Raw genomic sequence first — 72,089 nt, forward strand, 5'->3', positions numbered from 1 at the left:
CTGTGAAAATGCGAGAGTTGGAAATAAATCATGAGCCAGAGTGGAAAAAAACTAGAATTAGAAATAGAAGAAAACAATATAAAAAGAGAAGAAGAGAAAGGGAAATGGAAATAAAATGTTTGGAAATAGCGGAAAAAAGCGAGAAAGAAAAGAAAATGAGAGAGACAACACGAATTGGAAGTGCCGAGAGTAAGTGGTAGAAGAGACACCAGCGGTTTCGACCCGGTGTGGACACATTAAAATGGTGCCTAAATTCAATGAGAAAGAGGTGTCCAAGTTGCTTGCTGCTTTAGAGAAGGTGGCTGCATCATTGGACTGGCCAAGAGACAAGTGGGCCATTATGATCCAATCCGAGATGACTGGAAAAGTCCAAACCGCATATTCGACACTGTCGGTCGATGACTAGTGATGACGATGACGTCAAGAAGGTGGTGCTGATGACTTACCAGTTGGTGCCATAAGCCTACTGGCAGGAGGTCCGCAACCTGAAGAAGACGTCAGAGCACATCTTTACGGAGTTCGCGTGCATTAAGGAACGGCTGTTTTTCGAATGATGTGCTGCTCGGAAGGTGAAGACCAAAGAACAATTGGAACAACTCGTCCTATTAGAAGACTTCAAAGAATATTTGTCTGGTGATCTGAAGGCATTCTTGGAGGAGCAGCAGGGAGACCTTGAGTGCCGCAGCCACCATGGCTGAAGAATATATCCTAACCCATAGTCCCTCTGCCAGGTATGTTCCAAAGAGCTACTCGAAAGTATTTTTGAAGCACAAGCCGGAAGAGGAGAGAACCGTCCCAAATAGTGCCGTGAAGACGCTCCCAGGTAGTCCACGACGGACTAGTCCAAGTAGTCCAAAACGAATTAGTCCAAGGAGGGACATATTGTTGGACCTGCGGGCAGAGAGGGCACATTGCTGTTAAGTGTCGAGGCAGGCCAGGTAGTGACCCGCATAGGAAGGTTAGGTTAGTGAGTTGTGTCACACCACCAGTAGTCACCAGTCTCTAAGGAGGGATAGAGAGAAGCCAGGATTGTTTGCCCCTTACACTTGGAGAGGCCATGTATCGAGTGACCAGACTGGCAGGTCTATAGTGGTTCTCAGAGATAGTGGAGCAGCCCAGGCTCTGATTTTGAGGAACGCATTACCAGAGGAAGTGTCTACTGATGGGAGACAAAGGGTTATATTTGCTAGGCTTCCCTCGACGTGGTACGTTGCCCCTTACTGGAAATACATTTGGAATCTCCATATTTCAATGACAAGTGTACTTTGGCAGTAGTGAATCATCTACCTGTAGAAGGGGTAGAGGTCATACTGGCCGATGATTTAGCGTTGGGTTTGGACAGTAATCATCCCATGGCTGTGAACGATCAGGTTGAAGAGTTGGTAAGACCTGTTGTAGCAGTGCAACCAGATCCCATACACAGTTGAGTTTAAATGTCTTATTTAACTGTAGGACGGGCTGTTAAACCTATACCTACTCCACAGGTTGCCAATAGATCTCCACCGAACTCTCCTGACTCTAGCCCCGAACCGAAACACTAGACTAGAGCAACATGGATAACTGAGCAAGAGAAGGAACGCCAAGCGCAAGCACTTACAGATAACCTAGAGTCTGGCGCGATGGCAGGTAACCTGTACTTGCGGAATGGTAAGGTGCGGCGCCCACGGAACCGCCCAAGAACGCCCCAGACTTCAAAGGTATGTACACAGGTTGTTCTGCCCTCAATGTTCCGAGCCAGGCTAATGGAAACAGCCAGTTATGGAGGCCTGTGAAAGTTATTCCTCTTTTAGCACAATGGTTCTTAGATGTATTTTGTAGTTTTCTCATGTTAGCAATGAGAGAGGTGACCGAGGACCTGTGGGTGACCCAGGACCTGTGGGTGACCCAGGACCTGTGGGTGGACACGCAGATGATTGCACACGTAAGCATGGCATAGTGGCATCAGGGACCCAGGTGAGGTGACCCAGGACCTGTGGGTGGACACGCAGATGATTGCACACGTAAGCATGGCATAGTGGCATCAGGGACAGGACAATCGCCCCATGATGATTGTTGTGGAAGGAGGAAGGGACCATCTTATCTTGAGGTTATCTTGAGATGATTTCGGGGCTTTTTAGTGTCCCCGCGGCCCGGTCCTCGACCAGGCCTCCACCCCCAGGAAGCAGCCCGTGACAGCTGACTAACTCCCAGGTACCTATTTACTGCAAGGTAACAGGGGCATTCAGGGTGAAAGAAACTTTGCCCATTTGCTTCTGCCTCGTGCGGGAATCGAACCCGCGCCACAGAATTACGAATCCTGCGCGATATCCACCAGGCTACGAGGCTACCATGAAGTGATTGAAGATGTTCGTAGTCAAATAAATGGTATAACGAGAGGTAGGTCTAGAGAGGTTGATGGTCCTCAATTGTCTATGTTGGGCACGAGGTTGGTCAAGGTAGGATGAGGCCATTACAGGATAAAATTAGTACCATTGTTAACTACTCAATCTTGACCAACAAGAAACAGGTTCAAAGCTTCTTGGAGTTGAGTGCCTACTGCTGTAGGTGTAGGTATTGTAAAACCTTTTCTCTGGTAGCTTCACCTCTGACTGATTTGTTGCAGCAGAGAAGTCAACTTAAGTTAACTACCCAGTGTTAAGAAGCCTCCTGAGTTTGATAAGCCTTTTGTACTGTGTATAGATGGTTCCGATTGTAGGTGTTGTCCTACTCCAGTTGGAAGTGATGGTGTGGAGTATCCAGTACATTATTTTTAGTGAAAAATGTAATAGTACAGAGAAGTATTACTCTGTAGCTGAAAGAGGCTTATGCTCTTGTTCTGACAGGTGGAAAGTTCCAAGTATATTTACAAGGGATATCTAGGGAGCCGGTCGGCCGAGCGGACAGCACGCTGGACTTGTGATCCTGTGGTCCTGGGTTCGATCCCAGGCGCCGGCGAGAAACATCGGGCAGAGTTTCTTTCACTCTATGCCCCTGTAAAAATAGTTACCTGGGTGTTAGTCAGCTGTCACGGGCTGCTTCCTGGGGGTGGAGGCCTGGTCGAGGACCGGGCCGCGGGGACACTAAAAAGCCCCGAAATCATCTAAAGATAACCTCAAGATAACAAAGGAAAAGATAGACGTGTATACTGATCATTATCCTTTAATATTTATTGACAATGAAACTGAATAATAAGATTTTAAGATGGTCGTTGTTCTTGCAGGAATTTAATCTCCCCATCCATCATATTCCTGGTAAGTTGAATGTAATAGTTGATACATTATCCAGGTGTTTTCCTGAGAAGATCTGAGTTGGCGAGATCATCCTTAAATATGTTGACCAGACCACACACTAGAAATTGAAGGGACGACGACGTTTCGGTCCGTCCTGGACCATTCTCAAGTCGATTGTGAATGACAATCGACTTGAGAATGGTCCAGGACGGACCGAAACGTCGTCGTCCCTTCAATTTCTAGTGTGTGGTCTGGTCAACATACTTCAGCCACGTTATTGTGACTCATCGCCTGCATCATCCTTAAACTTCCTGATTGTATCTGCTTGTATCTTGTTATATACTTGTAGCTCATATAAACTTGATAATGTATTATATATTCTGCATTTTATTATACTCTCATATTGAGTGCACAAAGTGTTGTGAAGCTTATGACTGACTTGATTGTGAATATATGATGTATGATATTGATCTGCGGTCAATGTCAGTAAGGATATGTACACATCTCTTGTGATGGAGGGATGTTATGACCCCACATACACTAAGTATGACTGGTGTATGATGTGATCATAACTTACAATAGACTAGGTAGTGTAGCCTAGCCTAATGTCTCTTACATATGATTATATATACATATTCTTGAATTCCATGCATTACTGCATGTAACACACTTTATATATTCTTATGTACCTTGTATACATTTATATGCCTGATGTATTATGCCAGTAATACGTATGTATTATGATATATCTGTTTCCTAGCTGAGTAATGATAGAGCCTATTGTCACTTGGCACTGATCGTACTTAGTGCTTGACCCGCATGTTTGGTGAGAACATATACCAATAGGCAATGTTGTTGCTAGGTTGTATATATTATTTTTATATTCATGTATAATGATGTATTAATGCCGAACAATAATGTTCTAGAATCTCCCTCCCTCCCCCCCCTCCCCTTGTGTACCGGCTCCAGTCAGTGTTGCCATGTCTCGTAGGTATGAACTCTTTGTTGATTTATTCACACATTTATATTATCTCTTGTGTGTGATATAATGCTTTGTAACTTTATTGGGAAATGTAGGGCACCATACTATATTATTTATAGGCATATTTAAGGATTTATTGTTTGTAAATGTAAATATCTCTAGATATTTGAAGGAGTAGTGACGGGGATGTTGCAGAGTTGGATATAATGTTTGGGAGCTCTCCCGCGCCTTGCTGCCTCAGTGCGCGCTGAGAAGTTCAGGAGAGAGGTTGCGCTGCGTCACGCTCTTGTTAGTGTGGCTTTTTGTAGGGTCCCATGCCCTTCATACATGTAATATGTACTGTTATTGATGTGTCACGGAGCAGCCTACCCATGTGCACCAGTATGACAGGTGGTATTTGATGTATGATTTATGTACTGGAATTCTGAGGACATTAAGAGACTGGATGATATATTGATTCCTCACCCCACTAGTGATATTCTGAGACACCACCATTCTCTAATTGTGTATAATACTTTGATTTGAAGTATACTAGAGTTAGTGTACCACTGCACTAGGATAGAACCTAGTGACAGCTAGCTCAGAGGGTGTGCAGTACAGTGCTAGATGATGATTCTAAGGAGTTGAGGTACAGTACATGAAGACTGATGATTTTCGAAGAGTTTTGAATAATGCTTTATTATGAAATAGTATCAGTTGTAGAGCACTTAGAGTTTTCTTGTGTTTTTCGGTGCCTAATTTTATATGCCCCAGTAAGTGTTTATTTTCCCCAGACTTGATTTGAAGGCCAGTTGGTCATACTGAGATTTTGATCACATTATGCCAGCGATGCTGTGGAGCATCAGGGCACGACAGCTCCTTCCCAGGAAGCGGCTGCCCACTTGGCTTTGCTGTCCTGCATTAGGGAGACCCATGTTCGGTTCTCCAAAAATGCCCGGTTGAATGCCTGTATTGGCACAGTTCTTCTGCACCATGTCTCGACTGATGACAGGGAACTTTAAGACTGCCACGAAGATATTAAATATATCGTTGAGGCCCGAAGTCATTCAATCCTCCAGGTGGATACTTTCACTCGACCCCCTCTGGTAATCGCCATCAGCCTCTTCCCGTTGGGAAGGTCACGTTTGATAATAGGTCCCTTCCCTCTTGTGTCATTCTTGCTGGTGCCAGATGCTCGGTTCAGGAGTACATTCCCCCTCCTCACCTCTGTGGCAGGTGCTGGAGATTTGGGCATGGTCCCTTCTGGGGCACAAGTGAGGTGTGTCTGCCCCTTGTATGGAACCTCGGGTCATTCTAAGACGGTGTGCTCTTCTTCCCGGACTCTGCATCATTTGCGGTGGCGCCCACCCTGCCTTCTGCGCATGTGTGCGCTACAAAATTGAGGAAGTCATCCTCAATATGAAGCATCGTGATCATTTTTATTTTCCGGAGGCTGGGCGCCAGGCTCGCCGTCTTCCCCTCTTTCTCTGGCATGTCTCACGCTCGTGTGTTGTGTGCCCCTTCTCCTCGCCCTCTCCCGCTTTCTCAGTTCACAACCGTTTCGAGGCCTTGGACCCCCGACACCTCCTCCACCACCTCATCTGCTCCTTTGTGTTCTGGGCCAGAGGGTTCTCCTGGTGTATCCTTTCTTCCTTCCCGGTCTTCCTCATTTCCTGTGCCTTCCTTCCCTTCTCACCCCCTCTCCTTTTGAGCCCTCCCTTCTATCTCTTGGTCCTCTTCGCTGCCTGTTTGTTCAGGCCGTTGTCCATCCTTCTCCCAGCGTTCGTCATGTTGCCCGTTCCTGTTCCCCTTCTGTTGAAACTGTCGAGGTGGTCGCCCAGTTTATTGCTGACGGTACACCTGTCTCTCTACGTCAGAAGCGTAAGCCTGGCTCCTCTCCTTCTTCCTCCCCAGCGGGTAAGAAGGCTTCGATGTATTCCTCACCTTCTGACTCCGACATTATCTCTGCCTCCCCTCTCTTTTCAGTGTCAGGGTCTCCTGTCTCTCGTACGGAGGTTTCCTTGGTCCTTCATCCTCTCTTAGAAGGATGAGAGGATGGCCCTTCATCCTCCCTTGCTCCAGTATCCTCACCTGTTTCTGTCCCTCCTGCCCCTGATTCCCTTGCCCGCTCCTCTCCATTGCCTCCTCCCGCTTGGGACTCTGTCCGTTCGCCCGGCTGTCAAGGTGATGACTCGCCTTTCCTCAACTTGCGATTGATGACGTGTCGTCCTGGCTACCAATCATGGCTTCAAGTTCTCTCCGACTTGTGCTATGACCTTTACTAAGAAGCAGGTCGTCCTTCGACTCCTTCTGTCGCTTTATGGTAATCCTCTTTTGTATAAGGATTCTGCTAAAGTTCTGGGGTTAATCTTTGACACTCGCTTGTACTGGTCACCCCATATCCACTACCTTTGAGTTGAATTCTCCATGGCCCTTACCTTTATGAGATCTTGTCCCATACTTTCTGGGGAGCTGATAGGCGCACATTTCTCTCTTTCCATTCCTCTCTTGTGCTGTCTAAACACGATTATGGCTGCCCTGCTTACTCGTCTGCCTCTCCCTCCACCCAATGTTGTGTTGATGCTCTTCACGATACCGGACTCCGTCTTGGCTCTGGTTCCTTTCGTTCATCCCTTACCCAGAGCTCGTATGTTGAGACTGGCATGCTGTCTCTACAGGATCGCAGTGATCGCTACTGTCTTCGCTACTTTGCGCGGTCCCTTCAACACTCTCACTCGCTTGTGTCGTACTTTTACCGTTACCCCTCTTGTGTGCCCTGTTCCCTTTCACCACTTGCCCCTTTCTGTACGCATGTCTTGATTGCAAGGTTCTCTCTTGGTTCGTGTTGCCAATGTTTCTCCTCGAGTCATTTCGTCATTGCTCTCATAGAAGGTCCCTCTTACTAAGCTTTGTACAACCTTGACCTGCATCACTAAGGCTTTTACCCCTCCTACAGTTCTGAAATCCTTTTTCCTTGCTCACTTTTCTTCACACTCCCGCTCTACCTCCGTCTTCACCGATGGGTGAAGACGGAGGTGGAGTCTGCTGACGGTGTAGGCTACTCTGTTGTGTTTCCTGACACACCTATGTGTCGCCTGCCTCCAGAGACTAGCATCTTCACGGCTGAACATTATGCTCTTCTCTATGCTCTTCATCAACTGCTTTTTGCGCCGTAATTCTTCCTTTGTTGTTGTAGTTGACTATCGTAGTGCTCTCACGGCTCTGGAGTAGTTTAATCCTGTCCATCCTGTGGTCATCGAAATTAAATTTTGGTTATTTCTTATCTCCAGTAGATTTAAGACAGTCGAGTTTTGCTGGGTTCCCAGCCATGTTGGTGTATTCTTGAGTGTGTGTGCAGACGAGTCCCCCATTATGAGCAGATGGGATCGATTTCTACAGGCAGCAGCGGCTGCTCTCTCAATGATAGTGTTAACTGCCATGTTGTTTCTGTCATACTCTTGCCTGGGTCTTCTTTCATTTGGTGGAGGGTTATATATCACTGCTACTACTACTCTTGGTCCTCCCATCGTTATGGTGCCTGTTATGAAGTCTCTGAACCCTTCGCAGCTCGGAATAACCATCTCTTCAAAATTCCATTCTTTTCTCGTCAGTAGACCCACTCCGCCGCCTCCTCTTCCTTCCCTCTCTTTCCTCATTACAGTGTACTCCTGGGGAAACACTGCATTCATTATGATTCCTGAGAGTTTTGTTTGTGAGTGCAATTACATCTGTTTTTACTTCTTGTGTTCTTTCCCTTAGTTCATTAGCCTTGTTTATAATCCAATCTATGTTCAAGTAAATGACCTTGAAGCTGACTCTCATCTGTCCATTCTCAGTTCCTGTTGATTCCACTGGAATTGTGGGCAAGGGATGTCTGGGGGAGGGAGGGCCTAGGAAGGAGGACCTGGGGTATCTGGGGTGTGAGGGGCCTGGGAGGATCTGGAACAGGGGGGCTAGGGGGGTCAGACGTGGTGCAGCAGAGGGGGTCTGGGGTTGGGGGTTAATTGGGGCATGGGATGGGGGAGCTGGAGGGGCATGTAGTGGGAGGTCACGGGTTGGGTGGTATACAGGGGAGACTGGGGTGGGTTGACAGGGAGGTCAGGGGTGGGGTAAAGGGGGGCCTGGGGAGGGGGGCCGGGAGGGAGAGGGGTGGGTTAGGGAGGAGAGCTTGGGCTGGTGAAACAAGGGAGGACATGGGGTGCATGAACAGGGAGGACCTGGGGTAGGGGTTGGGGAAGAAAAAGGACATGGGAGGGGACATAGGGGTCTGGGGGTCAGGGAACATGGGGGACATGGTCTGAAGAGGGACTTTACTGTCAGGGGAGGTGCAGGTGATTGGTGGGGGATGGCTGAGGGGTTGGTTGGTGGGAGGCTTCTGTTACAATCCTCCCTGGGGATGCTGGTCTGCTGGTGGGGGGATTCCCACTCCCCTCTGAGGTTCCTGGAGATACTGAGCTGAGTCCTGTGGCTCCCATATCCCCACCCCTTTCTCTGCGTCTCCTCCTTGTTTCTGTAGCCTTCCTTCTCTCCTCCCTCGTCATGTCCCTTTGCAGAAAGACGTCCTCGTATCCTCCTAACCTCACAAGTCTGCTCTTCCTGGATAGGATTTTCTCCTTTGTTGCCTCGTTCGTGAGCACTATCTTTATCAGTCGTTTCCTTTCCTTCTTGTAGATGCTCAGCCTGAAAACCTTCTCTATGTTTCCATCTACCTCCTCCATATCCAGTCCCTCCAAGATCTCTGTCACAGTTGCTCGGTCCCTCCTTCTCCACTCCTCCCGCTTGGATCCCTCTGGTTCCTGGGGAGGAACCGGTCTGGAGGGGAGCCGGTCGGCCGAGCGGACAGCACACTGGACTTGTGATCCTGTGGTCCCGGGTTCGATCCCAGGCGCCGGTGAGAAACAATAAGCAGAGTTTCTTTCACCCTATGCCCCTGTTACCTAGCAGTAAAATAGGTACCTGGGTGTTAGTCAGCTGTCACGGGCTACTTCCTGGGGGTGGAGGCCTGGTCGAGGACCGGGCCGCGGGGACACTAAAAGCCCCGAAATCATCTCAAGATAACCTCAAGATAACCAAGATAACCTGTACTCCTACAACTATAACTGTTCTTTTCCTTCCCAGCATTTGTTCAGTGCATTTTGCAGCTTTCTGTGAGGCAGCTGCTTTCATAGCTGCTGCCTCTAAAGCGGACTTGGCACTTGGGCTGTTCTGCAGTATTTCTGTAAAAAAAGTCCCCCTAGAAGGAGCCTTCCATCAGCTTCGTCCTCTGTTTCCAGGAGGTTACATACCCCGTACTGGTTTGAATTCTGATTTTCCCTGAGTCTCTTTATCTCCTCTCTGACTTCCTCCAACTCACTCCTTTGGCTCTGTATTAATGATTGTATTGCCTGCAGGTCTCTGCCGAGCCCCCCTAATGTCTGGTTGAGCCCTTCAAGGGTAGTAGCCGCCATTCTTCCCTGTCCCTGTGTGGTGATATAATGTCCCTCCATCATTGTCCCTGACTGAGGGAAAAAGTCCTGGCTTTTCCTCGTGCATGTGTTTGTGTTTATATGTGTGTTGTGTGTGTGTGTGTGCTTGCGTGTGTGTGTGTGTGTGTGTGTGTTTGTTGTGTGTGTGTGTGTGCTTGCGTGTGTGTGTGTTTGCAAGGGGGGGGGGAGATAAGTGGGAAACTGGGGGTGGGAGGGGGGCGGAGATGGTCACTTCAGGTCAGATGGTCAGATGGTGGGAGGGAGTGAGGAGGTGGAGGTGGAGGGGGGGGGATCCCACTGTGTGGGAGGGTTTTGGGTGGAGAAGGGAGAAATATCTGGTATTCTACAGAGTAAGTGTGAAAGGGGGGGGGGTAATGTGTGCATGTGTGTGGGTGTGCGTGCGTGCATGTGTGTGTGTTTATTTGTGGACAGTTGTAGGGGGAGTGGGAGGGGCCTCGAGGATGTTTTGAGAGAGTGCGATGGGGGGGGGGGGGTAAGAGAGGGGATGGAGTATGTGTGTGGGACCCTTTGCCTGTGTGACCTTTGCCACAGAGGTGCTAAAAACTTTCCTACCCCGACTAAGCCACTAGATATATCTAAATATTGATGAAATTTATATTCTAACACGCTCTGTACATCAGCTAGTTGATTGAGAAGCAGAAACTCGGCAGCCAAGCCGTCCCGATCAGCACAGACTAGGTGAATAACTATATTGCTGTCCTTATGGCGAGGTCGCCGATAATCCTGTTGTAGAGGGAACCACATTCAAAGTGCCCGCCAAGGAGACATTTTACAGTATAGGCAGGACTGTGCCCTGATTGGTGGACGACGACGGCGCACGGCCTACCCGCGCGGCAGCCCGCGCAGGCCGAGTGGGCCAGATTTGAACTGCATGTGACCCAACGCGGACGACGCCTGCCCGGCACCACTGGCACTTAGGATATGTGCCCATAGGACCCCTAAGAGGCATTGATTCCCTCTGTCCTACCCTTCCTGAGGAGCCTAGACTTGCTCCACCTACCCTACCAGCCCTTCCTCTCCCTACGACGACAGTTCCAGGTGAATTACTGTACTATTGTTGTAACACGTGGGTCACCTCTACATTGGCGCAGCGAGTAAACGTTCCCACGCGGTGATCAAGAGGACCTCGCCAAGATATCTGCATCATCGTTCTGCCGACTTCAGTCAAGACGTCTTAGATAGTGTTCAACGGTTCCAGTCTCGAATTACTGGCTTTGGTTGCACCATAGATGTTCTTCGGTTTGTTGTTCAATAGCGGTGCCCAAGATATTTCAACCCCTGTTTTTTTGTGCATATGTTTTATTCCACATCTCGTGCAATCCCCCAAGATTCTCCATAAGTTCCAGTTATCAGTGTTTTATACGGATTATTTCTCCAGATTTGTTGCATTTTATTGTCTTGTCCCCCAAGCACCGATTCCCGCGGCCCCCAAGTTCTTTGAAGAAGGGGAGACGAGTACCACCATTCACACGGAATACGGGCCACCGTTCATGAGCATACCCGACCTGTATTGTTTACGAATCCGCTCGCGGAGGATTTCAGGCTGTCGTTCCCGAGCGCATCCGTCTCCAGCGTGTTTACTACAGCGACGCTGGTCCCAGTTCTGCAGGGTGCTTGCTACAGGTCTGTTATTTTCTCATTTCTACTGTTAACTAGACGTAACCTGTTCTAGGCTTTCTACAGAAGTAACGGCTCAAGGGGAAGAGATACATTAAGTGAGCCAGTGAGTTTGTGTTCATACCAGATTTAAGGTGGATGGTGATCCGCCCTGCACACAGTTCCACACGTTCACCTGAAAAAAGTGTTTTTGAGAACCCTCAGCCCAGTGCTTATGAAAATCAGGCACATTGCTTGTTAAAGTTCCTCAAAGTGCCTGCCATGTCAGATTTTCCAGTTTTGCAAGTGCAGTAAGTGCCCAGTTTTTGTCTAAGCCTCAAGGGATTTAGGTACCAATTAAGTGTGCAGTGTTTTATGTTGCTTGAACCCCACCTGGCCCCATCATTTACATTATTGACTGTGCAGTGCTTATTTTTCCTGGTGGAACATTTATCCCTATCTCTGAACATTGGAACCTTAAGTGTGGCCATTGGTGTCTGTGTTTTTTTTTTTTTTTTTTTTGTATACATGTGAGGTGCCTGGCCCCAGATCTAAGGCTTATTACCAGGTGTGGCACGATATATTGGAGCTTTAACTTTCAACACCAGCACAATGGCTCTAATCAAGATAAACTCTGCTTCGGCTGCTGAGCTGCAGCTGCTACCGGGTGTAGGAGATAAATTGGCCGCTCGCATTATCAAGTTTCGGCATCGCCACGTGATCACGGAGGACAACATTTATGATATCAACCGCCTTCGGACCAAACCCGAGTTGATGGCTGCTATATCGTTTGAGGTGGACCCGTCCCAACAGGGCTCTGGGCCCTTAGGTCAGGGGGCAGGAAGTCGTTCATCGTCCTCGTCCAGCGAAACGGGAACCCGCCACTCCTCTAGGGGTGCCGCCAGCAGCAGCCAACGTGGACGTCGACCTCAGTCACCAGCTTACTCCAGGGCTAGTGGCCAGCAAGGTACTCGGCAGGGGAGCCCCTCCCACCATCGATCGGCTCGATCAAGGAGACGGACAGCTCGACACTCGTCACACAGCTCTCTGACTTCCGATTCGGATGCCTCTCTATCCCGCAGCAGGCGGACAGGTTATCGCCAACAGAAAGAGACCTTCCGCACACCACCTCGGGCGTTGGACTATGACGGGAAGTCAGATTGGGCCACCTTCTACCGCCGCTTCACGTCTTATGCCTCGGAAAAGGACTGGAGCGGGTCTACGTCATTGACACAGTTAGGATGGTGCCTCAAGGGTAAGGCAAGTGATTTTTACAATCGCTTACTGGACAGAGAACCGTCGATCGATTATATTCGCATGATGCATAAGATGATCAAGCGATTTGGCGATAGGGAAGTTCTGGATGTAGCCATGATGAAGTTTAACCAGGCCCAGCAGGAACCAGAAGAAGATATTGCTGATTGGGCAGATAGGGCCCACCACTTGGCTCATCGGGCCTACAAACATGTGCCACGATGGGAAGTGGAACAAATCGCAGTAATGAGATTCGGCCAGGGATTACAGGATAAGAGTCTGGCAGGATACATTTCCAATGCGAGGAACTCCTCCATGGAGGAGGCTATCGATCGGGCCCAAACCTTCCAGCACAATGCCATAGCGATCCACGGTTCCTCAGGTTCCAAAGGATACGACTCCCATCACCGAGTGCCCCAAGGACCAGCAGTGCGAGTGAATGCAGTGGGAAGGTACTCCCAGTATGAGCGGCCACCCAGGAGTAATGACGCTTCTCGGCGCTCGACACTCGCCCTTCCCAGCTCCCCAGGCACGTCACCGGCTACCAGCTCTTCAGGTTTTGGAATCAACACTTGCCGACCATCGAGTGCGGGCTCGCATCCTTTATCTTCCAGGGGCGTGGAGGCGAAGTTGGACACCTTGGTAGCAGGTATCTCAGAGACCAACGGGAGATTGGACCAGGTGTGTGAGAGTTTGAGGCACCTTACAGTTGCTCTTATGTCACCACAGCATCGCCGTAGCCCATCCCCTAGGCGACCTGTTCAGTGCTACAGGTGTGGAAAAGAGGGTCATTTTGCTCGGGACTGTGAGGAATCCGAAAGGGATGAGGAAGCAGTCCGCCAGCACGGGGACACCTCGGGCAACAGGCCACATGTTTCATTCAAGGACCAGAATTCGTCTTTAAACGCTGCCGGGTCGGCTCATTCGGTCTAAATCCGACCCAGTGCATAACAGGCCAAGGAGGGGCATCGGAGCAAGATGCTGACCAGATATTGTCTAGAGGTGTGGAAGACATCTCGGCTCACACTGACAGGGGGGACATGGACATTAGCACATCAGACACATACAACCAGCAGAGTTTGGTTATGCTAAGTGAGAACTCGTCAAGTGAGGCTCCTTCAGGAATCCAATGCAGGACAAAAGTGGCAATTCGGGACCATGCCACTACTGAACAAACAGGTCTGGATCAGGAAGCAAAGCAAAATTCTCACAGGAAGTGGGGCCCGTTAAGACACAATGTGGAAAGGAGGGCTCAGAAGAAAATAAAGAATGAACTAGCATTTGGTCAGTTCTTGGAAGGCATAGATCCAATTGCTTTCCCTTGGGATCCTGGGGGTGAGATGTGGGAAGAGAGTTGCTCTGTCACAGGACTCACATTCAAGGAGCAGCGCTTCGGTGCGAGGAATATTGTTAGGACAGAGTAAATTCCTAAGAGTGAAGCTGAAAAGAAAAAAAAAAAGAAAAAAGGAAAGGGAATAGTGTAGTGTATGCAATGTTGAAACAGTTCGTGTATAGTGCAAAGATAATACGGGTAATAATCGTAATGTTCGTGTACAGTGCAAAGATAATACGGGTAATAATTGTAATAGGACCCATTCATGAAACCAGACTTTTTTACAAAAAAGACATGTTGTATATAGTGAAACGTTTTCCCTCCAACATACCCATTGTTCTATAGGGACGGGAGGAGTGTAGAGGGAACCACATTCAAAGTGCCCGCCAAGGAGACATTTTACAGTATAGGCAGGACTGTGCCCTGATTGGTGGACGACGACGGCGCACGGCCTACCCGCGCGGCAGCCCGCGCAGGCCGAGTGGGCCAGATTTGAACTGCATGTGACCCAACGCGGACGACGCCTGCCCGGCACCACTGGCACTTAGGATATGTGCCCATAGGACCCCTAAGAGGCATTGATTCCCTCTGTCCTACCCTTCCTGAGGAGCCTAGACTTGCTCCACCTACCCTACCAGCCCTTCCTCTCCCTACGACGACAGTTCCAGGTGAATTACTGTACTATTGTTGTAACACGTGGGTCACCTCTACACTGTGTTGGTCTTCAGGTCTCCACGTGGTCCCCGCTGGTGCGACTGATGCTGCCTTAAGGAATCGATCTTTCTTAGCTATCTTATCTAACTTCACTAAGATAATTCACCACGAGATTTGATCAATGCGTTGCTTTACAATGTCACTGTTCCATCAACACCGCCCCGATTCCCACTGCACAGGTACACCCGCTCCCTTGACCCTATTGTTCCCGCGATATACACGGACCGCTGCCCCTACACGTCTGCTCCCTACCAAGCCTGACATGTGCGTGTGTCTCGCTTCCCAACTGTCCCTCGTGGTCCAACCCGTCCTCTTAAAAAGAACGTCACTTTTGGCTCGTATGCGCGGCGCTATGGCCAAATTTGGACGTAATTTGAAATTAAATCGACTCACAAAAGTGACGTTCTGTTCCGTTTTCTATTTGAGTCGTCCGGCGTACGCGCAGAGGTTATAAGAGGACACTTTAAATTCACGTTTTTCATAACGTTTTGAAACTTTATGAGAATTTCCTGCCCACCTAACCTATCAGAGGACCCTTAACTTACTGTTGTTGAAAAAAAAAATCCCAAATTTATCGTGGTCACCTATCACTCGATATTATCTTTGGTGAATAAGATGCCTCTGATGTTGTTTGCCTTATGCAGTTTTGTTCTCGTAGTGGCATCCTTAGGGACATTTAGCGCCTTGGAATATCCCGCACTTTTGACGGTGCCACATAGCCTCCCCGGCTTGGTGCATTCTTTTGATAATTACTTAATTTAATTACTTAATTTAATTTTGATAATTACTAATTACTGCCCGAAACGCTTTTCCTGCCCGAAACGCTTTGCGTAATAGTGGCTTTAGGCATTGTATGTACTAGCTCTATCTATAAAGCCAACAAACTTTGTAAAATCTCTTTATGTATGTACCTTTGCCTAAATAAAAATTATTATTATTATTATTATTATTACTTACTACTTGAGTAATGTTAATTAAGCCTTTTCGTGTTTCTAGTCACAGTTTTTCAAGAAGAGTACATTGGCCAAAAGGTTTTGTATGTACAGTATGTTTGTATATCAGAAATATTCGTCCAGTAGAACACAGTGACTTGTAGCATGTTAGTAGGTCTGTCTCTCTGCAGGCCTTGAGGTGTGTTCAGGTACTTGGTCTTGTGAGACCAACTGACGGCTGGGTAATAAGAATCAACTCTTTAATCAAACATATATTATAAAACAGAGGAAAAATATAGAAAATAAATAGCTTCAATATCTTATTTTGATATACAGTAGATAGTTACAGGTAAAACGTTTTGACCCACAGAGACGCGGGTGTACATGAAGCCTCGCACAGTGAACAGCGCTGCTCGCTATCCCTTGACGCTGTCGTCCGCTATGTCAACATTTGGATAAGTATATAATCACGGAAGCACATTTCACACAAGCCTGATGTGTCATCAGAGAGTTTCTGGACAAATTATTCCAATAGAGGGCTGAAGTCTGGTACGTTTAGACAAGTTCTCCCGTCTCCATGGCAACTCGGTATGCAAATTACATTTGTTCAATGTATAGCGAGTACAATATATAGACCAGCAGTGGAAACTTTCAGTGATCTCATCCCAAACTGATTGGAATTTCAGGATGTATTAAGTACAGAACTATTGACATCACACCAGCCAGCGAGTGTGACGTCAACATGAGAATCTAGTCAATTGCTTTCTCGCTATAAATTAATTGATCTGAATTAAGATGAAATAAAAGTATAATCTTTCCGTTATATCGAGAGTATAATCTCTGACATATTGACTCAATATCCATGTAACAAAAATTACATCCACTAAAATAAAATTAAGTCCCTTATAAATATTATCACCAAATATATTAAACTTTTGCAATATATACACAATTGTAACTAAATCTTTTTTTTTGTTTACAGTTGGCAAAAACATTGTCCAAGGGATTGTAATGACATTATAAATAGGACTAAAGGAACAACTTCCTAAGCATATCATTAAATAAGTCAGAATTACATCTTAAAGATGATGTTGCACACCTTGAGTCAGGGATATGTGTGTAGGCTGATGTAGGCGAGGTATAGACGACCCCGGGGGTCAAGGAAGGTAGTGCTCCTTGCTTCCCTCTCCATGACCTGACTTAAGTTACTGTAAGTTACTTTCAAAGTTTAAGTTGAACTAAACATCTCTTTATAAAATAGAGGCGAGCCTGCGTGGTTGTACGGAGCTGTGAGCTGCAGGAAATAAGAGAAATGAAGCTAGAGTCTATTTGGTTTATTATAGAGCCCGGGGACCGTGAGACCGAGATCTAAAGTGGTTGAGCCTTACCACCAGCCACCCAATAGACACTTCTATTAAGGCTAGACCCAGCCTTTAATGTATGGGGCAAGGCATCTTGGTGACACCAAGATGTCTTGGACGACCTGCGTAAGATCGAGTCTTCACGGTCGTCTGCTTGAGCAAGCTTCACACCAGGATGCATATACGCAAGATCTCTTGCCCGAATACATGATTTAGAATTCGGTCTCATCAAAGGAGTTAATACGGGAATGATATTACGTGTTAGAAAGTGTCGGACACCCTGTATTAGAGTCCACACTTGAGCCTAGGAGGACGTCTCTTCAACACTGCCTTGAATCTCGTCTTGGTGGGACTCGTCACCGGACTCCCGCTTCCCCAGGCCAAAGCTATAAGGACCAGCCCTCTTGCCCAGACCGAAGGAGTAAGCTCCAGACCGCCTACCCAGGCTGTACTGGTCTGAGGAGTCGTAGTCTTCACGCTTTCCAAGACCAAAGGAATATGGGCCAGACCGCTTCCCGAGGCCAAATGAATACTGTCCTGCTTTCTTACCCAGACCAAAGGAGTACATGCCGTCTCGCTTTCCAAGGCCGAAGGCGTATGGGTTCGGTCTCTTTCCAAGACCAAATGCGTATGGATCAGCTTTTTTGCCCAGACCAAATGCATAAGGACCAGTTCTCTTTCCCAGACCAAAAGCATAAGGCCCAGATCTCTTTCCCAGACCAAAAGCATAAGGCCCGGATCTCTTTCCAAGACCAAAGGCATAAGGTCCAGCCCGCTTACCTAGACCAAAGGCATAAGGTCCAGCCCGCTTACCTAGACCAAAGGCATAAGGTCCAGCCCGCTTACCTAGACCAAAGGCATAAGGTCCAGCCCGCTTACCTAGTCCAAAGGCATAAGGTCCTGCAGTTCTCTTACCAAGACCGAAGTCATAAGACCTCCTTCCGAGTCCCATCTCCAGTGCGTCGCCACCATTGCCAAAAGCCAGACCATAGGAGTCAGCCCGCTTGAGGTCCTCGCCATACTGTTCCAGCTCACTCAGCCCCTCGACTTCTTCGTCGTCAAGGTCATCGTAGTCGTCCAGGCCGTCGTCACTGCGTTTGCCAAGGCCGAAGCCGTAGACTCTGGGTCGCTTACCAAGACCGTATGGGTAATATTGGTCGTCCTCGTCGTCTTCCTCGTCGGAGGTGCGTTTTCCTAGTCCAAAGGCGTAGTTCCTGGGCCTCTTGTACAGGTCCATGTCAGGTTCCCGCTTTCCGAGGCCAAAGGAGTACTGTCCGGATCTCTTTTCAGCGTCGTCGTCCTCACGTTTTCCAAGACCGAAGGAGTACTGTCGGCTCCTCTTGTCCTCATCGATTTCTCGTTTCTCAACACCAACGCCGTAGTGCTTGGACGTTTTGTCGTCCTGGATGTCCTCGGAGGGGCTCGTATCTCGCTTCTTCCTGATCGTGGGCGACAGGTCGTCGGCCTTTGAGACATCCTGGGACGACAGAGCTTCACTGACGCTTCTCTTACCGAGACCAAAGTTGTAATTGCCGGATTTTTTTCCCAGCCCGAAGGAGTATAGGTCCGCTCTCTTTCCCAGCCCGAAAGAGTACATGTCTGCTTTCTTTCCTAGCCCGAAGGAGTACAAGTCTGGTCTTTTTCCCAGGCCAAAGGAGTACATGTCTGGTCTCTTTCCTAGCCCGAAGGAGTACATGCCCTGACGTTTGCCCAAGCCGAAGGCGTAGTTTGGTGTTCGTTTGCCTAGTCCAAAGCCGTAGTTGTTCTGGTGGTTGCCGTAATCGTCCACGTAGCTGGGGTCGGTGGCGGCGGCCTGCAGCACCTGGAAGAGAACACGTGAACATTGCGTTAGGATCAATGTGTACTATAGTTTGTATAGACACGGTGTATAGTTTGTATAGACAAGGTGAATAGTTTGTATAGACACGGTACATGGTGTTATGACCCCATGTAGCCTGGGTGGAACAAGTCTAGCCCAGTGAGAGTTATTCGGCCTTGTGGACCTGATTGAGAGGTTAGGGGAAAGATGTATATATTTAATATATAATAAATGTCAGTGAATAATTTAAAAATATGAGCTTGTAAATAAGTGACATGAAATGAGATGTCAATACTTCCGTGACATGACATGGGGCTAGCAGGGCGTCATGACCTTGTTTGAGTCACAAAAGTCGTAAGAGAGGGTTTTGGTCCTGGCAGTAGGCGGAATCCTAACTGTGTACTCCTTCAAGAGAAGGGAATCAAGCAGGCGTGTATGTGTGAAGCCTGTTGGACGACTTAATGTACTCAAGTCAGGAGCAGAAGAGCTGTGAGGCGGTCATAAAGAAACTTTATTGGATGTCTTAGAGGACGACATCTGGGAGCGCACCAGCTGAGTATCCTTGAGATACAGATTCTGCGATAAGCTAATAGTTAAGCTGCGATAAGCACAGTTGTTAAAGTGATTGCCTGTGTTTGATCATGCGTCCAGCGATCATGGCAAGTGTTTATGCATGTCGGGCGTATATTTTATCGTGACAGTGAACTCAAATAAGAGATTAGAGATAAAAGAACATGCTGGAGGGAGGAGTGATACGTCCGCCCTCGCCTAAGGTCAGTGGCTGACTGAAGGGGGGAAGCCCCAGCCTTGCGACCAGGGAAGCGGCCAGCGACGTGTCTGGACGTGTTCCCAAGTGGACCCGCCCAGGATGGGGGAGGACCGTCACGGCGACCCAATAGTGTTTAAAGAGATGTTGGATGGAGTTTTTTTTCAGTGAATACATTTAATTATGTTTTGTTAGGAAAACGTTTATTATGGCATGACGATGGATTTGCAGGTTTGTCTGGGAGAACTACAAGGTTTGTGTCGGAGAACTACAACGGTTTGTGTGGGAGAAGTTAGTGAGAGAACTTCATACCAGAGGAGTGTATGCTGAACTCCGAGTGTGAGTTGAAATCCATAGTGGGAACTGAACTGCAAGGAGGTGCAGGACTGCAAGTTGAGGAGTGAAACTCCAGAAACGTAAGGAATCTTCGAGTAGTGTAGGGAGCTACACGTCGTTTGTGTGAAGCATTTGGAGAGAGCTTCACTGACCTTTAAGGAGGACTTCATTGCAGCCGATTAGAGGAACTCCAGGAGTATCTTACAGCATATTTTGAGGACCCAGATGATGATTGTAGGAGGGGACCTCGAGTAATGGAACAGAGGATCACATGGACCTTGAGGTTTAAGGGAGTGCTTGATTGTGTTTTGGCATGAAAGGCGCAGTGCAAGGTGAGAGATTGATGCTTTTTGTAGAGTAGGTAATATGTGAAATTTTTTATTGTACCGTGTATTGGAGCCTTAAGCAGTGAAGGGAGCAGAAAGTTGTAGGCTGAAGTTGAAGTAGCAGCCTGATACAGTTATAGGTTGGAGACATAAGGCGATATTGGAGTGTTATCAGTTGATAGCAGCATAAGAGGTTACATTGTTTATAACTTTTCCTGTATGTATATTTTGTGTTATATTGTATTAAATGTTGTATTTGTTAGCTAGCTTTTGCTCATGTCTTGGTGAGGCTTCCCGGCTAGTGAGAGAGACACACGCGGCTATAACTCGAGTGATAGTGGACTATAACTAACTAAGGGAGACTGAGAGATCATCCCACAGTAAGGAGAGTGCGGGGAGTCACGGCGGCTCAAGAGGGGCTGTGTACACGTGACAACTAGGCAGTGTGAGCCGCACCCCTGAACACAGGTGACACTGAAACCCCTCTCCCAGAACCAGACGCTTACCAGGATGATCTCCCAAATAATAGCAAGCACTCCAGTGTCCATTGCTGGCCGACCAACGGTAGCGGGAGGGTGGCGTTGCAACCCGTTCTCGCAAATTCGTAAAGTCAATATTGACTTATTAAATATGTGCATAGGTGACATACTTAACATAATAGATACCCTTAAAAAGATTCATAGAAAACACCGACCTTACCTAACCTTGTTAGTATCTTAAGATAAGCATCTTATTGCTTCGTAATTACAATTATTACTTAACCTATACCTATTATAGGTTAGGTAAGGTCGGTGTTTTCTATGAATCTTTTTAAGGGTATCTATTATGTTAAGTATGTCACCAATGCACATATTTAATAAGTCAATATTGACTTATTAAATTTGCGAGAACGGGTTGGGCTGTGAGGTCGGTTGTTTGTTCCGCCAGGTAGTGGTGGGGACCTCTGCTCCACGGTAAGCTAGTATCAGGTTGGTCCTAATAACCCACTTTCATTGTAGGTACAAAGGAACTTCTCCCAACTCCCCTCCACACCCCTATTAATGTAGAGGCACGGTGAATAGTTTGTATAGATATGGTGTATAACTTGTATAGACACGGTGTATAGTTCGTATAGATATGGTGTATAACTTGTATAGACACGGTGAATAGTTTGTATAGACACAGTGAATAGCTTGTATAGACTCTTCCCGTCACAATATAAACGGAAGAAAAACAAAGTGTCAAACACTTGTAATTATTTACATAACCACACTGAGTGTCACATATGAAGGCCGCTCACTCCCCGTCACCTCACTATCAGCCTACACTCCCTGCTGGAGGGCAGGACTCACTATCAGCCTACACTCCCTGCTGGAGGGCAGGACTCACTATCAGCCTACACTCCCTGCTGGAGGGCAGGACTCACTATCAGCCTACACTCCCTGCTGGAGGGCAGGACTCACTATCAGCCTACACTCCCTGCTGGAGGGCAGGACTCACCTCACTATCAGCCTACACTCCCTGCTGGAGGGCAGGACTCACTATCAGCCTACACTCCCTGCTGGAGGGCAGGACTCACTATCAGCCTACACTCCCTGCTGGAGGGCAGGACTCACTATCAGCCTACACTCCCTGCTGGAGGGCAGGACTCACCTCACTATCAGCCTACACTCCCTGCTGGAGGGCAGGACTCACTATCAGCCTACACTCCCTGCTGGAGGGCAGGACTCACTATCAGCCTACACGCCCTGCTGGAGGACAGGACTCACTATCAGCCTACACTCCCTGCTGGAGGGCAGGACTCACTATCAGCCTACACGCCCTGCTGGAGGACAGGACTCACTATCAGCCTACACTCCCTGCTGGAGGACAGGACTCACCTCACTATCAGCCTACACGCCCTGCTGGAGGGCAGGACTCACTATCAGCCAACACTCCCTGCTGGAGGGCAGGACTCGCCTCACTATCAGCCTACACTCCCTGCTGGAGGGCAGGACTCACTATCAGCCTACACTCCCTGCTGGAGGGCAGGACTCACTATCAGCCTACACTCCCTGCTGGAGGGCAGGACTCACTATCAGCCTACACTCCCTGCTGGAGGGCAGGACTCACCTCACTATCAGCCTACACTCCCTGCTGGAGGGCAGGACTCACTATCAGCCTACACTCCCTGCTGGAGGGCAGGACTCACTATCAGCCTACACGCCCTGCTGGAGGACAGGACTCACTATCAGCCTACACTCCCTGCTGGAGGGCAGGACTCACTATCAGCCTACACGCCCTGCTGGAGGACAGGACTCACTATCAGCCTACACTCCCTGCTGGAGGACAGGACTCACCTCACTATCAGCCTACACGCCCTGCTGGAGGGCAGGACTCACTATCAGCCAACACTCCCTGCTGGAGGGCAGGACTCGCCTCACTATCAGCCTACACTCCCTGCTGGAGGGCAGGACTCACTATCAGCCTACACTCCCTGCTGGAGGGCAGGACTCACTATCAGCCTACACTCCCTGCTGGAGGGCAGGACTCACTATCAGCCTACACTCCCTGCTGGAGGGCAGGACTCACTATCAGCCTACACTCCCTGCTGGAGGGCAGGACTCGCTATCAGCCAACACTCCCTGCTGGAGGGCAGGACTCACTATCAGCCAACACTCCCTGCTGGAGGGCAGGACTCACCTCACTATCAGCCTACACTCCCTGCTGGAGGGCAGGACTCACCTCACTATCAGCCAACACTCCCTGCTGGAGGGCAGGACTCACTATCAGCCAACACTCCCTGCTGGAGGGCAGGACTCACCTCACTATCAGCCTACACGCCCTGCTGGAGGGCAGGACTCACTATCAGCCTACACTCCCTGCTGGAGGGCAGGACTCACTATCAGCCTACACTCCCTGCTGGAGGGCAGGACTCACTATCAGCCTACACGCCCTGCTGGAGGGCAGGACTCACCTCACTATCAGCCTACACTCCCTGCTGGAGGGCAGGACTCACTATCAGCCTACACTCCCTGCTGGAGGGCAGGACTCACTATCAGCCAACACTCCCTGCTGGAGGGCAGGACTCACTATCAGCCAACACTCCCTGCTGGAGGGCAGGACTCACCTCACTATCAGCCTACACTCCCTGCTGGAGGGCAGGACTCACCTCACTATCAGCCAACACTCCCTGCTGGAGGGCAGGACTCACTATCAGCCAACACTCCCTGCTGGAGGGCAGGACTCGCCTCACTATCAGCCTACACGCCCTGCTGGAGGGCAGGACTCACTATCAGCCTACACTCCCTGCTGGAGGGCAGGACTCACTATCAGCCTACACTCCCTGCTGGAGGGCAGGACTCACCTCACTATCAGCCTACACGCCCTGCTGGAGGGCAGGACTCACTATCAGCCTACACTCCCTGCTGGAGGGCAGGACTCACTATCAGCCTACACTCCCGGCTGGAGGGCAGGACTCACTATCAGCCTACACGCCCTGCTGGAGGGCAGGACTCACCTCACTATCAGCCTACACTCCCTGCTGGAGGGCAGGACTCACTATCAGCCTACACTCCCTGCTGGAGGGCAGGACTCACTATCAGCCTACACTCCCTGCTGGAGGGCAGGACTCACTATCAGCCTACACTCCCTGCTGGAGGGCAGGACTCACCTCACTATCAGCCTACACTCCCTGCTGGAGGGCAGGACTCACTATCAGCCTACACGCCCTGCTGGACGGCAGGACTCACTATCAGCCTACACTCCCTGCTGGAGGGCAGGACTCACTATCAGCCTACACTCCCTGCTGGAGGGCAGGACTCACTATCAGCCAACACTCCCTGCTGGAGGGCAGGACTCACTATCAGCCTACACTCCCTGCTGGAGGGCAGGACTCACTATCAGCCAACACTCCCTGCTGGAGGGCAGGACTCACTATCAGCCAACACTCCCTGCTGGAGGGCAGGACTCACTATCAGCCTACACTCCCTGCTGGAGGGCAGGACTCACTATCAGCCTACACTCCCTGCTGGAGGGCAGGACTCACTATCAGCCTACACGCCCTGCTGGAGGGCAGGACTCACCTCACTATCAGCCTACACTCCCTGCTGGAGGGCAGGGCTCACTATCAGCCTACACTCCCTGCTGGAGGGCAGGACTCACTATCAGCCTACACTCCCTGCTGGAGGGCAGGACTCACCTCACTATCAGCCTACACTCCCTGCTGGAGGGCAGGACTCACTATCAGCCTACACTCCCTGCTGGAGGGCAGGACTCGCCTCACTATCAGACTACACTCCCTGCTGGAGGGCAGGACTCACTATCAGCCTACACTCCCTGCTGGAGGGCAGGACTCACCTCACTATCAGCCTACACTCCCTGCTGGAGGGCAGGACTCACTATCAGCCTACACTCCCTGCTGGAGGGCAGGACTCGCCTCACTATCAGACTACACTCCCTGCTGGAGGGCAGGACTCACTATCAGCCTACACTCCCTGCTGGAGGGCAGGACTCACTATCAGCCTACACTCCCTGCTGGAGGGCAGGACTCACCTCACTATCAGCCTACACGCCCTGCAGGAGGGCAGGACTCACCTGCAGGAGGCGCGAGGCGTCGTCCTGGTCGTCAAGGTAGTAGTCGTAAGCAGCGACTGTGGCGGTGACGGAGAGCAGGAGGAGCAGCGACGCCGCCCCAGCACCGTGTCGGCCTAACATGGCGGCTCCTGCACCCTGCGGGGGACACACTAGGTTACTCACCACACCTTCACCACACTACACAACAACTTATTATATACAGGCGATGAGTCACAATAACGTGGCTGAAGTATGTTGACCAGTCCACACACTAGAAGGTGAAGGGACGACCACGTTTCGGTCCGTCCTGGACCATTCTCAAGTCGATTGTCGACTTGAGAATGGTCCAGGACGGACCGAAACGTCGTCGTCCCTTCAACTTGTAGTGTGTGGTCTGGTCATCAACTTATTAGAACCTCGTGCTGAAGGTCTTCACAACATATATGTTTTAAAAGAGCAGAGTTACTTATTTTGGAGACAAGAACATGTCTTACTAGCTGAAGAGGTCTGGCCGCGCATAATAGATTGTATTCCTTAGTCTAGCGAGCTGATACATGTGTAGAAGTCAAGTTTAGACTGCTTGGTTCTCTCGAGCCCATCTACCAGTGGGTACTCAGTATAACGCTGCTAGTCTACCAGTGGGTACTCAGTATAACGCTGCTAGTCTACCAGTGGGTACTCAGTATACAGCTGCTAGTCTACCAGTGGGTACTCAGTATACAGCTGCTAGTCTACCAGTGGGTACTCAGTATACAGCTGCTAGTCTACCAGTGGGTACTCAGTATAACGCTGCTAGTCTACCAGTGGGTACTCAGTATACCGCTGCTAGTCTACCAGTGGGAACTCAGTATACAGCTGCTAGTCTACCAGTGGGTACTCAGTATACAGCTGCTAGTCTACCAGTGGGTACTCAGTATACAGCTGCTAGTCTACCAGTGGGTACTCAGTATACAGCTGCTAGTCTACCAGTGGGTACTCAGTATACAGCTGCTAGTCTACCAGTGGGTACTCAGTATAACGCTGCTAGTCTACCAGTGGGTACTCAGTATACAGCTGCTAGTCTACCAGTGGGTACTCAGTATACAGCTGCTAGTCTACCAGTGGGTACTCAGTATACAGCTGCTAGTCTACCAGTGGGTACTCAGTATACCGCTGCTAGTCTACCAGTGGGTACTCAGTATACAGCTGCTAGTCTACCAGTGGGTACTCAGTATACAGCTGCTAGTCTACCAGTGGGTACTCAGTATACCGCTGCTAGTCTACCATTGGGTACTCAGTATACCGCTGCTAGTCTACCAGTGGGTACTCAGTATACAGCTGCTAGTTTACCAGTGGGTACTCAGTATACAGCTGCTAGTCTACCAGTGGGTACTCAGTATACAGCTGCTAGTCTACCAGTGGGTACTCAGTATACAGCTGCTAGTCTACCAGGGGGTACTCAGTATACCGCTGCCAGTCTACCACATACACAGCCCTGTGTAGCCGTAGCCTGCGGTATACAACAGTTGCAGTAGAGCAGGACTCGGGCAGCGACCTGGTCTCTTACCAGTTATGTCTGAACTTGGCCGTTTAACCATATGGCCGAAAATGGACGTTATTTGAAAGTGAAAAAAAATCGAATAAATTAAGAATTTTGTTTTTCCAGACAGGAAGTTAAGTGTCCCGTGGTAGGCTAGATGAGCAGGAAATTCACCTAAAGTTTCAAAACGTCATAAAAAAACGTTAATTAAAAGTATCCTCTTCTAACCTAACCGAGTAAGCCGGACGACTCAAACAGAAAACGGGACAGTACGTCACTTTCGTCAGCCGATTTTATTTCAAATTAGGTCCATTTTTGGCCATAGCCGCGCATACCAGCGTAAAGCGACGTTACATATAAGAGGAGGAGTTGGAGTCATTACGGTGGGGTGAGGGTAACCACTCTGGCAAGCACAGACAATTCCGCTCCGTTTAACGCTCGCTAAAGTTAGATAGACCTGATATAAGCGTTAATATTACCCAAGATAAACCTCACATAAAAACCGGTTAATTAGGAAAGTTTCCGCATCCCGACCACACTGAAAATTGATCGAAAATAATGAGTTTTTGGCCACATTTGGTATTTTTCAACACAAATGTTTACACATCATTTTCTTTCACTTTCAAGAGGAAAGTGAACATGAAGTTATTAGTGGACTTCTGACTCCAAGAACTGCCACCCACCAAACACACACCGAAACTACGACGTTGGTACAACGTTCGAACAAGTTTTCACACCTGCTAACCAGTTATAACAACCAATATAGCAAGTTGTAACAACGTTCTAATACGTCATAAACACGTTAAGCCAAGATATAACAACTTTATTTCAAGTTGTAACAAGCGGAAAATAGAGACAGTTTCGGTTTGTGTTTCCAGGTCAGTCATGAGGCAACATTGTCATCTACACATCTGTGGAAGTGGATTGATATGAGAAGTTAATTAGTTTAACATCATACATAACTATTGTGCAACATTACACGATAAAAACATGTCAAAGGTTTTTATTTAACTAATTTGGAAGGAACAAAATATACAATATACTTTTGTCTCAATATTTTAGGAACTGTTGATACAACGGCGATGGTTTTATTGGCCTGAAACCTGCTTTAATTACTTTGTTAAGCAGTATACTCCAGTGTGGTCACCAGGTCAGTAGTATACTCCAGTGTGGTCACCAGGTCAGTAGTATACTCCAGTGTGGTCACCAGGTCAGTAGTATACTCCAGTGTGTGGTCACCAGGTCAGCAGTATACTCCAGTGTGGTCACCAGGTCAGTAGTATACTCCAGTGTGGTCACCAGGTCAGTAGTATACTCCAGTGTGTGGTCACCAGGTCAGCAGTATACTCCAGTGTGGTCACCAGGTCAGTAGTATACTCCAGTGCGGTCACCAGGTCAGTAGTATACTCCAGTGTGGTGACCAGGTCAGCAGTATACTCCAGTGTGGTCACCAGGTCAGTAGTATACTCCAGTGTGGTCACCAGGTCAGTAGTATACTCCAGTGTGGTCACCAGGTCAGTAGTATACTCCAGTGTGGTCACCAGGTCAGTAGTATACTCCAGTGTGGTTACCAGGTCAACAGTATACTCCAGTGTGGTGACCAGGTCAGCAGTATACTCCAGTGTGGTCACCAGGTCAGCAGTATACTCCAGTGTGGTCACCAGGTCAGTAGTATACCCCAGTGTGTGGTCACCAGGTCAGCAGTATACTCCAGTGTGGTCACCAGGTCAGTAGTATACTCCAGTGTGTGGTCACCAGGTCAGCAGTATACTCCAGTGTGGTCACCAGGTCAGTAGTATACTCCAGTGCGGTCACCAGGTCAGTAGTATACTCCAGTGTGGTGACCAGGTCAGCAGTATACTCCAGTGTGGTCACCAGGTCAGTAGTATACTCCAGTGTGGTCACCAGGTCAGTAGTATACTCCAGTGTGGTCACCAGGTCAGTAGTATACTCCAGTGTGGTCACCAGGTCAGTAGTATACTCCAGTGTGGTCACCAGGTCAACAGTATACTCCAGTGTGGTGACCAGGTCAGCAGTATACTCCAGTGTGGTCACCAGGTCAGCAGTATACTCCAGTGTGGTCACCAGGTCAGTAGTATACCCCAGTGTGTGGTCACCAGGTCAGCAGTATACTCCAGTGTGGTCACCAGGTCAGTAGTATACCCCAGTGTGTGGTCACCAGGTCAGCAGTATACTCCAGTGTGGTCACCAGGTCAACAGTATACTCCAGTGTGGTCACCAGGTCAACAGTATACTCCAGTGTGGTCACCAGGTCAGCAGTATACTCCAGTGTGGTCACCAGGTCAGTAGTATACTTCAGTGTGGTCACCAGGTCAACAGTATACTCCAGTGTGGTCACCAGGTCAACAGTATACTCCAGTGTGGTCACCAGGTCAGCAGTATACTCCAGTGTGGTCACCAGGTCAGCAGTATACTCCAGTGTGGTCACCAGGTCAGCAGTATACTCCAGTGTGGTCACCAGGTCAACAGTATACTCCAGTGTGGTCACCAGGTCAGCAGTATACTCCAGTGTGGTCACCAGGTCAGCAGTATACCCAAGTGTGGTCACCAGGTCAGCAGTATACTCCAGTGTGGTCACCAGGTCAGCAGTATACTCCAGTGTGGTCACCAGGTCAGCAGTATACTCCAGTGTGGTCACCAGGTCAGCAGTATACTCCAGTGTGGTCACCAGGTCAGCAGTATACTCCAGTGTGGTCACCAGGTCAGCAGTATACTCCAGTGTGGTCACCAGGTCAGCAGTATACTCCAGTGTGGTCACCAGGTCAGCAGTATACTCCAGTGTGGTCACCAGGTCAACAGTATACTCCAGTGTGGTCACCAGGTCAGCAGTATACTCCAGTGTGGTCACCAGGTCAGCAGTATACTCCAGTGTGGTCACCAGGTCAGCAGTATACTCCGTCTGTCATTAAGATCATCAGAGGTGTCGCCTTGCTGATGAGTCGACCAATGAGCGAGCGGGCGCGTGAGCCACCAATCAACTGGCGCTTTTAAATAAGTTCTGCCAATCAGAGAGCCTCTTTGATGGTGTCATTAAGGTCTCCAGACGCCGCCCGGAGTGACTCTTCCAGAGACACAAACATTGTAGCTGTTATTCTTATTATAATACTAGCTGTCCCCGGCCACGCGTTGCTGTGGCTCAGCAACCCTCCCCTGTCCTCCTGTTATTGAAGTCTCAGGTTCTCCTTCCTGGCAAAATGTATAATGCTTCCCCACTTGGATTATTGCTTCCAGGCGTGGGGACCTTATCTTCAGAAGGACAGCTTCACTGGAGAACGTGCAACACCGGGCAACACAAATCATTCCAGTGCTAAGTCAACTCTCGTACCAGTAACGGCTGAGGGCCACACAACACAGCACCAGACCTCGTAGTCTGGTGGATAGCGCGCAGGGCTCGTAATTCTGTGGCGCGGGTTCGATTCCCGCACGAGGCAGAAACAAATGGGCAAAGTTTCTTTCACCCTGAATGCCCCTGTTACCTAGCAGTAAAATAGGTACCTGGGTGTTAGTCAGCTGTCACGGGCTGCTTCCTGGGGGTGGAGGCCTGGTCGAGGACCGGGCCGCGGGGACACTAAAAGCCCCAAAATCATCTCAAGATAACCTCAAGATAACCAGACATGACAGCACCGATCTCACCGAAACGTTCCAAATACTGAACAATTTGGAGGGTGTTGATGGGGACAACGTGTTCAGACGGTCAGCTGTAACACAACAAGGAGCAACAACAGTGTCGACCTTAACAAGCCACAATGTTGGCCTCACAGATGTGTCTTCACCCTCGGGGTTATTAACCCGTGGAACCGCCTACCCGCCCAAGCCCTACTGCCCATAACTCTGCTCAACTTTAAAATCATCAGTACAAGTGAGATGTTTGACATGCCGCCGGCTTCCTGTCCTCGTCTGGTGCTAACAGTCCCCTGGGCTCGGAGCCTTCCTTTTATTGTTTCCTGTCGTGGAGGCTACTAGACCCGTTCACAGTACTGTGACTCAAGGTAGACCCGTTCACAGTACTGTGACTCATGGTAGACCAGTTCACAGTACTGTGACTCATGGTAGACCAGTTCACAGTACTGTGACTCATGGTAGACTCGTTCACAGTACTGTGACTCATGGTAGACCCGTTCACAGTACTGTGACTCATGGTAGACCAGTTCACAGTACTGTGACTCATGGTAGACCCGTTCAGAGTACTGTGACTCATGGTAGACCCGTTCACAGTACTGTGACTCATGGTAGACCAGTTCACAGTACTGTGTCTCATGGTAGACCAGTTCACAGTACTGTGACTCATGGTAGACCAGTTCACAGTACTGTGACTCATGGTAGACCAGTTCACAGTACTGTGACTCATGGTAGACCAGTTCACAGTACTGTGTCTCATGGTAGACCAGTTCACAGTACTGTGACTCATGGTAGATTAGTTCACAGTACTGTGACTCATGGTAGACCCGTTCACAGTACTGTGACTCATGGTAGATTAGTTCACAGTACTGTGACTCATGGTAGACCAGTTCACAGTACTGTGACTCATGGTAGACCAGTTCACAGTACTGTGACTCATGGTAGACCCGTTCACAGTACTGTGACTCATGGTAGACCCGTTCACAGTACTGTGACTCATGGTAGACCAGTTCACAGTACTGTGACTCATGGTAGACCCGTTCAGAGTACTGTGACTCATGGTAGACCCGTTCACAGTACTGTGACTCATGGTAGACCAGTTCACAGTACTGTGTCTCATGGTAGACCAGTTCACAGTACTGTGACTCATGGTAGACCAGTTCACAGTACTGTGACTCATGGTAGACCAGTTCACAGTACTGTGACTCATGGTAGACCAGTTCACAGTACTGTGTCTCATGGTAGACCAGTTCACAGTACTGTGACTCATGGTAGATTAGTTCACAGTACTGTGACTCATGGTAGACCCGTTCACAGTACTGTGACTCATGGTAGACCCGTTCACAGTACTGTGACTCATGGTAGACCAGTTCACAGTACTGTGACTCATGGTAGACCAGTTCACAGTACTGTGACTCATGGTAGACCAGTTCACAGTACTGTGACTCATGGTAGACCCGTTCACAGTACTGTGACTCATGGTAGATTAGTCCACAGTACTGTGACTCATGGTAGACCAGTCCACAGTACTGTGACTCATGGTAGACCAGTTCACAGTACTGTGATTGATGGTAGATTAGTCCACAGTACTGTGACTCATGGTAGATTAGTCCACAGTACTGTGACTCATGGTAGACCAGTCCACAGTACTGTGACTCATGGTAGACCAGTTCACAGTACTGTGATTGATGGTAGATTAGTCCACAGTACTGTGACTCATGGTAGATTAGTCCACAGTACTGTGACTCATGGTAGACCAGTTCACAGTACTGTGACTCATGGTAGATTAGTTCACAGTACTGTGACTCCTGGTAGACCAGTTCACAGTACTGTGACTCATGGTAGATTAGTCCACAGTACTGTGACTCATGGTAGATTAGTCCACAGTACTGTGACTCATGGTAGACCAGTCCACAGTACTGTGACTCATGGTAGATTAGTCCACAGTACTGTGACTCATGGTAGACCAGTTCACAGTACTGTGACTCATGGTAGATTAGTTCACAGTACTGTGACTCCTGGTAGACCAGTTCACAGTACTGTGACTCATGGTAGATTAGTCCACAGTACTGTGACTCATGGTAGATTAGTCCACAGTACTGTGACTCATGGTAGACCCGTCCACAGTACTGTGACTCATGGTAGATTAGTCCACAGTACTGTGACTCATGGTAGACCAGTTCACAGTTCTGTGACTCATGGTAGATTAGTTCACAGTACTGTGACTCCTGGTAGACCAGTTCACAGTACTGTGACTCATGGTAGACCCGTTCACAGTACTGTGACTCATGGTAGACCAGTTCACAGTACTGTGACTCATGGTAGACCCGTTCACAGTACTGTGACTCATGGTAGACCAGTTCACAGTACTGTGACTCATGGTAGACCCGTTCACAGTACTGTGACTCATGGTAGACCAGTTCACAGTACTGTGACTCATGGTAGACCAGTTCACAGTACTGTGACTCATGGTAGACCAGTTCAGAGTACTGTGACTCATGGTAGACCAGTTCAGAGTACTGTGACTCATGGTAGACCCGTTCACAGTACTGTGACTCATGGTAGACCCGTTCACAGTACTGTGACTCATGGTAGACCCGTTCACAGTACTGTGACTCATGGTAGACCCGTTCACAGTACTGTGACTCATGGTAGACCAGTTCACAGTACTGTGACTCATGGTAGACCAGTTCAGTTGCCTTACAACTGTGTGTGTCTTACGAGATAAGAAAGGAGATTTAAGGAACATGTGAGATTAAAAGATGTTTGAGGAACGTCTTGTAGGAATATTTCAGATTTGAATGATTAGAAACCCAATTTGAAGGACTAGAAACCTGTTTTGAAGCACTAGAAACTCGATTTGAAGGATTAGAAACCCAATTTGAAGGACTAGAAACCCGATTCGAAGGACTAGAAACACAATTTGAAGAACTAGAAACCCGATTCGAAGGACTAGAAACCTGATTTGAACAATCTATCCGATGATTTTAAAAACTTTTTGATGACCAGAAACCTGTTTTCAAGACTCCTTCAGTTTAGGGAATGCATTTGGGACCGAACACCGGGATTTAAGGGCTCCCTCAGTGGCCATTATTGACGACTAAAGTTCTGACGTGTTCACAAGAGCTGTCAGGCAATCTCAACTCTTACTTTTTATATACGCTCTCACAATGGAGGAGAGGGGAGAGAAAATCCATTACCTCTCACCCGATTATCTCCTCATGATTACTTAACGCGATGAACTGCCATAGCAAAGGTGTTTGTTAATGAGAGGTGAGAGGTGATGCCTTTGTGAGGCGTCGCCAGGGGTGAGGGATGAGGGGACAGCCTCATAACGGGGTATGAGATCTGTTAACTAATAGTTCCTAGTATGGTGTGTGTGTGATTAGCTTTATCCTAGTTGCTAGTTGTGAGAGAACATTCCCGTTGCTAGTTGTGAGAGAACATTCCCGTTGCTAGTTGTGAGAGAACATTCCCGTTGCTAGTTGTGAGAGAACATTCCCGTTGCTAGTTGTGAGAGAACATTCCCCACGTAATGACAGATCACCAGCTGCTTCACGGAGTGTTGAACTGATGTTCACTACAGCTTTCAGTCTGAGGTATCCTAGCACTGGTAGCCAGGGTTAATGGTCGTGTCCTGGCACTGGTAGCCTAGTTAATGGTCGTGTCCTAGCACTGGTAGCCTGGGTTAATGGTCGTGTCCTGGCACTGGTAGCCTGGGTTAATGGTCGTGTCCTGGCACTGGTAGCCTAGTTAATGGTCGTGTCCTAGCACTGGTAGCCTGGGTTAATGGTCGTGTCCTGGCACTGGTAGCCTGGGTTAATGGTCGTGTCCTGGCACTGGTAGCCTGGGTTAATGGTCGTGTCCTAGTGCTGGTGGCCTGGGTTAATGGTCGTGTCCTAGTGCTGGTGGCCTGGGTTAATGGTCGTGTCCTGGCACTGGTAGCCTAGTTAATGGTCGTGTCCTAGCACTGGTAGCCTGGGTTAATGGTCGTGTCCTGGCACTGGTAGCCTGGGTTAATGGTCGTGTCCTGGCACTGGTAGCCTGGGTTAATGGTCGTGTCCTGGCACTGGTAGCCTAGTTAATGGTCGTGTCCTAGCACTGGTAGCCTGGTTAATGGTCGTGTCCTGGCACTGGTAGCCTAGTTAATGGTCGTGTCCTAGCACTGGTAGCCTGGGTTAATGGTCGTGTCCTGGCACTGGTAGCCTAGTTAATGGTCGTGTCCTGGCACTGGTAGCCTGGGTTAATGGTCGTGTCCTAGCACTGGTAGCCTAGTTAATGGTCGTGTCCTAGCACTGGTAGCCTGGGTTAATGGTCGTGTCCTAGCACTGGTAGCCTAGTTAATGGTCGTGTCCTGGCACTGGTAGCCTGGGTTAATGGTCGTGTCCTGGCACTGGTAGCCTAGTTAATGGTCGTGTCCTGGCACTGGTAGCCTTGGTTAATGGTCGTGTCCTGGCACTGGTAGCCTAGTTAATGGTCGTGTCCTAGCACTGGTAGCCTGGGTTAATGGTCGTGTCCTAGCACTGGTAGCCTAGTTAATGGTTGTGTCCTGGCACTGGTAGCCTGGGTTAATGGTCGTGTCCTAGCACTGGTAGCCTGGTTAATGGTCGTGTCCTAGCACTGGTAGCCTGGGTTAATGGTCGTGTCCTGGCACTGGTAGCCTGGGTTAATGGTCGTGTCCTGGCAATGGTAGCCTGGGTTAATGGTCGTGTCCTAGCACTGGTAGCCTGGGTTAATGGTCGTGTCCTGGCACTGGTAGCCTGGTTAATGGTCGTGTCCTAGCACTGGTAGCCTGGGTTAATGGGCGTGTCCTAGTGCTGGTAGCCTAGTTAATGGTCGTGTCCTAGCACTGGTAGCCTGGGTTAATGGTCGTGTCCTGGCACTGGTAGCCTAGTTAATGGTCGTGTCCTAGCACTGGTAGCCTGGGTTAATGGTCGTGTCCTGGCACTGGTAGCCTAGTTAATGGTCGTGTCCTGGCACTGGTAGCCTAGTTAATGGTCGTGTCCTGGCACTGGTAGCCTAGTTAATGGTCGTGTCCTAGCACTGGTAGCCTAGTTAATGGTCGTATCAGAGCACTGGTAGCCTGGGTTAATGGTCGTGTCCTGGCACTGGTAGCCTAGTTAATGGTCGTGTCCTAGCACTGGTAGCCTAGTTAATGGTCGTATCAGAGCACTGGTAGCCTGGGTTAATGGTCGTGTCCTGGCACTGGTAGCCTAGTTAATGGTCGTGTCCTAGCACTGGTAGCCTGGGTTAATGGTCGTGTCCTGGCACTGGTAGCCAGGGTTAATGGTCGTGTCCTAGCACTGGTAGCCTAGTTAATGGTCGTATCAGAGCACTGGTAGCCTGGGTTAATGGTCGTGTCCTGGCACTGGTAGCCTAGTTAATGGTCGTGTCCTAGCACTGGTAGCCTGGGTTAATGGTCGTGTCCTGGCACTGGTAGCCAGGGTTAATGGTCGTGTCCTAGCACTGGTAGCCTAGTTAATGGTCGTATCAGAGCACTGGTAGCCTGGGTTAATGGTCGTGTCCTGGCACTGGTAGCCTAGTTAATGGTCGTGTCCTGGCACTGGTAGCCTAGTTAATGGTCGTGTCCTGGCACTGTTAGCCTAGTTAATGGTCGTGTCCTGGCACTGGTAGCCTAGTTAATGGTCGTATCAGAGCACTGGTAGCCTAGTTAATGGTCGTGTCCTGGCACTGGTAGCCTAGTTAATGATCGTATCAGAGCACTGGTAGCCTAGTTAATGGTCGTGTCCTGGCACTGGTAGCCTAGTTAATAGTCGTGTCCTGGCACTGGTAGCCTAGTTAATGGTCGTGTCCTGGCACTGGTAGCCTAGTTAATGGTCGTATCAGAGCACTGGTAGCCTAGTTAATGGTCGTATCAGAGCATTGGTAGCCTAGTTAATGGTCGTATCAGAGCATTGGTAGCCTAGTTAATGGTCGTATCAGAGCACTGGTAGCCTAGTTAATGGTCGTATCAGAGCACTGGTAGCCTAGTTAACAGGAACGACTTAATTAGTTTAAGAATGATGTAAAATCGTTGTTAATAAATAGTTAAGGCCCAAGTAATAGGTTTCTAGAGGCATTATCCTCGCGGAGCAAGGCGGTGGATGCGAACCCCGGTCACCAGGGCAGGGAGGGACCCTTACAACCATCCAGCCTAGCTCCCAGGACGCCTAGACAAGGGGACCAACTAGTCTGTCACGGCTGGCCCCTACAGGGACGCCGGATCATACCCATATCAACAGCAATATTGCACGTTGATCAGCCATAAGCTTGCTGATGCAATTGTAATTGAGAGAGGCTTTAACAGCCTGCTGGGACGACACCTGGAGGTCACTGGACGACACCTGGAGGTCACTGGACGACACCTGGAGGTCACTGGACGACACCTGGAGGTCACTGGACGACACTTGGAGGTCACTGGACGACACTTGGAGGTCACTGGACGACACCTGGAGGTCACTGGACGACACTTGGAGGTCACTGGACGAGACTTGGAGGTCACTGGACGAGACTTGGAGGTCACTGGACGAGACTTGGAGGTCACTGGACGAGACTTGGAGGTCACTGGACGAGACTTGGAGGTCACTGGACGACACCTGGAGGTCACTGGACGACACTTGGAGGTCACTGGACGACACTTGGAGGTCACTGGACGACACTTGGAGGTCACTGGACGACACCTGGAGGTCACTGGACGACACCTGGAGGTCACTGGACGACACCTGGAGGTCACTGGACGACACCTGGAGGTCACTGGACGACACTTGGAGGTCACTGGACGACACTTGGAGGTCACTGGACGACACTTGGAGGTCACTGGACGACACTTGGAGGTCACTGGACGACACCTGGAGGTCACTGGACGACACCTGGAGGTCACTGGACGACACCTGGAGGTCACTGGACGACACCTGGAGGTCACTGGACGACACCTGGAGGTCACTGGACGACACCTGGAGGTCACTGGACGACACCTGGAGGTCACTGGACGACACCTGGAGGTCACTGGACGACACCTGGAGGTCACTGGACGACACTTGGAGGTCACTGGACGACACCTGGAGGTCACTGGACGACATTTGGCGGTCACTGGACGACATCTTCAGGGACGACGTGGGCGACGAGGGCGCGGGAACCAGGTCTTCACCCTCCCCCGGGGCCCGGCAGGCTAAATGCTGAATTACTGTCGTATATAAATGACCGCCTGCCACGGCGGTAGGGGGGGGGGTCGTCAACTGTCAACAGTGGGCGGCTGCTATATTGCAGACTTTTATTGTTTCTGAACACAAGACTTAGAGCGTGGCAACTGGCTACTCTCCTCGTCATTATATACGGCCACAAGTACATTTAAGAAGTAAATACAGTGTGGGTGTAGACTTAGTAATACAGTAGACTAGTGATCTATAATACATTATAGTCAGTGAAGTGAGAGAGCTCCGGGTGTGGTGGTAGTGGCAGGCTGTGCTGGCTGGCCAGGTGGGACACGGACGAGGGCCGTGCCTCCCTCGGCCGTGCCCTCGGCCGTGCCTCCCTCACCCCTCACCCCTCACTCTCCCTCACCCCTCAGTCTCCCTCACCCCTCAGGTTCTCACTAAGTGCACACTGAGGGACAGTATTTAATTACTGGGAGGTGAGGGGGGTGGCTGGGGCGTGGGGTCACACCCCGGAGACGACTGGCGTCCCAGTTCGATACCCGCTGGCTGTCTCTGTGTAGTACTGTGGCCTCACTACCCAGGGCTCAGAGGAGGAGGAGTGACCAAGGAGGCGAGGAGGAACATCTCCCTAAACTAACCACCACAACTTTCTGGATCAAGTTTGTAGAAAAGAATATTATCGTAACTTACTGTAAAACTCTGGCTACAGCTTTCATTAATTTTTAAGAACTTCTTTAAGATCTCTTAACTTTCAAGAGACTAATTGATTCTTCAGAACGATTGATACTTAGACATTCCTCACATTTTATTAAGAAATGCAGGAATTTGACCACCAAATGCAATAAAGAATGTGAGATAAAGAGAGTATAATCTGTTATATCTGTTTCTTTGCTTGTCTCTATAAGTTAGTCTTGCTGCCTCACCGGACCTTGCAGGGGGACTGGTGTGGGGGTCGGGACGGACGTAGGCTGGTCAGCGTCGTCACACTTTAAGAGGGGACAGCATGCCGGGGTCACATTCTGACCCCCAGAACCCCTAGCCACATGTTTGGGGAGAGAGAGAGAGAGAGAGAGAGAGAGAGAGAGAGAGAGAGAGAGAGAGAGAGAGAGAGAGAGAGAGAGAGAGAGAGAGAGAGAGACAGACAGACAGACAGACAGACAGACAGACAGACAGACAGACAGACAGACAGAGAGACAGACAGACAGAGAGACAGACAGACAGAGAGACAGACAGACAGAGAGACACACACACACACACACACACACACACACACACACACACACACACACACACACACACACACACACAGGGTTACGGTGAGGGGTGAGACCTCCGATTGGCGTGAAGTCACCAGTGGAGTCCCACAGGGCTCTGTACTCGGTCCTATCTTGTTTCTGATATATGTAAATGATCTCCCGGAGGGTATCGATTCATTTCTCTCAATGTTTGCGGACGATGCTAAAATTATGAGAAGGATTAAAACAGAAGAGGACTGTTTGAGGCTTCAAGAAGACCTAGACAAGCTGAAGGAATGGTCGAACAAATGGTTGTTAGAGTTTAACCCAACAAAATGTAATGTAATGAAGATAGGTGTAGGGAGCAGGAGGCCAGATACAAGGTATCATCTGGGAGAGGAAATTCTTCAGGAGTCAGAGAAGGAAAAAGACTTGGGGGTTGATATCACGCCAGACCTGTCTCCTGCAGCACATATCAAGCGGATAACATCAGCGGCATATGCCAGGCTGGCCAACATACGAACGGCATTCAGAAACTTGTGTAAAGAACCATTTAGAACTTTGTATACCACATATGTCAGGCCAATCCTGGAGTATGCAGCCCCAGCATGGAGTCCATATCTAGTCAAGGATAAGACTAAACTGGAAAAGGTTCAAAGGTTTGCCATCAGACTAGTACCCGAGCTGAGAGGTATGAGCTACGAGGAGAGACTACGGGAATTAAACCTCACTTCGCTGGAAGACAGAAGAGTTAGGGGGGACATGATCACCACATTCAAGATTCTCAAGGGAATTGATATGGTAGATAAAGACAGTCTATTTAACACAAGGGGAACACGCACAAGGGGACACAGGTGGAAACTGAGTGCCCAAATGAGCCACAGAGATATTAGAAAGAACTTTTTTAGTGTCAGAGTGGTTGACAAATGGAATGCATTAGGGGGTGATGTGGCGGAGGCTGACTCCATACACAGTTTCAAGTGTAGATATGACAGAGCCCAATAGGCTCAGGAATCTGTACACCTGTTGATTGACGGTTGAGAGGCGGGACCAAAGAGCCAGAGCTCAACCCCCGCAAACACAACTAGGTGAGTACAACTAGGTGAGTACAACTAGGTGAGTACAACTAGGTGAGTACAACTAGGTGAGTACAACTAGGTGAGTACAGAGACAGAGACAGATGCCACAGGAGCAACAGAAGAACCATTACTAACAACCCAACCATCCCCACCTGTGCTCACTGCTCCCTCAAACACACCAGGGAACAAGAGGCAGTTGGGTCATTAGAGGTTAATGGTGTTGTTAGCCAGGATGACCTCCCGTGACCTCTGACACTGTTGCCACATCCCCACGGCAACATGGTCCACATATGGCAACATAGAGCCTATCATTATTATCCCTCCCAATATCCCGACCAGTCCTGAGAGATGGGAGTCGAACCTGGAGTCGAAGTTTACCCCTGTCGGTCTCGCCTTAAAGTTCACTGGACCGAGTTCAGTTCCTCAAGTCTTTGTTTATATTTATTATTTCTTTTCACAAAAGATTTTTGGTCAAAATTTTCAAATTTTTTCAGTATTATGAAAAAAGTTTGACACCTTAGGCCTATCAACCTCTGGAGGGTTATTAAGGCCTATCAACCTCTGGAGGGTTATTAAGGCCTATCAACGTCTGGAGGGTTATTAAGGCCTGTCAACCTCTGGAGGGTTATTAAGGCCTATCAACCTCTGGAGGGTTATTAAGGCCTATCAACCTCTGGAGGGTTATTAAGGCCTATCAAACCTCTGGAGGGTTATTAAGGCCTGTCAACCTCTGGAGGGTTATTAAGGCCTATCAACCTCTGGAGGGTTATTAAGGCCTATCAACCTCTGGAGGGTTATTAAGGCCTATCAACCTCTGGAGGGTTATTAAGGCCTATCAACGTCTGGAGGGTTATTAAGGCCTGTCAACCTCTGGAGGGTTATTAAGGCCTATCAACCTCTGGAGGGTTATTAAGGCCTATCAACCTCTGGAGGGTTATTAAGGCCTATCAAACCTCTGGAGGGTTATTAAGGCCTGTCAACCTCTGGAGGGTTATTAAGGCCTATCAACCTCTGGAGGGTTATTAAGGCCTATCAACCTCTGGAGGGTTATTAAGGCCTATCAACGTCTGGAGGGATATTAAGGCCTATCAACCTCTGGAGGGTTATTAAGGCCTATCAACCTCTGGAGGGTTATTAAGGCCTGTCAACTTCTGGAGGGTTATTAAGGCCTGTCAACCTCTGGAGGGATATTAAGGCCTATCAACCTCTGGAGGGTTATTAAGGCCTATCAACGTCTGGAGGGATATTAAGGCCTATCAACCTCTGGAGGGTTATTAAGGCCTATCAACCTCTGGAGGGTTATTAAGGCCTATCAACCTCTGGAGGGTTATTAAGGCCTATCAACGTCTGGAGGGATATTAAGGCCTATCAACCTCTGGAGGGTTATTAAGGCCTATCAACGTCTGGAGGGATATTAAGGCCTATCAACCTCTGGAGGGTTATTAAGGCCTATCAACCTCTGGAGGGTTATTAAGGCCTATCAACCTCTGGAGGGATATTAAGGCCTATCAACCTCTGGAGGGTTATTAAGGCCTATCAACCTCTGGAGGGTTATTAAGGCCTATCAACGTCTGGAGGGTTATTAAGGCCTATCAACCTCTGGAGGGTTATTAAGGCCTATCAACGTCTGGAGGGTTATTAAGGCCTATCAACCTCTGGAGGGTTATTAAGACCTGTCCACCCCTGGAGGGTTATTAAGACCTATCAACCTCTGGAGGGTTATTAAGACCTATCAACCCACCCACCCGGTCTCGACCAATCAGAGAGTAGTGAAGATGCAAGAGCTAATCAGAACATTTTCAAGATATTAACCTCATTTACACAAGTTTCCGCCTCAACCAATCAGTGCGATTCGAGAGACGATACGGGGCAAGTGAGATAGCCAATCAGGTTAACCAGTAAAGTTAATGACGTCACTCATATAACCGTAGATTATCTGAGTGATTATACAGTCGCAAAATTATGCGAAACGACAGTCGCCAAAATTAACCTCTAGCAAAGCAATGCGCGACACAATATTTACTGTTTTCTGTTTGTTTTCTGTTTGTTTTGCTTGCAAGCAAGAGTGGGAGCTGCCTGTTATGTTATCGGGGCTCAGATTACCCAGCCTTAAGTTTTCTGATTGTTATCAATAAAGGTTTACGGCTCTTTTATCGAAGCAATTGTTAACATTATTCCTCGTTTGTTTGTTAAAATGGCGGACATTTGGTGCGGGCGAAGTTGAGGAGCGGCCCTTCGTTACCTGAGCCGCGTTGGTGCTGCTCCGTTGGTGGGGGGGGTGGAGAGGGTGGGAGAGAAGGAGGGAGAGAGGGTGGGAGAGGAGAGAGAGAGAGGGAGAGGAAGAGGGAGAGGGGAGAAAGAGAGAGGGAGAGGAGAGAGAGAGGAAGAGGGAGAGGGGAGAGAGAGAGAGAGGGAGAGGAAGAGGGAGAGGGGAGAAAGAGAGAGGGAGAGGGGAGAGAGAGGGAGAGGAAGAGGGAGGGTGGGAGAGAGGGAGAGGGACAGAGGTATATATATAGTCAGATTCAGATTCAGATGTTTATTCAGGTAAGGTATATACATACAAGTGATGTTACATTAATGGATTGATATATAGATAGAGCTAGTACATACAATGCCTAAAGCCACTATTACGCAATGCGTATTACGCAATGCGGGAGTCACGTGACTCCCCAACATAGCAGAGGAACTGCCTGTTCCCTTCACCTTCAATGTCTCTGTACTGGAAGTGTACACCAGGCTAGAGGAGCCATCAGTCCTGCCACCTCTCCCTACCCCCCCAGGGCCTGGCACGGCCTGGTACGGCCTGGTACGGTTTGGCACGACTCAGAGGCAAGCCGGGCACCTCAGCTAACCGGTAGTTTGCCTCCACAAACAAGCAGTTAGCCGCCTTCAACTGGCAGTGGTGCAGCTCAACACAAAGGTACCACCAGCCACAAGGAGCAGTGTGCTAGTTGACCAGAGGTCCACCTTGTAGTGACCCTGGAGGAATCACCACCGCCAGCCACAAGGACCAGAGGTCCACCTTGTAGTGACCCTGGAGGAGTCACCACCGCCAGCCACAAGGACCAGAGGTCCACCTTGTAGTGACCCTGGAGGAGTCACCACCACCACCCACAAGGACCAGAGGTCCACCTTGTAGTGACCCTGGAGGAGTCACCACCGCCAGCCACAAGGACCAGAGGTCCACCTTGTAGTGACCCTGGAGGAGTCACCACCGCCAGCCACAAGGACCAGAGGTCCACCTTGTAGTGACCCTGGAGGAGTCACCACCACCACCCACAAGGACCAGAGGTCCACCTTGTAGTGACCCTGGAGGAGTCACCACCGCCAGCCACAAGGACCAGAGGTCCACCTTGTAGTGACCCTGGAGGAGTCACCACCGCCAGCCACAAGGACCAGAGGTCCACCTTGTAGTGACCCTGGAGGAGTCACCACCACCAGCCACAAGGACCAGAGGTCCACCTTGTAGTGACCCTGGAGGAGTCACCACCACCAGCCACAAGGACCAGAGGTCCACCTTGTAGTGACCCTGGAGGAGTCACCACCACCAGCCACAAGGACCAGAGGTCCACCTTGTAGTGACCCTGGAGGAGTCACCACCGCCAGCCACAAGGACCAGAGGTCCACCTTGTAGTGACCCTGGAGGAGTCACCACCATGACTCCCGGCAGTGTTGTGGCAGCGAGTCCCAGCCCTCGCTGCCACAACACTGGTGGAGGGGCGCCCCACGTGGGTCCAAGCCCTCGCTGCCACAACACTGGTGGAGGGGCGCCCCACGTGGGTCCCAGCCCTCGCTGCCACAACACTGGTGGAGGGGCGCCCCACGTGGGTCCCAGCCCTCGCTGCGACAACACTGGTGGAGGGGCGCCCCACGTGGGTCCCAGCCCTCGCTGCCACAACACTGATGGAGGGGCGCCCCACGTGGGTCCCGGCCCTCGCTGCCACAACACTGGTGGAGGGGCGCCCCACGTGGGTCCCAGCCCTCGCTGCCACAACACTGGTGGAGGGGCGCCCCACGTGGGTCCCGGCCCTCGCTGCCACAACACTGGTGGAGGGGCGCCCCACGTGGGTCCCAGCCCTCGCTGCCACAACACTGGTGGAGGGGCGCCCCACGTGGGTCCCGGCCCTCGCTGCCACAACACTGGTGGAGGGGCGCCCCACGTGGGTCCCGGCCCTCGCTGCCACAACACTGGTGGAGGGGCGCCCCACGTGGGTCCCGGCCCTCGCTGCCACAACACTGGTGGAGGGGCGCCCCACGTGGGTCCCAGCCCTCGCTGCCACAACACTGGTGGAGGGGCGCCCCACGTGGGTTCCAGCCCTCGCTGCCACAACACTGGTGGAGGGGCGCCCCACGTGGGTCCCAGCCCTCGCTGCCACAACACTGGTGGAGGGGCGCCCCACGTGGGTCCCAGCCCTCGCTGCCACAACACTGGTGGAGGTAGTGGCCGGGGCGCCCCACGTGGGTCCCAGCCCTCGCTGCCACAACACTGGTGGAGGGGCGCCCCACGTGGGTCCCGGCCCTCGCTGCCACAACACTGGTGGAGGGGCGCCCCACGTGGGTCCCGGCCCTCGCTGCCACAACACTGGTGGAGGGGCGCCCCACGTGGGTCCCGGCCCTCGCTGCCACAACACTGGTGGAGGGGCGCCCCACGTGGGTCCCGGCACTCGCTGCCACAACACTGGTGGAGGGGCGCCCCACGTGGGTCCCAGCCCTCGCTGCCACAACACTGGTGGAGGGGCGCCCCACGTGGGTCCCAGCCCTCGCTGCCACAACACTGGTGGAGGGGCGCCCCACGTGGGTCGCAGCCCTCGCTGCCACAACACTGGTGGAGGGGCGCCCCACATGGGACCCGGCCCTCGCTGCCACAACACTGGTGGAGGGGCGCCCCACGTGGGTCCCAGCCCTCGCTGCTACAACACTGGTGGAGGAGCGCCCCACGTGGGTCCCAGCCCTCGCTGCCACAACACTGGTGGAGGGGCGCCCCACGTGGGTCCCAGCCCTCGCTGCTACAACACTGGTGGAGGGGCGCCCCACGTGGGTCCCGGCCCTCGCTGCTACAACACTGGTGGAGGGGCCTCGTGGGACCCGGCCCTCGCTGCCACAACACTGGTGGAGGGGCGCCCCACGTGGGTCCCAGCCCTCGCTGCTACAACACTGGTGGAGGGGCGCCCCACGTGGGTCCCAGCCCTCGCTGCCACAACACTGGTGGAGGGGCGCCCCACGTGGGTCCCAGCCCTCGCTGCGACAACACTGGTGGAGGGGCGCCCCACGTGGGTCCCAGCCCTCGCTGCCACAACACTGGTGGAGGGGCGCCCCACGTGGGACCCGGCCCTCGCTGCCACAACACTGGTGGAGGGGCGCCCCACGTGGGTCCCGGCCCTCGCTGCCACAACACTGGTGGAGGGGCGCCCCACGTGGGTCCCAGCCCTCGCTGCCACAACACTGGTGGAGGGGCGCCCCACGTGGGTCCCGGCCCTCGCTGCCACAACACTGGTGGAGGGGCACCCCACGTGGGTCCCGGCCCTCGCTGCCACAACACTGGTGGAGGGGCGCCCTACGTGGATCCCAGCCCTCGCTGCGACAACACTGGTGGAGGGGCGCCCCACGTGGGTCCCAGCCCTCGCTGCCACAACACTGGTGGAGGGGCGCCCCACGTGGGTCCCGGCCCTCGCTGCCACAACACTGGTGGAGGGGCGCCCCACGTGGGTCCCAGCCCTCGCTGCCACAACACTGGTGGAGGGGCGCCCCACGTGGGTCCCGGCCCTCGCTGCCACAACACTGGTGGAGGGGCGCCCCACGTGGGTCCCAGCCCTCGCTGCCACAACACTGGTGGAGGGGCGCCCCACGTGGGTTCCAGCCCTCGCTGCCACAACACTGGTGGAGGGGCGCCCCACGTGGGTCCCAGCCCTCGCTGCCACAACACTGGTGGAGGGGCGCCCCACGTGGGTCCCAGCCCTCGCTGCCACAACACTGGTGGAGGGGCGCCCCACGTGGGTCCCGGCCCTCGCTGCCACAACACTGGTGGAGGGGCGCCCCACGTGGGTCCCGGCCCTCGCTGCCAGAACACTGGTGGAGGGGCGCCCCACGTGGGTCTCAGCCCTCGCTGCCACAACACTGGTGGAGGGGCGCCCCACGTGGGTCCCAGCCCTCGCTGCCACAACACTGGTGGAGGGGCGCCCCACGTGGGTCCCGGCCCTCGCTGCCACAACACTGGTGGAGGGGCGCCCCACGTGGGTCCCGGCCCTCGCTGCCACAACACTGGTGGAGGGGCGCCCCACGTGGGTCCCAGCCCTCGCTGCCACAACACTGGTGGAGGGGCGCCCCACGTGAGACCCGGCCCTCGCTGCCACAACACTGGTGGAGGGGCGCCCCACGTGGGTCCCGGCCCTCGCTGCCACAACACTGGTGGAGGGGCGCCCCACGTGAGACCCGGCCCTCGCTGCCACAACACTGGTGGAGGGGCGCCCCACGTGGGTCCCAGCCCTCGCTGCCACAACACTGGTGGAGGGGCGCCCCACGTGGGTCCCAGCCCTCGCTGCCACAACACTGGTGGAGGGGCGCCCCACGTGAGACCCAGCCCTCGCTGCCACAACCTCTCAACATTGAGTATAACCCCCGGGGGTTGTGCCCCACCACACGCCCTCCTCCACGCCCTGTGGCGGTGTGTGTATGGGTGTGTGCGCGAGCGTGCGCACTCGCGTGTGTGTACTCGCCTATTTGGGCAATATGGACGCCTATTACACTCCCTATGGTGCAGTGGTAAGACACTCGCCCGGCGCCTCACGAGCGCTTTGGCCTGAGTTCGTATCCAGACTGGGGAGGATTGGCTGGGCGCCAGTCCTTAACTGTAGCCTCTGTTAAGAAGGAAGTGCAGCTTTTCAAGGCAGAGAATGTTCCAGTATCACCTGCTGGGTCGGTGTTCGATCCCCGATGGTGCATTTGGCCGGAGGGACCGTCACCCCGTCCTCACACTTTAGCTCCTGGGCCCCAGATCTGGCATGGAGGCCCAGCTAACCAGTAATATGTTTTACACAGGAAGGTACAGGAGGCCTCCTATGAGCAGCCCGAGCGGTCATGTAAGGCTCACCCCCACTAGTTATCCCCGTGAATCCCCACCACCCACCCCGCCGGTAACAAGCAGGTCTCCCGTTATCGCTGGGTGAACAGCGGTGAACAAATCAAGACTGGTGCCCAGTTACCTCCCTGACCAGCACTCGAACCCCAGCGGAATACGAGGCGCGGCGCGAGTATGATGCCACAGCGCCAGGGAGGAGGGTCTGTCAGGAGATAACGACGCCCTTAGCGGGCCATCAAGACGCCCCCATAAATCTACATCTCTCCTGCCTTACTCTCGCACTATTTTCATGACTAACATTTTATAATATAGCTCATGTTGCCATCTTTCTTGTGACGCAGGACTGTTCTACGTTGGTTGACGTGTTAAGACGTTGGCAACGTTATTGTTGACAACATCTGTTTCACCCCCCCCCTAGATGGTTGATGGACCACACGAACACCTGTGGTGTGGTCACACATCACCTGTGGTGTGGTCACCCAAACACCTGTGGTGTGGTCACCCAAACGCCTGTGGTGTGGTCACACAAACACCTGTGGTGTGGTCACCCAAACACCTGTGGTGTGGTCACACAAACACCTGTGGTGTGGTCACCCAAACACCTGTGGTGTGGTCACACAAACACCTGTGGTGTGGTCACCCAAACACCTGTGGTGTGGTCACCCAAACACCTGTGGTGTGGTCACACAAACACCTGTGGTGTGGTCACCCAAACACCTGTGGTGTGGTCACACAAACACCTGTGGTGTGGTCACCCAAACACCTGTGGTGTGGTCACACAAACACCTGTGGTGTGGTCACCCAAACACCTGTGGTGTGGTCACCCAAACACCTGTGGTGTGGTCACCCAAACACCTGTGGTGTGGTCACCCAAACACCTGTGGTGTGGTCACCCAAACACCTGTGGTGTGGTCACACAAACACCTGTGTTGTGGTCACACAAACACCTGTGGTGTGGTCACACAACACCTGTGGTGTGGTCACACAAACACCTGTGGTGTGTTATCTCCAGGAGATATCTTAGCCTGCGTCTTCGACGAATATACTTTCCGTTTACAAGTGACTGTATCAAAGACTTTATGATAGCCTAGCAAAACTACAGACTACCTTGTACCCTGACCTCCAGGTCTTGGTGACCCTGTGAGTGAACTCACCATGATGCACTCACCAAGATACACTCACCCAGATGTACTCACCAAGATGCACTCACCTAGATGTACTCACCAAGATGCACTCACCTAGATGTACTCACCAAGATGCACTCACCCAGACGTACTCACTAAGATGCACTCACCTAGACGTACCCACCAAGATGCACTCACCTAGATGTACTCACCAAGATGCACTCACCTAGACGTACCCACCAAGATGCACTCACCTAGACGTACTCGCCTAGATGCATGTTGACCAGACCACACACTAGAATTTGAAGGGACGACGACGTTTCGGTCCGTCCTGGACCATTCTCAAGTCGAATGCACCTAGATGCACTCACCTAGATGCACTCACCATGATGCACTCACCATGATGCACTCACCTAGACGTACTCACCTAGATGTGCTCACCTAGACGGACTCATCATGATGCACTCACCTAGACGTACTGACCATGATGCACTCACCTAGACGTACTCACTATGATGCACTCACCTAGACGTACTCACCTAGATGTGCTCACCTAGACGGACTCATCATGATGCACTCACCTAGACGTACTGACCATGATGCACTCACCTAGACGTACTCACTATGATGCACTCACCTAGACGTACTCACAGGAGGCCAGTCAGACGTGACTATTAATATAATGGTGAGCGACACCCACCTGGAGGTCCACACAGAGGGACCCAAGGAGGACACGACAACAGTTGAGGGTAAGGCGTGTGGTTGGCAGTACACTCAACACGGGTTCGAATCCTCCTTGTGGGTCCTTATGGTTTTTTCTCTCTCTCTGTCTGACTTTCTCAGTCAGGGAAAGTTGTCTGGTCCGCTGAGAACACTCTATAATGTGAGGCATAATCTTGTGTCCAGCCTCGTGTTACAGCCCCGCCCATGGTCAACACTGTGTCCACGCCCACCCCGGCCCCACGCCCACCCCGGCCACACGCCCACCCCGGCCCCACGCCCACCCCGGCCCCACGCCCACCCCGGCCCCACGCCCACCCCGGCCCCACGACCACCCCGGCCCCACGACCACCCCGGCCCCACGCCCACCCCGGCCCCACGACCACCCCGGCCCCACGACCACCCACCTGACCTCACCCCCACCCTCCGTCATAACCCACTACTCCCACCTGTCTGACCCTCACTGACCCGACCTTCAATATCCACCGTTATTGCTGTGGGGTACGTGCCAAACATGGCCGAGTGGAGATGAGCACCATTGACAAGAGTAGAGCATGGCATGGCCTCATACTGACCCCCACCATCATGGTACTGCTACCCACTCCCAACCTTCACCAACATCACCAAACAAACACTTCAGAACATACTGTCTTTGCTTATAACATTGTAGAACATCTTGTAGGAAAACGTGTTTGATGACCACAGACATGTGTCCAGGCCCTCACTGAGACACATGTGTCCAGGCCCTCACTGAGACACATGTGTCCATGCCCCTCACTGAGACACATGTGTCCAGGCCCCTCACTGAGACACATGTGTCCAGGCCCCTCACTGAGACACATGTGTCCAGGCCCCTCACTGAGACACATGTGTCCAGGCCCTCACTGAGACGCATGTGTCCATGCTCCTCACTGAGACACATGTGTCCATGCCCCTCACTGAGACACACGTGTCCATGCCCCTCACTGAGACACATGTGTCCAGGCCCCTCACTGAGACACACGTGTCCAGGCCCCTCACTGAGACACACGTGTCCAGGCCCCTCACTGAGACACATGTGTCCAGGCCCCTCACTGAGACACATGTGTCCATGCCCCTCACTGAGACACATGTGTCCAGCCCCTCACTGAGACACATGTGTCCAGGCCCCTCACTGAGACACATGTGTCCAGGCCCCTCACTGAGACACACGTGTCCAGGCCCCTCACTGAGACACATGTGTCCAGGCCCCTCACTGAGACACACGTGTCCATGCCCCTCACTGAGACACACGTGTCCAGGCCCCTCACTGAGACACATGTGTCCAGGCCCCTCACTGAGACACATGTGTCCAGGCCCCTCACTGAGACACATGTGTCCAGGCCCTCACTGAGACACATGTGTCCAGGCCCCTCACTGAGACACATGTGTCCAGGCCCTCACTGAGACACACGTGTCCAGGCCCCTCACTGAGACACATGTGTCCAGGCCCTCACTGAGACACATGTGTCCATGCCCCTCACTGAGACACATGTGTCCATGCCCCTCACTGAGACACATGTGTCCAGGCCCCTCACTGAGACACATTTGTCCAGGCCCCTCACTGAGACACATGTGTCCAGGCCCCTCACTGAGACACATGTGTCCAGGCCCCTCACTGAGACACATGTGTCCAGGCCCCTCACTGAGACACATGTGTCCAGGCCCTCACTGAGACACATGTGTCCAGGCCCTCACTGAGACACATGTGTCCATGCACCTCACTGAGACACATGTGTCCAGGCCCTCACTGAGACACACGTGTCCAGGCCCCTCACTGAGACACACGTGTCCAGGCCCTCACTGAGACACATGTGTCCAGGCCCTCACTGAGACACATGTCCAGGCCCTCACTGAGACACACGTGTCCATGCCCCTCACTGAGACACATGTGTCCAGGCCCTCACTGAGACACACGTGTCCATGCCCCTCACTGAGACACACGTGTCCAGGCCCCTCACTGAGACACACGTGTCCATGCCCCTCACTGAGATACACGTGTCCATGCCCCTCACTGAGACACACGTGTCCAGGCCCCTCACTGAGACACACGTGTCCATGCCCCTCACTGAGACACACGTGTCCATGCCCCTCACTGAGACACATGTGTCCAGGCCCTCACTGAGACACACGTGTCCATGCCCCTCACTGAGACACACGTGTCCATGCCCCTCACTGAGACACATGTGTCCAGGCCCTCACTGAGACACACGTGTCCAGGCCCTCACTGAGACACAGCTGGACACAGACACAGAGACACACACACAGGGAACACCATCCAGTAAGATAATATAATCACATATTAAAAGATAGTCAAATGTGAAGGTCTCGATCCGTAGAGTTTCAGAGTCTTCACCAGTGTCCATGGTACCTGGTGCCCTCCACACCTGCCAGTATGAGGTACCTGGTGCCCTCCACACCTGCCAGTATGAGGTACCTGGTGCCCTCCACACCTGGCAGTATGAGGTACCTGGTGCCCTCCACACCTGCCAGTATGAGGTACCTGGTGCCCTCCACACCTGCCAGTATGAGGTACCTGGTGCCCTCCACACCTGCCAGTATGAGGTACCTGGTGCCCTCCACACCTGCCAGTATGAGGTACCTGGTGCCCTCCACACCTGCCAGTATGAGGTACCTGGTGCCCTCCACACCTGCCACTATGAGGTACCTGGTGCCCTCCACACCTGCCAGTATGAGGTACCTGGTGCCCTCCACACCTGCCACTATGAGGTACCTGGTGCCCTCCACACCTGCCACTATGAGGTACCTGGTGCCCTCCACACCTGCCAGTATGAGGTACCTGGTGCCCTCCACACCTGCCAGTATGAGGTACCTGGTGCCCTCCACACCTGCCACTATGAGGTACCTGGTGCCCTCCATACCTGCCAGTATGAGGTACCTGGTGCCCTCCACACCTGCCAGTATGAGGTACCTGGTGCCCTCCACACCTGCCAGTATGAGGTACCTGGTGCCCTCCACACCTGCCAGTATGAGGTACCTGGTGCCCTCCACACCTGCCAGTATGAGGTACCTGGTGCCCTCCACACCTGCCAGTATGAGGTACCTGGTGCCCTCCACACCTGCCAGTATGAGGTACCTGGTGCCCTCCACACCTGCCAGTATGAGGTACCTGGTGCCCTCCACACCTGCCACTATGAGGTACCTGGTGCCCTCCACACCTGCCAGTATGAGGTACCTGGTGCCCTCCGCACCTGCCAGTATGAGGTACCTGGTGCCCTCCACACCTGCCAGTATGAGGTACCTGGTGCCCTCCACACCTGCCAGTATGAGGTACCTGGTGCCCTCCACACCTGCCAGTATGAGGTACCTGGTGCCCTCCACACCTGCCACTATGAGGTACCTGGTGCCCTCCATACCTGCCAGTATGAGGTACCTGGTGCCCTCCACACCTGCCAGTATGAGGTACCTGGTGCCCTCCACACCTGCCAGTATGAGGTACCTGGTGCCCTCCACACCTGCCAGTATGAGGTACCTGGTGCCCTCCACACCTGCCAGTATGAGGTACCTGGTGCCCTCCACACCTGCCAGTATGAGGTACCTGGTGCCCTCCACACCTGCCAGTATGAGGTACCTGGTGCCCTCCATACCTGCCAGTATGAGGTACCTGGTGCCCTCCACACCTGCCAGTATGAGGTACCTGGTGCCCTCCACACCTGCCAGTATGAGGTACCTGGTGCCCTCCGCACCTGCCAGTATGAGGTACCTGGTGCCCTCCACACCTGCCAGTATGAGGTACCTGGTGCCCTCCACACCTGCCAGTATGAGGTACCTGGTGCCCTCCACACCTGCCAGTATGAGGTACCTGGTGCCCTCCACACCTGCCAGTATGAGGTACCTGGTGCCCTCCACACCTGCCAGTATGAGGTACCTGGTGCCCTCCACACCTACCAGTATGAGGTACCTGGTGCCCTCCACACCTGCCAGTATGAGGTACCTGGTGCCCTCCACACCTGCCAGCATGAGGTACCTGGTGCCCTCCACACCTGCCAGCATGAGGTACCTGGTGCCCTCCACACCTGCCAGTATGAGGTACCTGGTGCCCTCCACACCTGCCAGTATGAGGTACCTGGTGCCCTCCACACCTGCCAGTATGAGGTACCTGGTGCCCTCCACACCTGCCCGTATGAGGTACCTGGTGCCCTCCACACCTGCCAGTATGAGGTACCTGGTGCCCTCCACACCTGCCAGTATGAGGTACCTGGTGCCCTCCACACCTGCCAGTATGAGGTACCTGGTGCCCTCCACACCTGCCAGTATGAGGTAACTGGTGCCCTCCACACCTGGCAGTATGAGGTACCTGGTGCCTTCCACACCTGCCAGTATGAGGTACCTGGTGCCCTCCACACCTGCCAGTATGAGGTACCTGGTGCCCTCCACACCTGCCAGTATGAGGTACCTGGTGCCCTCCACACCTGCCAGTATGAGGTACCTGGTGCCCTCCACACCTGCCAGTCTGAGGTACCTGGTGCCCTCCACACCTGCCAGTATGAGGTACCTGGTGCCCTCCACACCTGCCAGCATGAGGTACCTGGTGCCCTCCACACCTGCCAGTATGAGGTACCTGGTGCCCTCCACACCTGCCAGTATGAGGTACCTGGTGCCCTCCATACCTGCCAGTATAAGGTACCTGGTGCCCTCCACACCTGCCAGTATGAGGTACCTGGTGCCCTCCACACCTGCCAGTATGAGGTACCTGGTGCCCTCCACACCTGCCAGTATGAGGTACCTGGTGCCCTCCACACCTGCCAGTATGAGGTACCTGGTGCCCTCCACACCTGCCAGTATGAGGTACCTGGTGCCCTCCACACCTGCCAGTATGAGGTACCTGGTGCCCTCCACACCTGCCAGTATGAGGTACCTGGTGCCCTCCACACCTGCCAGTATGAGGTACCTGGTACCCTCCACACCTGCCAGTATGAGGTACCTGGTGCCCTCCACACCTGCCAGTATGAGGTACCTGGTGCCCTCCATACCTGCCAGTATGAGGTACCTGGTGCCCTCCACACCTGCCAGTATGAGGTACCTGGTGCCCTCCATACCTGCCAGTATGAGGTACCTGGTGCCGTCCACACCTGCCAGTATGAGGTACCTGGTGCCCTCCATACCTGCCAGTATGAGGTACCTGGTGCCCTCCACACCTGCCAGTATGAGGTATCTGGTGCCCTTCACACCTGCCAGTATGAGGTACCTGGAGCCCTCCACACCTGCCAGTATGAGGTACCTGGAGCCCCACACACCTGCTAGTATGAGGTACCTGGTGCCCTCCACACCTGCCAGTATGAGGTACCTGGTGCCCCACACACCTACCAGTATGAGGTACCTGGTGCCCTCCACACCTGCCAGTATGAGGTACCTGGTGCCCTTCACACCTGCCAGTATGAGGTATCTGGAGCCCTCCACACCTGCCAGTATGAGGTACCTGGTGCCCTTCACACCTGCCAGTATGAGGTACCTGGAGCCCTCCACACCTGCCAGTATGAGGTACCTGGAGCCCCACCCACTTGCCAGTATGAGGTACCTGGTGCCCTCCACACCTGCCAGTATGAGGTACCTGGTGTCCTCCACACCTGCCAGTGTGAGGTACCTGGAGCCCCTCACACCTGCCAGTATGAGGTACCTGGTGCCCTCCACACCTGCCAGTATGAGGTACCTGGTGCCCTCCACACCTGCCAGTGTGAGGTACCTGGTGCCCTCCACACCTGCCAGTGTGAGGTACCTGGAGCCCCACACACCTGCCAGTATGAGGTACCTGGTGCCCTCCACACCTGCCAGTATGAGGTACCTGCTGCCCTCCACACCTGCCAGTGTGAAGTACCTGGTGCCCCACACACCTGCCAGTATGAGGCACCTGGAGCCCTTCACACCTGCCAGTATGAGGTACCTGGAGCCCTCCATACCTGCCATTATGAGGTACCTGGAGCCCGCTACACCTGCCAGTGTGAGGTACCTGGAGCCCCACACACCTGCCAGTATGAGGTACCTGGAGCCCCACACACCTGCCAGTATGAGGTACCTGGAGCCCTTCAGACCTGCCAGTATGAGGTATCTGGAGCCCTCCACACCTGCCAGTATGAGGTACCTGGAGCCCTCCACACCTGCCAGTATGAGGTACCTGGTGCCCTCCACATCTGCCAGTATGAGGTACCTGGAGCCCTCCACACCTGCCAGTATGAGGTACCTGGTGCCCTCCACACCTGCCAGTATGAGGTACCACGTGCCCTCCACACCTGCCAGTATGAGGTACCTGGAGCCCTCCACACCTGTCAGTATGAGGTACTTGGTGCCCTCCACACCTGCCAGTATGAGGTACGTGGTGCCCCCCACACCTGCCAGTATGACGTACCTGGTGCCCTCCACACCTGCCAGTATGACGTACCTGGTGCCCTCCACACCTGCCAGTATGACGTACCTGGTGCCCTCCACACCTGCCAGTATGAGGTACCTGGAGCCCTCCACACCTGCCAGTATGAGGTACCTGGTGCCCTCCACACCTGCCAGTATGAGGTACCTGGTGCCCCCCACAACTGCCAGTATGAGGTACCTGGTGCCCTCCACACCTGCCAGTATGAGGTACCTGGAGCCCTCCACACCTGCCACTATGAGGTACCTTGAGCCCCCTCACTCCTGCCAGTATGAGGTATCTGGAGCCCTCCACACCTGCCAGTATGAGGTACCTGGTGCCCTTCACACCTGCCAGTATGAGGTTCCTGGAGCCCTCCACACCTGCCAGTATGAGGTACCTGGAGCCCCACATACCTGCCAGTATGAGGTACCTGGTGCCCCCTCACACCTGCCAGTATGAGGTACCTGGAGCCCTCCACACCTGCCAGTATGAGGTACCTGTTGCCCTCCACACCTGCCAGTATGAGGTACCTGGAGCCCTTCACACCTGCCAGTATGAGGTACCTGGAGCCCTACACACCTGCCAGTATGAGGTACCTGGTGCCCTCCACACCTGCCAGTATGAGGTACCTGGTGCCCTCCACACCTGCCAGTATGAGGTACCTGGAGCCCTCCACACCTGCCAGTATGAGGTACCTGGTGCCCCACACACCTGCCAGTATGAGGAACCTGGAGCCCTCCACACCTGCCAGTATGAGCTACCTGGAGCCCCACACACCTGTCAGGTACCTGGTGCCCTTCACACCTGCCAGTATGAGGTACCTGTTGCCCCACACACCTGCCAGTATGAGGTACCTGGTGCCCCACACACCTGCCAGTATGAGGTACCTGGAGCCCTCCACACCTGCCAGTATGAGGTACCTGGATCCCTCCACACCTGCCAGTATGAGGTACCTGGAGCCCCACACACCTGCCAGTATGAGGTACCTGGTGCCCTCCACACCTGCCAGTATGAGGTACCTGGAGCCCTCCACACCTGCCAGTGTGAGGTACCTGGAGCCCTCCACACCTGCCAGTATGAGGTACCTGGTGCCCTCCACACCTGCCAGTGTGAGGTACCTGGAGCCCTCCACACCTGCCAGTATGAGGTACCTGGAGCCCTCCACACCTGCCAATATGAGGTACCTGGTGCCCTCCACACCTGCCAGTATGAGGTACCTGGTGCCCTCCACACCTGCCAGTATGAGGCACCTGGAGCCCTCCACACCTGCCAGTATGAGGTATCTGGAGCCCTCTACACCTGCCAGTATGAGGTACCTGGAGACCCACACACCTGCCAGTATGAGGTACCTAGAGCCCCTCACACCTGCCAGTATGAGGTACCTGGAGCCCTCCACACCTGCCAATATGAGGTACCTGGAGCCCTCGACACCTGCCAATATGAGGTATCTGGAGCCCTCCACACCTGCCAGTATGAGGTACCTGGTGCCCTCCACACCTGCCAGTATGAGGTACCTGGTGCCCTCCACACCTGCCAGTGTGAGGTACCTGGAGCCCTCCACACCTGCCAGGATGAGGTACCTGGTGCCCTCCACACCTGCCAGTATGAGGTACCTGGTGCCCTCCACACCTGCCAGTGTGAGGTACTTGGAGCCCCACACACCTGCCAGTATGAGGTACCTAGAGCCCCACACACCTGCCAGTATGAGGTACCTGGAGCCCTCCACACCTGCCAGCATGAGGTACCTGGAGCCCTCCACACCTGCCAATATGAGGTACCTGGTGCCCTCCACACCTGCCAGTATGAGGTACCTGGTGCCCTCCACACCTGCCAGTATGAGGCACCTGGAGCCCTCCACACCTGCCAGTATGAGGTATCTGGAGCCCTCTACACCTGCCAGTATGAGGTACCTGGAGCCCCACACACCTGCCAGTATGAGGTACCTAGAGCCCCTCACACCTGCCAGTATGAGGTACCTGGAGCCCTCCACACCTGCCAATATGAGGTACCTGGAGCCCTCGACACCTGCCAGTATGAGGTATCTGGAGCCCTCTACACCTGCCAGTATGAGGTACCTGGAGCCCCTCACACCTGCCAGTATGAGGTACCTTGAGCCCTCCACACCTGCCAATATGAGGTACCTGGAGCCCAACACACCTGCCAGTGTGAGGTACCTGGTGCCCTCCACACCTGCCAGTATGAGGTATCTGGAGCCCTCTACACCTGCCAGTATGAGGTACCTGGAGCCCCTCACACCTGCCAGTATGAGGTACCTTGAGCCCTCCACACCTGCCAATATGAGGTACCTGGAGCCCTACACACCTGCCAGTGTGAGGTACCTGGTGCCCTCCACACCTGCCAGTGTGAGGTACTCCACCACACACACACACACAACCTAACCTTTTGGAATTCTATGATAAAATAACGAGGATAAGACAGGACAGAGATGGTTGGGCAGACTGCATATTTCTGGACTGCCAAAAAGCCTTTGATACAGTACCGCACATGAGACTGCTGTTCAAGCTCGAGAGGCAGGCGGGGGTGGGGGGGAAAGGCCCTAGCATGGATAAGGAACTACCTAACAGGAAGGAGCCCAAGAGTTACGGTAAGGGGCGAGAAGTCGGACTGGCGAACAGTAACAAGTGGAGTACCACAAGGATCGGTGCTGGGACCAATTCTATTTCTAATATATGTTAACGACATGTTTATAGGCGTAGAGTCCTACATGTCGATGTTTGCGGATGACGCAAAATTAATGAGAAGAGTTGTGACAGATGAGGATTGCAGGATCCTCCAAGAGGACCTGAACAGGTTGCAGAGATGGTCAGAGAAATGGCTACTGGAGTTCAACACGAGCAAATGTAAAATTATGGGAATGGGATCAGGTGATAGGAGACCAAAGAGACAGTACACAATGAAGGGGAACAGCCTACCTGTGACGACGCGTGAAAGAGACCTGGGTGTGGACGTAACACCTAATCTATCTCCTGAGGCACATATAAATAGGATAACGACAGCGGCGTACTCTACACTGGCAAAAGTTAGAACATCATTCAGAAACCTAAGTAAGGAGGCATTTAGGGCGCTTTACACTACCTACGTGAGGCCAGTCTTAGAGTATGCCGCCTCATCATGGAGTCCCCATCTGAAGAAGCATATAAGGAAACTGGAAAAGGTTCAGAGGTTTGCAACGAGACTCGTCCCAGAGCTACGAGGGATGGGGTATGAGGAGCGCCTGAGGGAACTGTGCCTTACGACACTAGAAAGAAGAAGGGGAGAGTGGGGACATGATAGGAACGTATAAAATACTCAGGGGTATTGACAGAGTGGACATAGACGAAATGTTCACACGGAATAGTAACAGAACGAGGGGACATGGGTGGAAGCTTGAAACTCAGATGAGTCACAGAGATGTTAGGAAGTTTTCTTTTAGCGTGAGAGTAGTGGGAAAGTGGAATGCACTTCAGGAACAGGTTGTGGAAGCAAATACTATTACTAATTTTAAAACTAGGTATGATAGGGAAATGGGACAGGAGTCATTGCTGTAAACAACCGATGCTCGAAAGGCGGGATCCAAGAGTCAATGCTCGATCCTGCAGGCACAAACAGGTGAGTACAAACAGGTGAGTACAAATAGGTGAGTACAAACAGGTGAGTACAAACAGGTGAGTACAAACAGGTGAGTACAAACAGGTGAGTACAAACAGGTGAGTACAAACAGGTGAGTACAAACAGGTGAGTACAAACAGGTGAGTACAAACAGGTGAGTACAAACAGGTGAGTACAAACAGGTGAGTACAAACAGGTGAGTACACACAGGTGAGTACACACAGGTGAGTACACACAGGTGAGTACAAACAGGTGAGTACACACAGGTGAGTACAGCTTCCACTAATCCGAACTAGCAGGAAAGGTTTTGATGGTGGTGTCTCAATCCTGCCGCCGACCCTGGCTTGGGTCACCCGAGGGCCCCACACACAGCTGTAACCCTCGCCAGCACACAAGGGCGACACTCCTGTGATAAGTGTCCGCCAGACCGCCTCTCTCGCCGGGTGCTGGCTGGCTCCAGTCGCCTCCTTCGACTCCCACCCACGCCGGGGATTATATTTACACCAGGCAGAGTGCCCCGGGGGGTGGGGGGGGGGGGGGGTTGACGTGACACCTGTCAGCGGGTGACGTGACACCTGTCAGCGGGTGACGTGACACCTGTCAGCGGGTGACGTGACACCTGTCAGCGAGTGACGTGACACCTGTCAGCGGGTGACGTGACACCTGTCAGTGGGTGACGTGACACCTGTCAGCGGGTGACGTGACACCTGTCAGCGGGTGACGTGACACCTGTCAGCGGGTGACGTGACACCTGTCAGCGGGTGACGTGACACCTGTCAGCGCATGACGTGACACCTGTCAGCGGGTGACGTGACACCTGTCAGCGGGTGACGTGACACCTGTCAGCAGGGAACATGACACCTGTCAGCGAGGAACAAGACACCTGTCACCGGGTGACGTGACACCTGTCAGCGGGTGACGTGACACCTGTCAGCAGGGAACATGACACCTGTCAGCGAGGAACATGACACCTGTCACCGGGTGACATGACTAACTGAACAACTTACATATATCATAACTACCAACATTAACGAGGCGTGCGAGGAGTCACAATAACGTGGCTGAAGTATGTGGACCAGACCACACACTAGAAATTGAAGGGACGACGACGTTTCGGTCCGTCCTGGACCATTCTCAAGTCGATTGTGATGAGGAGGTAGGGACAGGCATTAAACAGGCAAGAGAGAGCTGAGGAGGAAAGTCAGGTGTAGGGGATAGTAGTAATGAGAACTGCAGCAGGCCTATTGGCCCATACGAGGCAGCTCCCATTATAACCACCGAAGGAGATAGTAATAGGAATAAGAAGAGGATAGCAAGGGAGCGTAGAAGACAATGAACAGAAAAAGGGAGAAGAGAGAAAGAAAGGGAAAGAGAAAGAAGGAAATGGAAGGGCGAAAGCTTTATGTTAAGTCACGTTTGTTAGAAAGATTAGAGCATTTGAGTATATACTGTGAAAGGGAAGAGTCCACAGCAACAAAGCCAGGACTCAAGTTCATGTTGGCAAAGACTCAGCCTTTGCCAACAATCGACTTGGTCGATTGGTCCAGGACGGACCGAAACGTCGTCGTCCCTTCAATTTCTAGTGTGTGGTCTGGTTAACGAGGCGTAGTGTGTGAGGCAGGACTTGCCATCCCTGAACCCATGTTGATGCTGTATTACAAAGTTCTTTCACTCCAGATGTTCCACTAGCTTTCTTCGCACAATCTTCTCCATCAGCTTGCATGGTATGCAGGTTAGGGACACTGGCCTGTAGTTCAGTGCCTACTGTCTATCCCTTTTCTTGTATATCGGGACTACGTTAGCTGCTTTCCAAATATCTGGCAGTTCCCCTGTTGCCAGTGATTTGTTATACACTATGGAGAGTGGCAGGCACACTTCTTCTGCTCCTTCCTTTAGTATCCAAGGGGAGATTCCATCTGGGCCTATAGCCCTTGTCACATCCAACTCTAGCAAGAGCTTCCTTATATCTCCACTGGTAATCTCAAACTCTTCCAGTGGTTCCTAATTAACTATTCCCTCTCTTATCTCTGGAATTTCTCCTTGCTCTAAGGTGAAGACCTCCTGGAATTTCTTATTCAATTCCTCACACACTTCCTTGTCGTTTGTAGTAAATCCTTCCGCCCCTAACCTTAATTTCATAACCTGTTCCTTTACTGTTGTTTTTCTCCTAATGTGGCTATGCAACAATTTAGGCTGAGTCTTTGCCTTGCTTGCGATGTCATTTTCGTATTGTCTTTCTGCCTCTCTTCTCATCCTGACATATTCATTCCTGGCATTCTGGTATCTTTCTCTGCTCTCCAGTGTCCTGTTATTCCTATAGTTTCTCCATGCCCTTTTACTTTGCTGCTTAGCTACCCTACATCTCTGAGTAAACCATGGGTTTCTCATCTTCATTTCACTGTTTTCCTTTTGGACTGGGACAAACTTGTTTGCTGCGTCCTTGCACTTCTGCGTGATGTAATCCATCATATCTTGGGCCGTCTTTTCCCTGAGCTCTGTTTCCCATGCTATATCTGTTAGGAATTTTCTTATCTCCTCATAGTTTCCCTTTCGGTATGTTAACCATTTGGTTTCGGTATCCCTCCTCGAGTTCAATAACCCTTCTTCAATCAAGTACTCAAACACCAGTACACTGTGGTCGCTCATTCCTACTGGGGCCTCAAAACCGATTTCTCTTATGTCAGAGTCGTTCAGAGTGAAGACCAGGTCGAGTCTCGCTGGTTCATCATTGCCTCTCATCCTTGTGGGTTCTCCGACATGCTGGGTTAAGAAATTTCTTGTCGCCACCTCCACTAGTTAGACTCTCCACGTATCCTCGCCTCCATGCGGTTCCTTGTTCTCCCAGTCAATCCTTCCGTGATTGAAGTGTGTGTGTGTGTGTGTTTACTCACCTAGTTGTGCTTGCGGGGGTTGAGCTCTGGCTCTTTGGTCCCGCCTCTCAACCGTCAATCAACAGGTGTACAGATTCCTGAGCCTATTGGGCTCTATCATATCTATACTTGAAACTGTATGGAGTCAGCCTCCACCACATCACTTCCTAATGCATTCCATTTGTCAACCACTCTGACAGTAAAAAAGTTCTTTCTAATATCTCTGTGGCTCATTTGGGCACTCAGTTTCCACCTGTGTCCCCTTGTGCGTGTTCCCCTTGTGTTAAATAGACTGTCTTTATCTACCCTATCAATTCCCTTCAGAATCTTGAATGTGGTGATCATGTCCCCCCTAACTCTTCTGTCGTCCAGCGAAGTGAGGTTTAATTCCCGTAGTCTCTCCTCGTAGCTCATACCTCTCAGCTCGGGTACTAGTCTAGTGGCAAACCTTTGAACCTTTTCCAGTTTAGACTTATCCTTGACTAGATATGGACTCCATGCTGGGGCTGCATACTCCAGGATTGGTCTGACATATGTGGCATATAATGTTGTGAAAGATTCCTTACACAAATTTCTAAAGGCCGTTCTTATGTTAGCCAACCTGGCATATGCTGCTGATGTTATCCTCTCGATATGAGCTTCAGGAGACAGGTCTGGCGTGATATCAACCCCCAAGTCTTTCTCTCTCTCTGACTCTTGAAGTATTTCATCTCCCAAGTGATACCTTGTATCTGGTCTCCTGCTTCCTGTGTGTGTGTGTGTGTGTGTGTGTGTGTGTGTGTGTGTGTGTGTGTGTGTGTGTGTGTGTGTGTGTGTGTGTGTGTGCGTGTGCGTGTGTCCGTGCGTGCGTGTGTGAGAGAGAGTTGCCAATTAAGACAAGACAAACAATACAATTCACCAAAGTGAATACAAAGTCCTTTCTTAATTGTCCTGTCCAAAGTTGACTAGGTCTGACGCCCCGACTTAAGTCACTGGAGTTACATACTTAGTGATGACTTCTGCTCGATAGTCGGCCGGCGCGGGGGGAGGTGGGGGAGGGAGGGAGAGAGAGGGAGGTAGAGAGAGAGAGAGAGGGGGGATGGACGCCCGCCCCCGCCCCAGCCCCGACCACGGGGCGGGCCGGGGTGGGCCGGGGAGGGGCGGGGTGGACCTCAGTGACCGTGGAGTGTGAGTTGTGGGGCTGGAGACCGCCAGGAGCACAGTGAGGACCGAAACTTACAAAATATTATACCCATTGTTTCGTGTTCTGTCTTGTGTTGAAAGTTTGTTTTCACCTCATCCAAAACTGTTGTAACATATCACCTCACCCAAATGCAGGTATAAAATCGAAGATGTTTAAGCTCTGTTCCACGGGAGACATCTCCCGTCACGCAGGGTGCAGTCGCACCTCCACAGATCTCCAGTATCATCAATTGATACTGGTGATGGCTCAAAAGGGCCACCACTTGCGAGCTATTCATGCCTGTGCCACCTTTTCAGTGGCTTCATCTTCCTCCTCCTAGCTCTGTTCAGTTATAGTTGTGTGTGAGTAAACTAAAGTCTTTGAAAATGTAATAAGTTTTACGAAACGCGCTCAAGTGTCGCGTCAGACTAGAAATAAAAATGAATTTTGGAGAATTGATTTTTCAGTTACCATCAACAGTGAAGAAAAATATAAGGAAAATTGAGAAAATTCGTGTTAGAATTATTAATCTTACTTTTTCAGTCACACACACACACACACACACACACACACACACACACACACACACACACACACACACACACACACACACACACACACACATATATATATATATATGTATATATATGCAAACAAGCCTGAATGGTCCCCAGGACTATATACAACTGAAAACTCACACCCCAGAAGTGACTCGAACCCATACTCCCACAACTGGTATGTACAGGGACGCCTTAATCCGCTTGACCATCACGACCGGACATAAGGAAGTGATAGCCGAGGCTATATGAACCACTTCCCCGCCGGCACTCGGATGGTAATCTTGGGCATAGCATTTTATCAAATCACCTCATTCTTTGGGGCACACGTGAGGAACACAAATGCAAACAAGCCTGAATGGTCCCCAGGACTATATACAACTGAAAACTCACACCCCAGAAGTGACTCGAACCCATACTCCCACAACTGGTATGTACAGGGACGCCTTAATCCGCTTGACCATCACGACCGGACATAAGGAAGTGATAGCCGAGGCTATATGAACCACTTCCCCGCCGGCACTCGGATGGTAATCTTGGGCATAGCATTTTATCAAATCACCTCATTCTTTGGGGCACACGTGAGGAACACAAATGCAAACAAGCCTGAATGGTCCCCAGGACTATATACAACTGAAAACTCACACCCCAGAAGTGACTCGAACCCATACTCCCACAACTGGTATGTACAGGGACGCCTTAATCCGCTTGACCATCACGACCGGACATAAGGAAGTGATAGCCGAGGCTATATGAACCACTTCCCCGCCGGCACTCGGATGGTAATCTTGGGCATAGCATTTTATCAAATCACCTCATTCTTTGGGGCACACGTGAGGAACACAAATGCAAACAAGCCTGAATGGTCCCCAGGACTATATACAACTGAAAACTCACACCCCAGAAGTGACTCGAACCCATACTCCCACAACTGGTATGTACAGGGACGCCTTAATCCGCTTGACCATCACGACCGGACATAAGGAAGTGATAGCCGAGGCTATATGAACCACTTCCCCGCCGGCACTCGGATGGTAATCTTGGGCATAGCATTTTATCAAATCACCTCATTCTTTGGGGCACACGTGAGGAACACAAATGCAAACAAGCCTGAATGGTCCCCAGGACTATATACAACTGAAAACTCACACCCCAGAAGTGACTCGAACCCATACTCCCACAACTGGTATGTACAGGGACGCCTTAATCCGCTTGACCATCACGACCGGACATAAGGAAGTGATAGCCGAGGCTATATGAACCACTTCCCCGCCGGCACTCGGATGGTAATCTTGGGCATAGCATTTTATCAAATCACCTCATTCTTTGGGGCACACGTGAGGAACACAAATGCAAACAAGCCTGAATGGTCCCCAGGACTATATACAACTGAAAACTCACACCCCAGAAGTGACTCGAACCCATACTCCCACAACTGGTATGTACAGGGACGCCTTAATCCGCTTGACCATCACGACCGGACATAAGGAAGTGATAGCCGAGGCTATATGAACCACTTCCCCGCCGGCACTCGGATAGTAATCTTGGGCATAGCATTTTATCAAATCACCTCATTCTTTGGGGCACACGTGAGGAACACAAATGCAAACAAGCCTGAATGGTCCCCAGGACTATATACAACTGAAAACTCACACCCCAGAAGTGACTCGAACCCATACTCCCACAACTGGTATGTACAGGGACGCCTTAATCCGCTTGACCATCACGACCGGACATAAGGAAGTGATAGCCGAGGCTATATGAACCACTTCCCCGCCGGCACTCGGATGGTAATCTTGGGCATAGCATTTTATCAAATCACCTCATTCTTTGGGGCACACGTGAGGAACACAAATGCAAACAAGCCTGAATGGTCCCCAGGACTATATACAACTGAAAACTCACACCCCAGAAGTGACTCGAACCCATACTCCCACAACTGGTATGTACAGGGACGCCTTAATCCGCTTGACCATCACGACCGGACATAAGGAAGTGATAGCCGAGGCTATATGAACCACTTCCCCGCCGGCACTCGGATGGTAATCTTGGGCATAGCATTTTATCAAATCACCTCATTCTTTGGGGCACACGTGAGGAACACAAATGCAAACAAGCCTGAATGGTCCCCAGGACTATATACAACTGAAAACTCACACCCCAGAAGTGACTCGAACCCATACTCCCACAACTGGTATGTACAGGGACGCCTTAATCCGCTTGACCATCACGACCGGACATAAGGAAGTGATAGCCGAGGCTATATGAACCACTTCCCCGCCGGCACTCGGATGGTAATCTTGGGCATAGCATTTTATCAAATCACCTCATTCTTTGGGGCACACGTGAGGAACACAAATGCAAACAAGCCTGAATGGTCCCCAGGACTATATACAACTGAAAACTCACACCCCAGAAGTGACTCGAACCCATACTCCCACAACTGGTATGTACAGGGACGCCTTAATCCGCTTGACCATCACGACCGGACATAAGGAAGTGATAGCCGAGGCTATATGAACCACTTCCCCGCCGGCACTCGGATGGTAATCTTGGGCATAGCATTTTATCAAATCACCTCATTCTTTGGGGCACACGTGAGGAACACAAATGCAAACAAGCCTGAATGGTCCCCAGGACTATATACAACTGAAAACTCACACCCCAGAAGTGACTCGAACCCATACTCCCACAACTGGTATGTACAGGGACGCCTTAATCCGCTTGACCATCACGACCGGACATAAGGAAGTGATAGCCGAGGCTATATGAACCACTTCCCCGCCGGCACTCGGATGGTAATCTTGGGCATAGCATTTTATCAAATCACCTCATTCTTTGGGGCACACGTGAGGAACACAAATGCAAACAAGCCTGAATGGTCCCCAGGACTATATACAACTGAAAACTCACACCCCAGAAGTGACTCGAACCCATACTCCCACAACTGGTATGTACAGGGACGCCTTAATCCGCTTGACCATCACGACCGGACATAAGGAAGTGATAGCCGAGGCTATATGAACCACTTCCCCGCCGGCACTCGGATGGTAATCTTGGGCATAGCATTTTATCAAATCACCTCATTCTTTGGGGCACACGTGAGGAACACAAATGCAAACAAGCCTGAATGGTCCCCAGGACTATATACAACTGAAAACTCACACCCCAGAAGTGACTCGAACCCATACTCCCACAACTGGTATGTACAGGGACGCCTTAATCCGCTTGACCATCACGACCGGACATAAGGAAGTGATAGCCGAGGCTATATGAACCACTTCCCCGCCGGCACTCGGATGGTAATCTTGGGCATAGCATTTTATCAAATCACCTCATTCTTTGGGGCACACGTGAGGAACACAAATGCAAACAAGCCTGAATGGTCCCCAGGACTATATACAACTGAAAACTCACACCCCAGAAGTGACTCGAACCCATACTCCCACAACTGGTATGTACAGGGACGCCTTAATCCGCTTGACCATCACGACCGGACATAAGGAAGTGATAGCCGAGGCTATATGAACCACTTCCCCGCCGGCACTCGGATGGTAATCTTGGGCATAGCATTTTATCAAATCACCTCATTCTTTGGGGCACACGTGAGGAACACAAATGCAAACAAGCCTGAATGGTCCCCAGGACTATATACAACTGAAAACTCACACCCCAGAAGTGACTCGAACCCATACTCCCACAACTGGTATGTACAGGGACGCCTTAATCCGCTTGACCATCACGACCGGACATAAGGAAGTGATAGCCGAGGCTATATGAACCACTTCCCCGCCGGCACGTGTGCCCCAAAGAATGAGGTGATTTGATAAAATGCTATGCCCAAGATTACCATCCGAGTGCCGGCGGGGAAGTGGTTCATATAGCCTCGGCTATCACTTCCTTATGTCCGGTCGTGATGGTCAAGCGGATTAAGGCGTCCCTGTACATACCAGTTGTGGGAGTATGGGTTCGAGTCACTTCTGGGGTGTGAGTTTTCAGTTGTATATAGTCCTGGGGACCATTCAGGCTTGTTTGCATTTGTGTTCCTCACGTGTGCCCCAAAGAATGAGGTGATTTGATAAAATGCTATGCCCAAGATTACCATCCGAGTGCCGGCGGGGAAGTGGTTCATATAGCCTCGGCTATCACTTCCTTATGTCCGGTCGTGATGGTCAAGCGGATTAAGGCGTCCCTGTACATACCAGTTGTGGGAGTATGGGTTCGAGTCACTTCTGGGGTGTGAGTTTTCAGTTGTATATAGTCCTGGGGACCATTCAGGCTTGTTTGCATTTGTGTTCCTCACGTGTGCCCCAAAGAATGAGGTGATTTGATAAAATGCTATGCCCAAGATTACCATCCGAGTGCCGGCGGGGAAGTGGTTCATATAGCCTCGGCTATCACTTCCTTATGTCCGGTCGTGATGGTCAAGCGGATTAAGGCGTCCCTGTACATACCAGTTGTGGGAGTATGGGTTCGAGTCACTTCTGGGGTGTGAGTTTTCAGTTGTATATAGTCCTGGGGACCATTCAGGCTTGTTTGCATTTGTGTTCCTCACGTGTGCCCCAAAGAATGAGGTGATTTGATAAAATGCTATGCCCAAGATTACCATCCGAGTGCCGGCGGGGAAGTGGTTCATATAGCCTCGGCTATCACTTCCTTATGTCCGGTCGTGATGGTCAAGCGGATTAAGGCGTCCCTGTACATACCAGTTGTGGGAGTATGGGTTCGAGTCACTTCTGGGGTGTGAGTTTTCAGTTGTATATAGTCCTGGGGACCATTCAGGCTTGTTTGCATTTGTGTTCCTCACGTGTGCCCCAAAGAATGAGGTGATTTGATAAAATGCTATGCCCAAGATTACCATCCGAGTGCCGGCGGGGAAGTGGTTCATATAGCCTCGGCTATCACTTCCTTATGTCCGGTCGTGATGGTCAAGCGGATTAAGGCGTCCCTGTACATACCAGTTGTGGGAGTATGGGTTCGAGTCACTTCTGGGGTGTGAGTTTTCAGTTGTATATAGTCCTGGGGACCATTCAGGCTTGTTTGCATTTGTGTTCCTCACGTGTGCCCCAAAGAATGAGGTGATTTGATAAAATGCTATGCCCAAGATTACCATCCGAGTGCCGGCGGGGAAGTGGTTCATATAGCCTCGGCTATCACTTCCTTATGTCCGGTCGTGATGGTCAAGCGGATTAAGGCGTCCCTGTACATACCAGTTGTGGGAGTATGGGTTCGAGTCACTTCTGGGGTGTGAGTTTTCAGTTGTATATAGTCCTGGGGACCATTCAGGCTTGTTTGCATTTGTGTTCCTCACGTGTGCCCCAAAGAATGAGGTGATTTGATAAAATGCTATGCCCAAGATTACCATCCGAGTGCCGGCGGGGAAGTGGTTCATATAGCCTCGGCTATCACTTCCTTATGTCCGGTCGTGATGGTCAAGCGGATTAAGGCGTCCCTGTACATACCAGTTGTGGGAGTATGGGTTCGAGTCACTTCTGGGGTGTGAGTTTTCAGTTGTATATAGTCCTGGGGACCATTCAGGCTTGTTTGCATTTGTGTTCCTCACGTGTGCCCCAAAGAATGAGGTGATTTGATAAAATGCTATGCCCAAGATTACCATCCGAGTGCCGGCGGGGAAGTGGTTCATATAGCCTCGGCTATCACTTCCTTATGTCCGGTCGTGATGGTCAAGCGGATTAAGGCGTCCCTGTACATACCAGTTGTGGGAGTATGGGTTCGAGTCACTTCTGGGGTGTGAGTTTTCAGTTGTATATAGTCCTGGGGACCATTCAGGCTTGTTTGCATTTGTGTTCCTCACGTGTGCCCCAAAGAATGAGGTGATTTGATAAAATGCTATGCCCAAGATTACCATCCGAGTGCCGGCGGGGAAGTGGTTCATATAGCCTCGGCTATCACTTCCTTATGTCCGGTCGTGATGGTCAAGCGGATTAAGGCGTCCCTGTACATACCAGTTGTGGGAGTATGGGTTCGAGTCACTTCTGGGGTGTGAGTTTTCAGTTGTATATAGTCCTGGGGACCATTCAGGCTTGTTTGCATTTGTGTTCCTCACGTGTGCCCCAAAGAATGAGGTGATTTGATAAAATGCTATGCCCAAGATTACCATCCGAGTGCCGGCGGGGAAGTGGTTCATATAGCCTCGGCTATCACTTCCTTATGTCCGGTCGTGATGGTCAAGCGGATTAAGGCGTCCCTGTACATACCAGTTGTGGGAGTATGGGTTCGAGTCACTTCTGGGGTGTGAGTTTTCAGTTGTATATAGTCCTGGGGACCATTCAGGCTTGTTTGCATTTGTGTTCCTCACGTGTGCCCCAAAGAATGAGGTGATTTGATAAAATGCTATGCCCAAGATTACCATCCGAGTGCCGGCGGGGAAGTGGTTCATATAGCCTCGGCTATCACTTCCTTATGTCCGGTCGTGATGGTCAAGCGGATTAAGGCGTCCCTGTACATACCAGTTGTGGGAGTATGGGTTCGAGTCACTTCTGGGGTGTGAGTTTTCAGTTGTATATAGTCCTGGGGACCATTCAGGCTTGTTTGCATTTGTGTTCCTCACGTGTGCCCCAAAGAATGAGGTGATTTGATAAAATGCTATGCCCAAGATTACCATCCGAGTGCCGGCGGGGAAGTGGTTCATATAGCCTCGGCTATCACTTCCTTATGTCCGGTCGTGATGGTCAAGCGGATTAAGGCGTCCCTGTACATACCAGTTGTGGGAGTATGGGTTCGAGTCACTTCTGGGGTGTGAGTTTTCAGTTGTATATAGTCCTGGGGACCATTCAGGCTTGTTTGCATTTGTGTTCCTCACGTGTGCCCCAAAGAATGAGGTGATTTGATAAAATGCTATGCCCAAGATTACCATCCGAGTGCCGGCGGGGAAGTGGTTCATATAGCCTCGGCTATCACTTCCTTATGTCCGGTCGTGATGGTCAAGCGGATTAAGGCGTCCCTGTACATACCAGTTGTGGGAGTATGGGTTCGAGTCACTTCTGGGGTGTGAGTTTTCAGTTGTATATAGTCCTGGGGACCATTCAGGCTTGTTTGCATTTGTGTTCCTCACGTGTGCCCCAAAGAATGAGGTGATTTGATAAAATGCTATGCCCAAGATTACCATCCGAGTGCCGGCGGGGAAGTGGTTCATATAGCCTCGGCTATCACTTCCTTATGTCCGGTCGTGATGGTCAAGCGGATTAAGGCGTCCCTGTACATACCAGTTGTGGGAGTATGGGTTCGAGTCACTTCTGGGGTGTGAGTTTTCAGTTATGTATATATATATATATATATATATATATATATATATATATATATATATATATATATATATATATATATATATATATATATATATATATATATATATATATATATATATATATTTGAATTTGTTATTGGGTTAGATGAATTAATGTGCGAGTGCGGTGTGGAGGGGGAGAGAGAGAGATGGAGGGGGGGGGGGATATATGAAAGGCGAGGAGTTGGGAGTGACGTGATGGAGGTTTGCGGGTGGATGGACATAACAGGGGGGATATTGGTAGGGGTATTAAAGGTATCAACACGGGACGGAACGCGAAACAATGGGTATAAGTTGGATAGGTTTCGATTTGGGACAGACTTGGGTAAATACTGGTTCAGTAACAGGGTTGTTGATTTGTGGAACCAATTGCCGCGTAACTTGGTGGAGGTGGGGTCCCTCGATTGTTTCAAGCGCGGGTTGTACATGTATATGAGTGGGATTGGGTGGTTATAGATAGGAGCTGCCTCGTATGGGCCAATAGGCCTTCTGCAGTTACCTTTGTTCTTATGACTCTTATATCGCCTGAGTGGTGTTAGAGTTGGTTTGTAGAATAACATATATAAACACGTGTGTGAGTGTGCGGCTCGTCCTCCAGAGACTTCAACAGAGACTGAGTAGTGATCCTGAGCTGAGAACCTTTATGACGTGACGCTGACTCCTGGTGAGCTGAGTGTACCCCCCCACACTCTACACCCCCTCACTCTACACCCCCTCACTCTACACCCCCACACTCTACACCCCCCTCACTCTACACCCCCTCACTCTACACTCCCTCACTCTACACACCCCTCACTCTACACCCCCTCACTCTACACCCCCTCACTCTACACCCCCTCACTCTACACCCACTCACTCTACACCCCCTCACTCTACACCCCCTCACTCTACACCCACCTCACTCTACACCCACTCACTCTACACCCACTCACTCTACACCCCCTCACTCTACACCCACTCACTCTACACCCCCTCACTCTACACCCCCTCACTCTACACCCCCACACTCTACACCCCCCCTCACTTTACACCCCCTCACTCTACACCCCCCTCACTCTACACCCCCTCACTCTACACCCCCCTCACTCTACACCCCCTCACTCTACACCCCCTCACTCTACACCCCCTCACTCTACACCCCCTCACTCTACACCCCCTCACTCTACACCCCCTCACTCTACACCCCCTCACTCTACACCCACTCACTCTACACCCACTCACTCTACACCCCCACACTCTACACCCACTCACTCTACACCCTCCTCACTCTACACCCCCTCACTCTACACCCCCTCACTCTACACCCCCCTCACTCTACACCCCCTCACTCTACACCCCCCTCACTCTACACCCCCCTCACTCTACACCCACTCACTCTACACCCCCTCACTCTACACCCCCACACTCTACACCCCCCTCACTTTACACCCCCTCACTCTACACCCCCCTCACTCTACACCCCCTCACTCTACACCCCCTTCACTCTACACCCCCTCACTCTACACCCCCTCACTCTACACCCCCCTCACTCTACACCCCCTCACTCTACACCCCCTCACTCTACACCCCCTCACTCTACACCCCCCACACTCTACACCCCCACACTCTACACCCCCCTCACTCTACACCCCCTCACTCTACACCCCCTCACTCTACACCCCTCACTCTACACCCCCCACACTCTACACCCCACACTCTACACCCCTTACTCTACACCCCTCACTCTACACCCCCCTCACTCTACACCCCCTCACTCTACACCCCCTCACTCTACACCCCCTCACTCTACACCCCTTCACTCTACACCCCCTCACTCTACACCCACTCACTCTACACCCCCCTCACTCTACACCCCCTCACTCTACACCCCCTCACTCTACACCCCCTCACTCTACACCCCCTCACTCTACACCCCCTCACTCTACACCCCCTCACTCTACACCCCCCAAACTCTACACCCCACACTCTACACCCCTCACTCTACACCCCCTCACTCTACACCCCCTCACTCTACACTCCCCCACTCTACACC

The 72,089-nt window shown here is 51.6% G+C and overlaps 2 protein-coding genes across 2 annotated transcripts; both read right to left on the reverse strand.

Moving 5' to 3' along the window:
- Positions 1–15,742: 15,742 nt before the first annotated feature.
- On the reverse strand, positions 15,743–24,778 carry AstA (allatostatin A). Its single transcript, XM_045764247.2, has 2 exons — positions 24,648–24,778; positions 15,743–18,668 (listed from the first exon to the last, which is right to left on the reverse strand). Exons 1-2 carry the CDS (start codon positions 24,765–24,767, stop codon positions 17,151–17,153), a joined length of 1,638 nt encoding a protein of 545 aa, XP_045620203.2. The 5' UTR covers positions 24,768–24,778; the 3' UTR covers positions 15,743–17,150.
- A 3,510-nt stretch (positions 24,779–28,288) lies between these two features.
- Positions 28,289–36,884, reverse strand: LOC138357061 (uncharacterized). The gene is made up of 2 exons (XM_069313605.1): positions 36,015–36,884; positions 28,289–29,065 (listed from the first exon to the last, which is right to left on the reverse strand). The coding sequence occupies exons 1-2, from the start codon at positions 36,882–36,884 to the stop codon at positions 28,289–28,291; spliced, it is 1,647 nt and encodes a 548-aa protein (XP_069169706.1).
- Positions 36,885–72,089: the final 35,205 nt, after the last annotated feature.

Source organism: Procambarus clarkii, chromosome 75, assembly GCF_040958095.1.
Source record: "Procambarus clarkii isolate CNS0578487 chromosome 75, FALCON_Pclarkii_2.0, whole genome shotgun sequence".
NCBI classification, from domain to species: Eukaryota; Metazoa; Arthropoda; class Malacostraca; order Decapoda; family Cambaridae; genus Procambarus; species Procambarus clarkii.

Bases quoted from the DNA above. Each gene is read 5' to 3' on its own strand.
- AstA (XM_045764247.2), bottom strand. From the start codon at position 24,767: ATGTTAGGCCGACACGGTGCTGGGGCGGCGTCGCTGCTCCTCCTGCTC. The intron at 18,669-24,647 runs GTGAGTCCTGCC...GTTCTCTTCCAG, and splicing joins ACGCCTCGCGCCTCCTGCAG to GTGCTGCAGGCCGCCGCCAC.
- LOC138357061 (XM_069313605.1), bottom strand. From the start codon at position 36,884: ATGTCGTCCAGTGACCGCCAAATGTCGTCCAGTGACCTCCAGGTGTCG. The intron at 29,066-36,014 runs GTATGATCCGGC...TCTTAATGACAG, and splicing joins CAATATTGCTGTTGATATGG to ACGGAGTATACTGCTGACCT.